Genomic DNA, 72,089 nt, shown 5'->3' with positions numbered 1-72,089 from the left:
GCCATAAAAATCAACAACTTCGAAGGCACAAATCCGAAGGTGGTGAACGGTCAAAGAATCAAAGATTATATCTCAGGTAATCCCATAAATGTTGAAACCAATATTATTGAAACCGTAACACCAGAGGAATACATAAGGCACACTTTCCAGAACGTTTCAGACTTCGAAAAGGAATAGGTATGTGGTACGGTAAGTAAACCGACTCCAAAACAGTTTGTAAGGCAATATTTCTCCGTTTTGGAATATTTAGAAAAATAGAAAAATAAGAAGCAGTCCGGGAAGGACACGAGGGCTCCACGAGGGTGGAGGGCGCGCCCTACCCCCTAGGCACGCCCCCTACCTCGTGGGCACCTCGTGTGCTCTCCGGACTCCGTTTTCGTACACGACACATATTTTGGCCGATAAAAATTCATTATATAATCTCCCGGAGGATTTGACTCCCGTATCACGCAAAAATCTCCTGTTTTTGTTTCGAGTTGTTTTTTTGACAGATCCAGGTCATCATGTCGTCGTAAAGCTCCCCCAAGGACCAGTTCTTCGAGAAGGTCATCAACCCCTACCTCGCAGAAGTGCTGTAACACCCTCAAACCATTGAGATGCGTGAGGGGTTGTTGCACATCCGCGATGCTGAGGGACCAAGGAAGACCGGAAGCACAGAGGCAAGGCTCGAGGCATTGGAGTAAGAAGTTTTCAAGTGTTAGGAGATGGTGGAGCATGGAATCGATTCCAATCACATTATGATCACGGAGTTCACCAACAACCACAAGTTGGACGTCAAGGACATTGGGGAGGCGATTTTCAAGCTTCATGAGAAAAACGAGCACCTCCAAGCCCAGATCTATGACCTGCAAAATCAAAACTGTGAGTATGGATATAGATTCAAGAGGATGAGTTTGGCTGCAGATTTGAGGTTTCGAGAGACTCGGTCATCTTTCTATGATGGTGAGCCTATGCCTTGGAAGAAGGATGACAAGCCTACGCCATCAACAAAATCACCACTGTCTCCACCAATAAAGAAGAATTGGGTATCTGGTATGGGCACTCCCCTTGGCAATTGCCAAGCTTGGGGGAGTGCCCCGGTATTGTATCACCATCACTTTTATCTTTACCGTTTTTTTAGTTCGATCCTTTTGGTAGTATCTTGATCTAGTAGAATAAAAGTTCTTAGTATGATCTAGTCGTGAGTTTTGCTTTATAATCCTTCTATGTAATCGAGTCCATGAGCTATATAATAAAGATTAGTGTTGAGTCAAGGGCTTGATTATTTTGCCATGATCCTAAGGGAATAAAAGAAAAGAGAAATAAATAAAAGAAACAAAGAGATCATGTGAGTCTTATGGAGAGTAATGAGCTCACATAGAAAAAGTATGATGAATAAAAGTTGTTGAGGGTTGACAAACATAGTTTTGGTCATCGTTGCAATTAATAGGAAGTAATAAAGAAAGAGAGGTCTTCACATATAGATATACTATCTTGGACATCTTTTATGATTGTGAGCACTCATTAAAATATGAAATGCTAAAAGAGTTGACGTTTGACAAGGAAGACAACGTAATGGGTTATGTTTTCTTACATCTGAGATAAATTATATTATCATGGATCATCCAACATGGTTGAGCTTGCCTTTCCCCCTCGTGCTAGCCAAATTCATCGCACCAAGTAGAGATACTACTTGTGCTTCCAAATACCCTTAAACCAGTTTTGCCATGAGAGTCCACCATACCTACCTATGGATTGAATAAGATCCTCCAAGTAAGTTGTCATCGGTGCAAGCAATAAAAATTGCTCTCTAAATATGTATGACTTATTAGTGTGGGAGAAAATAAGCTTTATACGATCGTGTGATATGGAAGAAATAAAAGTGATAGACTGCATAATAAAGTTCCATATTACAAGTGGCAATATAAAGTGACGTTCTTTCGCATTAAGATTTTGTGCATCCAACTATAAAAGCGCATGACAACCTCTACTTCCCTCTGCTAAGGGCCTATCTTTTACTTTTATCTCCTACCCTACATAAGAGTCATGGTGATCTTCACCTTTCCTTTTGACATTTTATTCCTTTGGCAAGCACAGTATGTTGGAAAGATCCTGGTATATATGGCTAATTGGATGTAAGTTTTCATGAACTATTATTGTTGACATTACCCTTGAGGTAAAACGTTGGGAGGCAAAACTATAAGCCCCTATCTTTCTCTGTGTCCGATTAAAACTCCATACCCATAAGTATTGTGTGAGTGTCAGCAATTGTGAAAGACTATATGATAGTTGATTATGTGGACTTGCTGAAAAGCTCTTATACAATGACTCTTTACTATGTTATGATAAATTGCAATTGCTCCAATGACTGAGATTATAGTTTGTTAGTTTTCAATAAAGTTTATGATCCATACTTGAAATTGTGATTGAATTATTACTCTAGCATAAGAAATCATATGACAAGAATTATATAAGTTGCTGTTCTAAGAATGATCATGATGCCTTCATGTCCGTATTTTATTTTTATCGACACCTCTATCTCTAAACATGTGGACATATTTTTCGATTTCGGCTTTTCACTTGAGGACAAGCAAGGTCTAAGCTTGGGGGAGTTGATACGTCCATTTTGCATCATGCTTTTATATCGATATTTATTGCATTATGGGCTGTTATTACACATTATGTCACAATACTTATGCCTATTCTCTCTTATTTTACAAGGTTTACATGAAGAGGGAGAATGCCGGCAGCTGGGATTTTGGGCTGGAAAAGGAGAAAATATTAGAGACCTATTCTGCACAGCTCCAAAAGTCCTGAAACTTCACGACAGACGTTTTCAGAATATATAAAAAATATTCAGCGGAAGTGATTCACCAGGGGGGCACACCCTGCCCACGAGGGTGGGGGGCGCGCCCTACCCCCCTGGGCGTGCCCCCTACCTCATGGGCCCCCTGGTGGCCCTCCGGTGGCCATCTTCTTCTATATGAAGTCTTTCGATGGAAAAAAAATAAGAAGCCATCTTCTCAGACGAAACTCCGCCGCCACGAGGCGGAACCTTGGTGGATCCAATCTAGGGCTCCGGCAGAGCTGTTCTGCCGGGGAAACATCCCTCCCGGAGGGGGGGGGATCATCACCATCGTCATCACCAACACTCCTCTCATCGGGAGAGGGCAACTCGATCAACAGCTTCATCAGCACCATCTCCTCTCAAAACCCTAGTTCATCTCTTGTATCCAATTCTTGTCTTCAAGTCCGGGATTGGTGCTAGTAGGTTGCTAGTAGTGTTAATTACTCCTTGTAGTTGATGCTAGTTGCTTTAATTGGTGGAAGATCATATGTTCAGATCCTATATGCATATTAATACCCCTCTGATTATGAACATGTTTATGCTTTGTGAGTAGTTACGTTTGTTCCTGAGGACATGGGAGAAGTCTTGCTATTAGTAGTCATGTGAATTTGGTATTCGTTCGATATTTTGATGGGATGTATGTTGTCTCTCCTCTAGTGGTTTTATGTGAACATCGACTACATGACACTTCACCATCATTTGGGCCTAGAGGAAGGCATTGGGAAGTAATAAGTAGATGATGGGTTGCTAGAGTGACAGAAGCTTAAACCCTAGTTTATGCGTTGCTTCATAAGGGGCTGATTTGGATCCATATGTTTCATGCTATGGTTAGGTTTACCTTAATACTTTTGTTGTAGTTGTGGATGCTTGCAATAGAGGTTAATCATAAGTGGGATGCTTGTCCAAGTAAGGACAGTACCCAAGCACCGGTCCACCCACATACCAAATTATCAAAGTACCGAACGTGAATCATATGAGCGTGATGAAAACTAGCTTGATGATATTCCCATGTGTCCTCGGGAGCGCTTTTCTCTATATAAGAGTTTCTCCAGGCTTGTCCTTTGCTACAAAAAGGATTGGGCCACCTTGCTGCACCTTATTTACTTTTGTTACTTGTTGCTCGTTACAAATTATCCTATCACAAAACTATCTGTAACCACTTATTTTAGTACTTGCAGAGAATACCTTGCTGGAAACCGCTTATCATTTCCTTCTGCTCCTCGTTGGGTTCGACACTCTTACTTATCGAAAGGACTACGATAGATCCCCTATACTTGTGGGTCATCAGAGCCCTCTGATCGTCGGCCATCTGGGTTGTCGGCTGGCAGCAAGAAGAAAGGCCCTGATGCACCCCTACCTGGCACGCCAAATGTCGGATTCCGGGCTCCGCAGACCCTTGAGAGGTTCGAACATTGTGGTGCGTACGAAGAACTCCTTCTCCCCAACCTGCCGGCCCAACGATTCCACATCCTTGCTCGACGAACCCAAGGGACAAGAGACAACAGTTTATCCTGGTTCGGGCCACCTTGCGGTGTAATACCCTACTCCAGCTTTGTGGTGGATTGCCTCGAGGGGCTGAGGATGAACTCGTACAGTGGTTGAACAGCCTCAGGAGGTGAGGTGTTCTTGAGCTCAATGAGCTGGTGGGTGTGAGGATTGTCTGAATGATCCGATCCTTTTCTTGGGTGGTGGCTAAGTCCTATTTATAGTGGCCTGGGTCCTCTTCCCAAATGTAGGCGGGAAGGGATCCCACAATGGCCAAATTCAAAGGGAGACAACTAGTACAAGTTATCCTGACATAAGTAGTCTTCGCCTGCAAAGGCTCTGGTGGTGACGTTGTGGTGGGTTCCGTGATGACCTCCGTCCTATCGTCCTGGTGGTCTTGGTCTCGTTGCACCAATATGGAAACCTTTGCTTGATTCCTCGGGACTCCGCGTCCGCGCTTGCCTCCTTGGCACTGAAGGGGAAGCTGGTACATGATAACCCACAAGTATAGGGGATCGCAACAGTTTTTGAGGGTAGAGTATTCAACCCAAATTTATTGATTCAACACAAGGGGAGCCAAAGAATATTCTCAAGTATTAGCAGCTGAGTTGTTAATTCAACCACACCTGGAAACTTAATATCTGCAGCAAAGAATTTAGTAGCAAAGTAATATGATAGTAGTGGCAACGGTGGTAAAAGGTAACGATAGCAAAAGTAATATTTTTGGTGTTTTGTAGTGATGATAACAATAGCAACAGAAAAGTAAGTAAGCGAAGAACAATATATGGAAAGCTCGTAGGCAATGGATCGGTGATGGAGAATTATGCCAGATGCGGTTCATCATGTAACAGTCATAACCTAGGGTGACACAGAACTAGATCCAGTTCATCAATGTATTGTAGGCATGTATTCCGAATATAGTCATGCATGCTTATGGAAAAGAACTTGCATGACATCTTTTGTCCTACCCTCCTGTGGCAGCGGGGTCCTAATGGAAACTAAGGGATATTAAGGCCTCCTTTTAATAGAGTACCGGACCAAAGAATTAACACATAGTGAATACATGAACTCCTCAAACTACGATCATCACCGGTAAGTATCCTGATTATTGTCACTTCGGGGTTAACAGATCATAACACATAATAGGTGACTATAGACTTGCAAGATAGGATTAAGAACTCTCATATATTGATGAAAACACAATAGGTTCAGATCTGAAATCATGGCACTCGGGCCCTAGTGACAAGCATTAAGCATAGCAAAGTCATAGCAACATCAATCTCAAAACATAGTGGACACTAGGGATCAAACCCTAACAAAACTAACTCGATTACATGATAAATCTCATCCAACCCATCACCGTCCAGCAAGCCTACGATGGAATTACTCACACACGGCGGTGAGCATCATGAAATTGGTGATGGAGGATAGTTGATGATGACGATGGCGACGGATTCCCCTCTCCGGAGCCCCGAGCAGACTCCAGATCGGCCCTCCCAAGAGAGTTTAGGGCTTGGCGGCGGCTCCGTATCGTAAAACGCGATGAATCCTTCTCCCCCGGTTTTTTCTCCCCAAAAGTGAATATATGGAGTCCAGGTTGAGGTCAGTGGAGTGTCAGGGGGCCCACGAGGCAGGGGGCGCGCCCAGGGGGGCAGGCCCGCCCCCACCCTCGTGGACAGGTGGAGCCCCCCCTGACGTGGATCTTCCTTCCAATATTTATTATATATTCCAAAATAATTCTCTGTTGATTTTTAGGTCATTCCGAGAACTTTTATTTGTGCACAAAAATAACACCATGGCAATTCAGCTGGAAACAACGTCAGTCCGGGTTAGTTCCATTCAAATCATGCAAGTTAGAGTCCAAAACAAGGGCAAAAGTGTTTGGAAAAGTAGATACGACAGAGACGTATCAACTCCCCCAAGCTTAAACCTCTGCTTGTCCTCAAGCAATTCAGTTGATAAACTGAAAGTGATAAAGAAAAACTTTTACAAACTCTGTTTGCTCTTGTTGTTGTAAATATGTAAAGCCAGCATTCAAGTTTTCAGCAAGGATTATGAACTAACCATATTCACAATAACATTTAGGTCTCATATTTACTCATATCAATGACGTAATCAACTAGCGAGCAATAATAATAAATCTCGGATGACAACACTTTCTCAAAACAATCATAATATGATATAACAGGATGGTATCTCGCTAGCCCTTTCTGAGACCGCAAAACATAATTGCAAAGCACCTTTAAAGATCAAGGACTGACTAAACATTGTAGTTCATGGTAAAAGAGATCCAGTCAAGTCATACTCAATGTAAACTAACAGTAATGAATGCAAATGATAGTGGTGCTCTCCAACTGGTGCTTTTTAATAAGAGGATGATGACTCAGCATAAAAGTAAATGGATAGGCCCTTCGCAGAGGGAAGCAGGGATTTGTAGAGGTGCCAGAGCTCGGTTTTGAAATAGATATGAATAATATTTTGAGCGGTATACTTTCATTGTCAACATAACAACCAAGAGATGGCGATATCTTCCATGCTACACACATTATAGGCGGTTCCCAAACAGAATGGTAAAGTTTATACCCCCCTCCACCAACAAGCATCAATCCATGGCTTGCTCGAAACAACGAGTGCCTCCAACTAACAACAGTCCCGGGGAGTTTTGTTTGCAGTTATTTTGATTTGATTTGCATAAAGCATGGAACTGGGAATCCCGGTGACCAGAAATTTTCTCGTGAGTGAGGAGCGGAGTCCACTCCTCTTGAGAATAACCCGCCTAACATGGAAGATACAGACAACCCTAGTTGATACATGAGCTATTCGAGCATACAAAACAGAATTTTTATTTGAAGGTTTAGAGTTTGGCACATAGAAATTTACTTGGAACGGCAGGTAGATACCGTACATAGGTAGGTATGGTGGACTCATATGGAACAACTTTGGGGTTTATGGAATTGGATGCACAAGCAGTATTCCCGCTTAGTACATGTAAAGGCTAGCAAAAGACTGGGAAGCGACCAGCTAGAGAGTGACAACAGTCATGAACATGCATTAAAATTAATCAACACCGAATGCAAGCATGAGTAGGATATAATGCACCATTAACATAAATATCGTAGAGGCTATGTTGATTTTGTTTCAACTACATGCGTGAACATGTGCCAAGTCAAGCCACTTGAATCATTCAAAAGAGGATACCACCCTATCGTACCACATCACAACCATTTTAATAGCATGTTGGCACGCAAGGTAAACCATTATAAGCTCCTAGCTAATTAAGCATGGCATAAGCAACTATAATCTCTAATTGTCATTGCAAACATGTTTATTCATAATAGGCTGAATCAGGAACGATGAACTAATCATATTTACAAAAACAAGAGAGGTCGAGTTCATACCAGCCTTTCTCATCTCAATAAGTTCATCATATAATCATCATTATTGCCTTTCACTTGCATGACCGAATAGTGTGGATAATAATAATAGTGCATGTGCATTGGACTAAGCTGGAATCTGCAAGCAATCAATTCAAGAGAGAAGACAAGGTAATATGGGCTCTTTGTCAGATCAATCAATAATGCATATAAGAGCCACTCAACATTTTAATTATGGTCTTCTCCTCTCGCCCCCAAAGAAAAGAAAGAAATAAAACTATTTACACGGGAAAGCTCCCGACAAGCAAAAGAAGAACGAGAAATCTTTTTGGGTTTTATTTTTAATTACTACTATTACAACATGGAAGTAAAATAATTAAAAGCTACAACTATTTTTTTTGTTTTTCTTAAGGTTTATTAAACACACAAGAAGAAAGCATAAAATGGAAAATAAACTAGCATGGATGATACAATGAAAAAGTATGAGCACCCACAACTAGTAATGAGTGTGTGAACATGAATGTAATGTTGGTGAGAAATATGTACTCCCCCAAGCTTAGGCTTTTGGCCTAAGTTGGTATATGGCCACGGCTGGCCTGGCGGATATCCATAGTAATAGTTGGGGTCGTATTGAGAAGAAGCCTTGGATTGCCACTGGTTGGCAATCACCTCGGATCCCACTGGTAATCAGACTGTCGTGGAGGATCAAATTGTCTGGCAGGGGCTCTGTAGCTGATGTAGGGTTCCGGTAGGGATGAATGGCCTCCAACGAAACAAGGTACTTGCCTGCTGATAAATCAAACAAGGAAGGAGCAGGCAAGGTAATAGTCTCAGGATGATTTTTACTAAATATTAATTTGTACTTAAGCTCCTTTTCCCTATTCTTAACAATAAAGTCATGTGCTACCATACTCTTATAATCTAGAAAAACAGGAGGCAGCAACTTCTCTTCCTTCTCATAATGCCTAATAGGTATATTAAAATATGCAGTGAGGCGTGAGGCGAAGATGCCTCCAAGGACGGGGCCCTTAGTACGGTTAAGATTTAACCGCTTTCCAACAATAGCGCCCATACTAAATGTGTCATCAGGGAACAAGGCATGGCACAAATAACAATATCAGGGGCACTAAGGTTGCCACAGTTTCCGCGCCCAATTAAGCATCTACTAGCAAATATAGCAAAGTAACATAGAACAGGATAGTGTATGCTAGTGATTCGTGCGTCGGAAACCTTCCTTGTTTCCCCTACAACAATGGTATCAATAAACCCATCCACATCATCACGATGTGGTTCCTCTACACTGCCCTCAAAAGGGATCAAACAAATCCGACAAAAATCATAAAGTGACATCTCCTTATGCTCATCATATAAATAATATTCCACCGAAGGTGGTGAGCTCCTAGCATGGAAATGAAAGTTTTGCACAAAGATATTGGTGAGTAAGAGATATTGTTCGCGTTGGTCGTGGAGGAAGGCGGTGAGGCCTGCATTCTCAGCCAATTCATAGAATCATCATAAATCCCGGCTGCTCTCAAGAAATTATCACAAGGCCATTCACATGGCCGAACTTCCGCGGTGCGAGGGAGATTATATTTGGGCCTCTTATCCTCCTCACTTTGCTTATCCTTCGAGCTTCGGATCGATGAGCCCCTCAAAAATCTCTTCATCTTTTTCTAAAAATTTCTGAAATTTTTAGTAACTTCAAAATAAGTGAACCAAACTCAAAAAAATTGATAGAAACTACTCCTACAAGTGCCTAGAGGATATATCATGGATTAAAACTACTTTTGACCACATAAATTTGACATGCAAGCTGAAGAACAGGGTCACCTAAGCAGCAAAAAATTTGCAATGAATAAAGCACTAGAACAAAAACTAATTGGACCATTGGAGGAGTCACATACCAAAGAACAATCCCCCAAAGCAGTTTTGTGAATAGAGCTTCGAGCAAGGAGATCGAAAATGGCAGCAAGATGAGCTTGGACTCGGGTTTGAGCTGGCTAGTGATCTTTTTGGGAGGAAGAAGGAGTGTGTGGTAGCTAGAATAAGTAGAGGGGAGCCACCATGGGCCCACTAGGCAGGGGGGCGCGCCCAGGGGGTGGGTGCGCCCTGGACCCTCGTGTCCAGGTGCTTGCTCCCCCTGCTGTGTTTTCAGTGCCAGATATTCTCAAATATTCTAGAAAAAATCATATTTAATTTACAGGGCATTTGGAGAACTTTTATTTTCGAGGTATTTTTTATTGCATTGATAATTCAGAAAACAGACAGAAAAATACTATTTTTGCTTTATTTAGTATAAATAATAGAAAGTAATATGAGGGTATAGAGAGTTGTGTTTTCTAAATTCATCCATCTCATGCTCATCAAAAGGCATCCACTAAAAAACTCATTCCGAATAACATGGAACCAGAGAATTTTTGAATAACACTAGGTTACCTCAACGGGGATATGCACGCCCCCAATAATAAGAATATCATATTTCTTCTTGACATTAGGTAGAGGAAATTCAAAGCTTCCAAAAGTAATAGTTGCAATTTTTCCAATAGAATTGATACTGTGGACTTGAGGCTGTTTCCTCAGAAAGTGTACCGTATGCTCATTACCATTAACATGAAAAGTGACATTGCCTTTGTTGCAATCAATAACAGCCCCTGCAGTATTCAAAAAGGGTCTTCCAAGAATAATAGACATACTATCGTCCTCGGGAATATCAAGAATAACAAAGTCCGTTAAAATAGTAACGTTTGCAACCACAACAGGCACATCCTCACAAATATCGACAGGTATAGCAGTTGATTTATCAGCCATTTACAAAGATATTTCAGTAGGTGTCAACTTATTCAAATCAAGTCTATGATATAAAGAGAGAGGCATAACACTAACACCGGCTCCAAGATCACATAAAGCAGTTTTAACATAATTTCTTTTAATGGAGCATGGTATAATGGGTACTCCTGGATCTCCTAGTTTCTTAGGTATTCCACCCTTAAAAGTATAATTAGCAAGCATGGTGGAAATTTCAGCTTCCGGTATCTTTCTTTTATTTGTCACAATTTCTTTCATATACTTAGCATAAGGATTCATTTTAAGCATATCAGTCAAACGCATACGCAAAAAGATAGGTCTAATCATTTCAGCAAAGCGCTCAAAATCCTCATCATCCTTTTTCTTGGATGGTTTAGGAGGAAAAGGCATGGGTTTCTGAACCCATGGTTCTCTTTCTTTACTGTTCTTCCTAGCAACAAAGTCTCTCTTATCATAACATTGATTCTTTGATTGTGGGTTATCAAGATCAACAGTAGGTTCAATCTCTACTTCATTGTCATTACTAGGTTGAGCATCAACATGAACATCATTATTAACATTATCACTAGGTTCATGCTCATTACCAGATTGTGTTTCAACATCAAAAATAGAAATATCATTAGGATTCTCAGGTGTGTCAACAACAGGTTCACTAGAAGCATGCAAAGTCCTATCATTTTTCTTTTTTCTTCTTTTTAGAAGGACTAGGTACATCAATATTATTTATCTGAGAATCCTGCTCAATTCTCTTAGGATGGCCTTCAGGATACAAAGGTTCCTGAGTCATTTTACCACCTCTAGTCATAACTCTAACAACATTATCATTCTTACTATTTAATTCATTGAGCAAATAATTTTGAGCTTTAACTACTTGTTCTACTTGAGTGGTAACCATAGAAGCATGTTTACTAATAAGTTTTAGTTCACCTTTAGCATTAGCCATATTATCACTCAAGTGTTCAATCATATAAGCATTGTGTTTCAATTGTGTACCAACATAAGCATTAAAATCTTCTTGCTTAACCATAAATTTATCAAACTCATCCAAGCATGGGCTAGCAAACTTAGTAAGCGGGATTTCAGCTTTATCATATCTATAGAGAGAATTTACCTTTACTACCTGTGTCGGGTTATCAAGACCATGTATTTCCTCAATAGGCGATGGGATAAAACCATGTATTTCTTCAACAGGTGGTGAATTAAGACCATGTATTTCTTTAATATGAGGTAAATTCTTAACATCTTCAGCTTTAATACCTTTTTCTTTCATAGATTTCTTTGCCTCTTGCATATCTTCAGGACTGAGAAATAGAATACCCCTTTTCTTCAGAGTTAGCTTAGGAGTTGGTTCAGGAAGTGTCCAATTATTTTCAATAGTCCACATATTATTCAATAGAATTTCAGCTTCATCTGGTGTTCTTTCCCTGAAAACACAACTAGCACAACTATCCAGGTGGTCTCTGGAAGCATCGGTTAGTCCATTATAAAAGATATCAAGTATTTCATTTTTCTTAAGAGGATGATCAGGCAAAGCATTGAGTAATTGGAGAAGCCTCCCCCAAGCTTGTGGGAGACTCTCTTCTTCAATTTGCACAAAATTATATAGTTCCCTTAAAGCAGCTAGTTTCTTATGAGCAGGATCAAGAGAATGAAACCATATCTTAGCATCACCCTCTAATGAGAACAAAAATAATTTAAGGATATAATAGTAGCGAGTTTTCTCATCATAGTGAACAGGGTAGCTATATCATTTAATTTAGTAAGATGTGCCACAACAATTTCAGATTCATAGCCATAGAAAGGATCAGATTCAACTAAAGTAATTATCTCAGGGTCGACAGAGAATTCATAAGCCTTATCAGTAACAAAGATAGGTGAAGTAGCATAAGCAGGATCGTATTTCATTCTAGCATTCAGAGTTTTTTGTTTCAGCTTAGCTAATAATTTCTTAAGATCACTCCTATCATTGCAAGCAAAAAAGTCTCCAGCAGTTTCTTCATCCATAACATAACCCTCAGGAACAACAGGTAATTCATATCTAGGGGGAGAATCATCATCATCACTTTCATCAATATTATAAGTTTCAATAATTTCATTCTCTCTAGCCCTAGCAAGTTGTTCATCAAGAAATTCACCAAGTGGCATAGTAGTATCAAGCATAAAAGTAGTTTCATCATAAGTATCATGCATAGCAGAAGTGGCATCATCAATAACATGCGACATATAAGAATTAATAGCAGATATAAATAGTAGAATCAGGTTTAGGTGTCGCAAGTTTGCTCAAAACAGAAGGTGAATCAAGTGCAGAGCTAGATGGCAGTTCCTTACCTCCCCTCATAGTTGAGGGATAAATCTTGGTTCTTGGATCTTTCAAGTTCTTCATAATGATAAGCAGATATAAATCCCAAGTGACTCGAAGAATACAGCTATGCTCCCCGGCAACGGCGCTAGAAAATAGTCTTGATAACCCACAAGTATAGGGGATCGCAACAGTTTTGAGGGTAGAGTATTCAACCCAAATTTATTGATTCGACACAAGGGCAGCCAAAGAATATTCTCAAGTATTAGCAGCTGAGTTTTCAATTCAACCACACCTGGAAACTTAATATCTGCAGCAAAGTACTTAGTAGCAAAGTAATACGATAGTAGTGGTAACGGTGGTAAAGGTAACGAATGCAAAAGTAATATTTTTGGTGTTTTGTAGTGATGATAACAATAGCAACAGAAAAGTAAATAAGCGAAGAACAATATATGGAAAGGTCGTAGGCAATGGATCAGTGATGGAGAATTATGCCGGATGCGGTTCATCATGTAACAGTAATAACCTAGGGTGACACAAAACTAGCTCCAGTTCATCAACGTAATGTAGGCATGTATTCCAAATATAGTCATACGTGCTTATGGAAAAGAACTTGCATGTCATCTTTTGTCCTACCCTCTCGTGGCAGCGGGGTCTGAATGGAAACTAAGGGATATCAAGGCCTCCTTTTAATAGAGTACCGGACCAAAGCATTAACACATAGTGAATACATGAACTCCTCAAACTATGGTCATCATCGGTAAGTATCCCGATTATTGTCACTTAGGGGTTAACGGATCATAACACATAATAGGTGACTACAGACTTGCAAGATAGGATCAAGAACTCTCATATATTGATGAAAACATAATAGGTTCGGATCTGAAATCATGGCACTCGGGCCCTAGTGACAAGCATTAAGCATATCAAAGTCATAGCAACATCAATCTCAGAACATAGTGGATACTAGGGATCAAACCCTAACAAAACTAACTCGATTACATGATAAATCTCATCCAACCCATCACCGTCCAGCAAGCCTACAATGGAATTACTCACACACGGCGGTCAGCATCATGAAATTGGTGATGGAGGATGGTTGATGATGACGATGGCGACGGATTCCCCTCTCCGGAGGCCCGAACGGACTCCAGATCAGCCCTCCCAAGAGAGTTTAGGGCTTGGCGACGGCTCCGTATCGTAAAACATGATGAATCCTTCTCCGCCGGTTTTTTCTCCCCGAAAGTGAATATATGGAGTCTAGGTTGAGGTCGATGGAGAGTTAGGGGGGCCACGAGGCAGGGGGGCGCGCCCCCCACCCTCATGGATAGGTGGAGGCCCCCCTGACGTGGATCTTCCTTCGAATATTTATTATTGATATGTCTCCAATGTATCTATAATTTTTGATTGCTCCATGCTATATTATCTACTGTTTTGGACATTATTGGGATTTATTATCCACTTTTATATTATTTTTGGGACTAACCTATTAACCAGAGGCTCAGCACAGAATTGCTGTTTTTTTGCCTATTTTAGGGTTTCGAAGAAAAGGAATATCAAACGGAGTCCAAACGGAATGAAACCTTCAGGAATGTGATTTTCTCACCGAACACGATCCAGGAGACTTGGACCCTATGTCAAGACACAAAAGAGGAGGCCACGAGGTAGGGGGCACGCCTACCCCCCCAGGCGCGCCCTCCATCATCGTGGGCCCCCTGTTGCTCCACCGACGTACTCCTTCCTCCTATATATACCTACGTACCCCCAAACGATCAAATACGGAGCCAAAACCTTAATTCCACCACCGCAACTTTCTGTATCCACGAGATCCCATCTTGGGGCCTGTTCGAGAGCTCCGCTAGAGGGGTATCCATCACAGAGGGCTTCTACATCATCACCATAGCCCCTTCGATGAAGTGTGAGTAGTTCACCTTAGACCTACGGGTCCATAGTTATTAGCTAGACGGCTTCTTCTCTCTTTTTGGATCTCAATACAATGTTCTCCCCCTCTCTTGTGGAGATCTATTCGATGTAATCTTCTTTTTGCGGTGTCTTTGTTGAGATCGATGAATTGTGGGTATATGATCAAGTCTATCTATGAAGAATATTTGAATCTTCTCTGAATTCTTTTATGTATGATTGGTTATCTTTGCAAGTCTCATCGAATTATCAGTTTGGTTTGGCCTACTAGATTGATCTTTCTTGCAATGGGAGAAGTGCTTAGCTTTGGGTTCAATCTTGCGGTGTCCTTTCCCAGTGACAATAGGGGCAGCAAGGCATATATTGTATTGTTTCCATCGAGGATAACAAGATGGGGTTTTCATCATATTGCATGAGTTTATCCCTCTACACCATGTCATCTTACTTAAGGTGTTACTCTGTTTTCATTAACTTAATACTCTAGATGCATGTTGAATAGCGGTCGATGAGTGGAGTAATAGTAGTAGATGCAGGCAGGAGTCGGTCTGCTTGTCTTGGACATGATACCTATATACATGATCATGCCTAGATATTCTCATAACTATGCTCAATTCTGTCAATTGCTCAACAGTAATTTGTTAACCCACCGTAGAATACTTATGCTCTTGAGATAAGCCACTAGTGAAACCTATGGCCCCCAGGTCTATCTTCATCATATTAATCTTCCAATACTTAGTTATTTATTTTGGTCTTTACTTTGCTTTTATTTTACATTGCATCTTTATCATGAAAATACCAAAAATATTATTTTATCATATCTATCAGATCTCACTCTCGTAAGTGGCCGTGTAGGGATTGACAACCCCTTATCACGTTGGTTGCGAGGATTTATTTGTTTTGTGCAGGTACGAGGGACTCGCACGTAGCCTCCTACTGTATTGATACCTTGCTTCTCAAAAACTGAGGGAAGTACTTACGCTACTCTACTGCATCATCCCTTCCTCTTCGGGGAAAAACCAATCCAGTGCTCAAGAGGTAGAAAGAAGGATTTCTGGCGCCGTTGCCAGGGAGTCTACGCAAAAGTCAATATACCAAGTACCCATCACAATCCCTATCTCCCGCATTACATTATTTGCCATTTTCCTCTTGTTTTCCTCTCCCCCACTTCACCCTTGCCGTTTTATTCGCCCTCTCTATCTCTCTATCCTCCCTCTCTTTTTCCGTTCGCCTCTTTTCTGTTTGCTTGTCGTTATGGCTAGCCCCTTATCTTCTCCATTGTCTCCCGAGAATGAAATTCTAAATTTTAAGCAAAGGGAGGGAGAAAATCTAGAAGACGCTTGGTATAGAATTTGCAATGCTCAAAATAGGTCTACTAGGAAGCAATCTACTTACGTTCTTCTTCGCAATTTTTATGTAGGTGTTACTCCTTGGCATAGATATGTCCTTGATACTATTACAGGAGGGAACTTCTTGGGTAGCCATACTTTTGATTCCTATAATGCTATGATAGATTTATTTGGCTCACCTCCTCTTTTGGTTAATGGAACTGTATTAACTTTGGATCATGTAATGCAAAGGCTCGAAATTATTGAAAATAAGGTTGCTACCGTAGAGTTAATTGAAAATTTGGATAAAAAGATCCACAACCGAATCTCCCAATATGGATCCAAAGTAGGAGTCACTTTGAAAAATATTAAAGAGAAGGAACCCAAAGTTAATGAAAAAATAAATCATGATTCCACTAGGATTGATAAACTTGAGGATATTATTACCAACTTGGGAACCGCTTTTTCTTCTATAAAGAATACTCCAAGTCCTCCTACTAAAATTGCCAAGCTTATGTATGTTCCTAAAAATAAGGGTGAATCCTCTAGTAAGGAAACTGCGGATCTCAAATCTATAAGTATTCATCCCAATCTTTTTGCTATCATTAAGGAACCATTTGTTACAAATGATTTTTTCGATCTTGTGCCTAAAAGTTCGATAATCAATAAAAAGAAATAAATTCCTAAAGATGGTAGATGCCTCATTGAAGAATTGCCTACCAAAGATGGCGATACCTAGATCTACCCTTGCTTTTTATGCCTAGCTAGGGGCGTTAAACGATAGCGCTTGTTGGGAGGCAACCCAATTTTATTTTTATTCCTTGTTTTTTTTCTCCTGTTTAGTAATAAATAATTTATCTAGCCTCTGTTTATATTGTGTTTTTTGTGTTTAATTAGTGTTTGTGCCAAGTAGAACCGTTGGGAAGACTTGGGGAAAGTCTTGATATCTTGCTGTAAAAAACAGAAACTTTAGCGCTCACGAGAACTGCTGTCATTTTTATTTGGAAAGTTCTATTTAGTTAATTCTTTTTGAATATGATTAATAGATAAATTACTCACGTCCATAAATTTATTTTGGAATTTTTGGGGTTCCAGATCTTGCGCTAGCTACAGATTAATACATACTGTTCTGTTTTTGACAGATTCTGTTTTTCGTGTGTTGTTTGCTTATTTTGATGAATATATGACTAGTAAAATAGTTTATAAACCATATAGAAGTTGGAATACAGTAGGCTTAACACCAATATAAATAAATAATGAGTTCATTACAGTACCTTGAAGTGGTCTTTTGTTTTCTTTCGCTAATGGAGCTCACAAGATTTTCTACTTTGAGTTTTGTGTTGTGAAGTTTTCATGTTTTGGGTAAAGATTTGATGGATTATGGAACAAGGAGTGGCAAGATACTAAGATTGGGGATGCCCATGGCACCCCCAAGATAATCTAAGGAAACATAAAAGCCAAAGCTTGGGGATGCCCCGGAAGGCATCCCCTATTTTCGTCTACTTCTATTGGTAACTTTACTTGGAGCTATATTTTTATTCACCGCATGATATGTGTTTTGCTTGGAGCGTCTTGTATTATTTGAGTCTTTATTTGTTAGTGTACCACAATCATACTTGCTGTACACACCTTTTGAGAGATCCATACATGATTTGGAATTTGTTAGAATACTCTATGTGCTTCACTTATACCATTTGAGTTATATAGTTTTGCTCTAGTACTTCACTTATATCTTTTAAAGCACGGTGGTGGATTTGTTTTATAGAAAATATTGATCTCTCATGCTTCACTTAGATTATTTTGAGAGTCTTAAATAGCATGGTAATTTGCTTAAATAATCCTAATATGCTAGGTGTTCAAGATGAATAATTTTTTTCTTATGAGTGTTTTGAATACTAAGAGAAGTTTGATGCTTGATGATTGTTTTGAGATATGGAGGTAATAATATCAAAGTCGTGCTAGTTGAGTCATTGTGAATTTGAGAAATGCTTGTGTTGAAGTTTGCAAGTCCCATAGCATGCATGTATGGTAAACGCTGTGTAACAAATTTGAAACATGAGGTGTTAGTTGATTGTCTTCCTTACGAGTGGCGGTCGGGGACGAACGATGGTCTTTTCCTACCAATCTATCCCCCTAGTAGCATGAGCGTAGTGCTTTGGTTTTTGAGAACTTGTAGATTTTTGCAATAAGTATGTGAGTTCTTTATGACTAATGTTGAGTCCATGGATTATACGCACTCTCACCCTCCCATCATTGCTAGCCTCTTCGGTACCGTGCATTGCCTTTCTCACATTGAGAGTTGGTGCAAACTTCGCTGGTGCATCCAAAACCCATGATATGATAAGCTCTTTCACACATAAACCTCCTTATATCTTCCTCAAAACAGCCACCATACCTACCTATTATGGCATTTCCATAGCCATTCTGAGATATATTGCCATGCAACTTTCCACCATTCCGTTCATCATGACACATTCATCATCGTCATATTGCTTAGCATGATCATGTAGTTTACATAGTATTTGTGGCAAAGCCACCGTCCATAATTCTTTCATACATGTCACTCTTGGTTCATTGCATATCCCGGTACACCGCCGGAGGCATTCATATAGAGTCATATCTTGTTCTAAGTATCGAGTTGTAATCATTGTGTTGTAAATAAATAGAAGTGTGATGATCATCATTCATAGAGCATTTTCCCAAATAAAAAAAGGCCAAATAAAAATAAAAAATAAAGGCCAAATATATATATATATATAAAGAAGGGACAATGCTACTATCATTTTTCCACACTTGTGCTTCAAAGTAGCACCATAATCTTCATGATAGAGAGTCTTTTGTTTTGTCACTTTCATATACTAGTGGGAATTTTTCATTATAGAACTTGGCTTGTATATTCCAACAATGGGCCTCCTCAAGTGCCCTAGGTCTTCGTGAGAAAGCAAGTTGGATGCACACGCACTTAGTTTCTTTTGTTGAGCTTTCATACATTTATAGCTCTAGTGCATCTGTTGCATGGCAATCCCTACTCCTTGCATTAACATCAATCGATGGGCATCTCCATAGCCCATTGCTTAGCCTCGTTGATGTGATACTTTCTCCTTTTTTTTCTTCTCCACATAACCCCCATCATCATAATCTATTCCCCCCATAGTGCTATATCCATGGCTCGCGCTCATGTATTGCGTGAAAGTTTATAGGTTTGAGATTACTAAGGTATGAAACAATTGCTTGGCTTGTCATCGGGGTTGTGCATGATGAGAGCATTCTTGTGTGACGAAAATGGAGCATGAATAAACTATATGATTTTGTAGGGATGAACTTCCTTTGGCCATGTTATTTTGAGAGGACATACTTGCTTAGTTAGTATGATTGAAGTATTATTATTTTTATGTCAATATGAACTTTTATCTTGAATCTTCCGGATCTGAATATTCATACCAAAATTAAGAAGAATTACATTAAAATTATGCCAAGTAGCACTCCGCATCAAAAATTCTGTTTTTTATCATTTACCTACTCGAGGACGAGCAGGAATTAAGCTTGGGGATGCTTGATACGTCTCCAACATATATATAATTTTTGATTGCTCCATGCTATATTATCTACTATTTTGGACATTATTGGGCTTTATTATCCACTTTTATATTATTTTTGGGACTAACCTATTAACCGGAGGCCCAACCCAGAATTGCTGTTTTTTGCCTATTTTAGGGTTTCGAAGAAAAGGAATATCAAACGGAGTCCAAACGGAATGAAAACCTTCGGGAATGTGATTTTCTTACCGAACATGATCCAGGAGACTTGAACCCTATGTCAAGACACAAAAGAGGAGGCCACGAGGTAGGGGGCGCGCCTACCCCCCCAGGCGCGCCCTCCACCCTCGTGGGCCCCCCTGTTGCTCAACCGACGTACTCCTTCCTCCTATATATACCTACGTACCCCCAAACGATCAGATACGGAGCCAAAACCCTAATTCCACCGCCGCAACTTTCTATATCCATGAGATCCCATCTTGGGGCCTGTTCCGGAGCTCCGCCAGAGGGGTATCCATCACGGAGGGCTTCTACATCATCACCATAGCCCTCTGATGAAGTGTGAGTAGTTCACCTCAGACCTACGGGTCCATAGTTATTAGCTAGATGGCTTCTTCTCTCTTTTTGGATCTCAATACAATGTTCTCCCCCTCTCTTGTGAAGATCTATTCGATGTAATCTTATTTTTGTGGTGTCTTTGTTGAGACCGATGAATTGTGGGTTTATGATCAAGTCTATCTATGAACAATATTTGAATCTTCCCTGAATTCTTTTATGTATGATTGGTTATCTTTGCAAGTCTCTTCGAATTATCACTTTGGTTTGGCCTACTAGATTGATCTTTCTTGCAATGGGAGAAGTGCTTATCTTTGGGTTCAATCTTGTGGTGTCCTTTCCCAGTGACAGTAGGGGCAGCAAGCCATGTATTGTATTGTTGCCATCGAGGATAACAAGATGGGGTTTTCATCATATTGCATGAGTTTATCCCTCTGCATAATGTCATCTTGCTTAAGGCGTTACTCTGTTTTCATTAACTTAATACTCTAGATGCATGCTGGATAGCAGTCGATGAGTGGAGTAATAGTAGTAGATGCAGGCAGGAGTCGGTCTACATGTCTCGGACGTGATGCCTATATACATGATCATGCCTAGATATTCTCATAACTATGCTCAATTCTGTCAATTTCTCAACAGTAATTTGTTCACCCACCGTAGAATACTTATGCTCTTGAGAGAAGCCACTAGTGAAACCTATGGCCCCCGGGTCTATCTTCATCATATTAATTTTCCAATACTTAGTTATTTACTTTGCTTTTATTTTACTTTGCATCTTTATCATGAAAATACCAAAAATATTATCTTATCATATCTATCAGATCTCACTCTCGTAAGTGGCCGTGTAGGGATTGACAACCCTTATCGTGTTGGTTGCGAGGATTTATTTGTTTTGTGCAGGTACGAGGGACTCGCGCGTAGCCTCCTACTGGATTGATACCTTGGTTCTCAAAAACTGAGGGAAATACTTACGCTACTATGCTGCATCATCCCTTCCTCTTCGGGGAAAAACCAACGCAGGTAGCAATTATATATTCCAAAATAATTCTTCATTGATTTTCAGGTCATTCCGAGAACTTTTATTTCTGCACAAAAATAACACCATGGCAATTCTGCTGAAAACAGCGTCAGTCCGGGTTAGTTCCATTCAAATCATGCAAGTTAGAGTCCAAAACAAGGGCAAAAGTGTTTGGAAAAGTAGATACGACGAAGACGTATTAGTACACTACGCCCGCTGGCGCCCGCCTGGTCTTGGTCGTCATGGCTCACGTCATGTGAACCTCGCGAGGTGCTCCTTGCCTTGATATCTCCGCTCCTGGAGAGCCAGCCCGGTGAGGCCGCCCCTAGGGAGGTCTTGGCGTCGTCCGCCTCACGAGGTTTGGCCCCTCGCGAGGGTCTTGAGTCACTGCTACTGAAACTGGGCCATACTAGGCCGCTGATGGAGCCACGCCGTGGGCCGCAGACAGGCAAGTCTGGGTACCCCCGTTCCCTGGACGCCGATAGCGACCGTCTCCAGCAGGGCATAGCGGCCACCCTCTGCCAGCCTACAACGCAGCTGCTCTCGCGCTACGATGAGCGCGGATCGGATGTTCGCCTGATCCCGGCGAGTGTGTGGCACCATTGTCGCGGTGTAGCTCGAAGATCATGTGGCGGTGCGCGCACATCGCGGCGCGAGGGCGGATGGCACCGACCCATGCCGCCCGCGTCCAATGGCGTTGGGCGGCGTGCGGGCCGCCAGGAGTGCAGAGTGGAGATATTCTTGGGCGTACGGCACTGCCTGGGCAGGCCAAGCAGCCCAGTGCTTGATATGAGCCCTCGGATTGTTAGCCATGGGGACGATGGGACGGCGGCGGATCGGCTAGAAGAGGAGAGGCTCCGACGCACCCCTACCTGGCGTGCCAAATGTCGGATTTCGGGTTCCGCGGACCCTTGAGAGGTTCAAACTCTGGGGTGCGTGTGAAGAACTCGTCCTCCCCAGTCTGCCCTCCCGCTAATCTCATGGCCTAGCTCGAAGAACCGAATCGGAAAGAGACAGCGATTAACCCAGGTTCGGGCCACCTTGCAGTGTAAAACCTACTCCTGCTTTGTGGTGGATTGGCCTCGAGGGGCTGAGGATGAACTAGTATAGTGGAGAACAACCTCAGGAGGAGAGGTGTTCTTGTGCTCGATGAGCTGGTGGGTGTGAGGATGACCTAAATGACCCGTTCACCCCCTCTATGGTGGTGGCTAAGTCCTATTTATAGTGGCCTTGGTCCTCTTCCCAAATGAAGGCGGGAAGGGATCCCACAATGGCAAATTTGAAGGGAGACAACTAGTACATGCTATCCTGACAAAAGTAGTCATCGCCTGCAAAAGTCTCTGGTGGTGACGCCGCGGTGGGCTCGGTGATGACCTCCATCCAGCTGTCCTGGCGGTCTTGGTCTTGTTGAACCGAAATGGAAACCTTTGCTAGATTCCTCGAGACTCCACGCCTGCGCTTGCCTCCTTAGCACCAATGAGGAAACTGGCACGCTGCGCCCACCGGTGCCCTCCTGGCCTTAGTCGTCACGGCTCACATCATTCGAACCTCGCGAGGTGAACCTTGCATAGAAATCTCCGATCCCCGGAAGCCACCCTGAGGAGGCCGCCCCTCGTGGAGGTCTTGGCGTCGTCCACCTCGCAAGGCTTGGCCCCCTGTGAGGGTCTTGAGTTGTTGATGTTGAAGCTGGGCCGTACCAGGTCGTCGATGGAGCCACACCGTGGGCCGGAGGTAGACAACTCTGGGTACCCCCGTTCCCAGAACACCGACACACTCATTATTACGTGAGAGTGTCATGAGCGGAGACCTTCACAGGCGTGGGCCTTGCTTCATGTCGCCTGACGAGGGCCCCGCCCTGCGCCTCCCCCGACCACTGTTGGGGCATCCGGAAACCAGGATGAGACCAAGGGGCAAGGGGGATGCTGGTGGCACCCTCGGCGACCGCGGGCCCTCCGCCAAGGGGAAGGGCTCGCCAGCACCTTCCCCGGCAGAGGACCTACCTGCGTGCAGTGCCTTACTCCATGCGGCGCGGGGGAGGCCCTGGCTCCGGGCTCCTCCCGCGTAGCCCCCCAGTGCGCTTCTCCCGCCTGGAGCGGAGCCATCACCCTGGGGTCTCTGGCCGCTGCTGTGGCCTGGTTCACCTGCGGTCCATGGTTAGCGTAAGCATGCTCCTGAGATATCGGCTGTACCCAGCGGCTGTTGTCATTGAAGAGGTCGGCGAAGCTTCTAGGTGGCTCATAGCAAACCTCAACCTCCTGTGTCCCCGCTACTCGGCCTAGCTCGGGGAACGGGCCGGGCCTTCCCCGCCGGGTATGTCAGGTCCATCATGGGGGACATGTAGGCGTCTGAAGTTGCCACGTCAGGGCCATCGCCTGGGTGCCCTGCATCATGGGCTATCAGGCCCCGCGCCAGGCCCTGATGACCGCGGGGAAGCATCCCGGCACGGCCACAGGAGGGACCGCCCAAGCTTGCCTCGCCTGGGGCGGCACAATCATGAAAGGATGGGCGGCGCTGCGGGCCCCGTTGATGACTTTGGTTCACCGGGGCGCCCCAGGGAACGAGCGGGCTAGGCGGGGACCGACGCACGCCCGTGCCACAGCCTGCGGCATGGGCAGGGTGTAGAAGGGCGCCACACCCCTGCAAGCGGCATCAAGCAGCTCGGCGACCCTCTCCTGCAGGGCGTCGCGGCTGCCCTCCGCCAACCTGCAGTGTAGCAGCTCTCGCGTCATGATGAGCGTGGCTCGCATGTTCGCGTGCTACCGGCGAGTGTGTGGCGTCATTGCCGCGGCATAGCTCAAAGATCGTGTGGTGGCGCACGCATGTTGTGGTGCGAGGGCGGACGACGCCGGCCCGCGCCGCCCACGTCCGACGGCGTTGGGCGGCATGCAGGCCGCCAGGAGCAAGGAGTCGAGATCTTCTTGGGCGTACAGCAATGCCTGGGCAGGCCAAGTAGCCCAGTGCTCGATATGAGCCCTTAGATTGTCAGCCATGGGGACAATAGAACAACGGTGGATCGGCTGGAAGAGGAGAAGCTCCGACGGACCCCGACCTGGCGCGCCAAATGTCGGATTTCGGGTTCCACAGACCGTTGAGAGGTTCAAACTCTGGGGTGCGTGCGAAGAACTCGTCCTCCCCAGTCTACCCGCTCACTAATCTCAGAGCCTAGCTCGACAAACTAAATGGACAAGAGACACGGTAGTTTACCCAGGTTCAGGCCGCCTTGCGGTGTAAAATCCTACTCCTGCTTTGTGGTGGATTGGCCTCGAGGGGCTGAGGATGAACTAGTACAGTGGAGAACTACCTCAGGAGGAGAGGTGTTCTTGTGCTCGATGAGCTGGTGGGTGTGAGGATGATCTGAATGACCCCTCGTCTATGGTGGTGGCTAGGTCCTATTTATAGTGTCCTTGGTCCTCCTCCCAAATGAAGGCGGGAAGGGATCTCACAATTGCCAAATTTGAAGGTAGACAACTAGTACATGCTATCCTAACAAAAATAGTCTTCGTCTGCAAAAGCCTCTGGTGGTGACACCGCGGTGGGCTTAGCGATGACCTCCGTCCTGCCATCCTGGCGGTCTTGGTCTTGTTGCACCAGAATGGAAACCTTTGCTTGACCCCTCGGGACTCCGTGCCTGCGCTTGCCTCCTTAGCACCAAAGAGGAAACTGGCATGCTGAGCCCGCTGGCACCCGCCTGGCCTTGGTCGTCACGACTCACGTCATCCGAACCTCGCGAGGTGAACCTTGCATAGAAATCTCCGCTCCTCAGGAGCCAGCATGAGGAGGCCACCCCTCGTGGAGGTCTTCGTGTCGTCTGCCTCGCGAGGGTCTTTAGTTGTTGATGTTGAAGTTGGGCCGTACCAGGCCATCGATGGAGCCACGCTGTGGGCCATAGGTAGGCAAGTCTGGGTACCCCCGTTCCCAGAACGCTGACAACTGAAAAGAATCCCAATTATTGTTACCTTGGGGTATGTGGATCATAACTCGTAATAGGTGTCTGCAATTTGCAAGATAGGATCAAAAACACAAATATATTCATGAAAACATAATAGCTTCAGATCTGAAATCATGGCACACGGGCCCTAGTGATAAGCATTAAGCATAGCAAAGTCATAGCAACATCAATCTCAGAACATAGTGGATACTAGGGATCAAACCCTAACAAAACTTACTCGGTTACATGATAAATCTCATCCAACCCATCACCGTCCAGCAAGCCTACGATTGAATTACTCATGCATGTCGGTGAGCATCATGAAATTCGTGATGGAGGAAGGTTGGTGATGATGATGGCGACGAATCCCCCTCTTCGGAGCCCCGAACGGACTCCAGATCAGCCCTCCCGGTGAAAAACAAGAGACGGCAGCGGCTTCGTATCGTAAAACGCGATGAATCCTTCTCTCTGATTTTTCCTCCATGAATAGGGTTATATGGAGTTGGAGTTGAGGTCGGAGGAGGTCCAGGGGGCCCACAAGCCCTCTAAGCACGCCCCAGGGGGGGAGCCCCCTGGCTTGTGGCCTTTGGGTGGACCCCCTCTAGTTAATTCTTGCGCTAGTGTTTTTAATATATTCCGAAAATATTCTCCGTAAATTTTCAGGTCAATCCAAGAACTTTTATTTCTGCACAAAAATAACACCATGGAAATTCTGCTGAAAACAGCGTCAGTCCGGGTTAGTTCCATTCAAATCATGCAAATTAGAGTCCAAAACAAGGGCAAAAGAGTTTGGAAAAGTAGATACGATGGAGACGTATTAACTCCCCCAACCTTAACCCATTGCTTGTCCTCGAGCAATTCAGTTAATAAACTAAAAGCGACAATGAAAAACTTTTACAAACTCTGTTTGATCTTGTTTTTGCAAATATGTCTAACCAATATTTGGGTTTTCATCAAAGATTATGAACTAATCATATTCACAATAACATTTAGGTCTCACATTTACTCATATCAATGGCATAATCAAATAGCGAGCAATAATAATAAATCTCATATGACAACACTTTTTCAAAACAATCATGATATGATATGACAGAATGGTATGTTGCTAGCCCTTTCTGAGACCGCAAAACGTAAATGCTAAGCACCCTTGAAGATCAAGGACTGACTAGACATTATGATTCATGGCAAAAGGGATCCAGTCACACTCATACTCAACATCAAATAAAATCAAAGCATATAAATGACAGTGGTGCTCTCTAACTGGTGCTTTTTTAAGAGCATGATGACTCCACAATAAAAGTAAATAGATAGGCCCTTCACAGCGGGAAGCAGTGATTTGCAGAGGTGCCAGAGCTCGAAGCTTTTAAAACGGAGATAAACATAATTTTGAGCGGTATGCTTTCATTATCAACATAACAACCAAGAGATCTCAGTATCTTACATGCTAGATACATTATAGGCGGTTCTCAAATAGAATGGTAAAGTTTTAACTCCCCCTCCACCAACAATCACACTCCACGGCTAGCCGAATCCACAGGTACCGTCCATACCAAAAACAGCCCTAGGGGAGTTTTCTTTTATTATTATATTTTGATTTGATTTCGAGCACGGAACTGGGCATCTCGAATACCATCCACTTTCTCGTGAATGACAAGTGAATAAACACTCATTGTGAGAATAACCCACCTAGCATGGAAGATACTGATAGCCCCAGTCGCAACATAAGCGGTTCGGGCATACAAAACAGATTATTATTTGAAGGTTTAAAGTTTGGCACATGCAAATTTACTTGGAACAACAGGTAAATACCGCATAAAGGTAGGTACGGTGGACTCATATGGAACAATTTTGGGTTTATGGAAGTGGATGCACAAGCAATATTCCCTCTTAGTACAAGTGAAGGCTAGCAAAAGATTGAGGAGCGACCAACTAGAGAGCGACAATGGTCATAAACATGCATTGAGGTAAACCAACATTGAGTGCAAGCATGAGTAGGATATAAATCACCATGAACATAAATATCATGGAGGCTATGTTGTTTTTGATTCAACTACATGCGTGAACACGTGCCAAGTCAAGCCACTTGAATCACTCACAGGAGGATACCATTGATACATCTCTAGCGTATCTACTTTTCCTAACGTTTTTCCTCTTGTTTTGGACTCTAATTTGCATGATTTGAATGAAACTTACCCGGACTGGCGTTGTTTTCAGCAGAACTACCATGGTGTTGTTTTTGTGCAGAAATAAAAGTTCTCGGAATGGCACGAAACATCTTGGAGATTTTTATGGAATAAAAGAAAAATACTGGAGCCAAGAACCACCGGAGGGGGGGGGCTTGGGTGAGCACAACCCACTAGGGTGCGCCCCCCTCCTGGCGTGGCCAAGTGGGTTGTGCCCACCTGGTGGCCCCGCAGACCCTGATCCCAACCCTATAAAATCCTATTTTCAGAGAAAAATCAGGGAGAAAGAATCATCACGTTTCATGAGGCGGAGTTCTACCTCTTTTAGCACTGCGTTGGTTTTCCCCGAAGAGGAAGGGATGATGCAGCAAAGTAGCGTAAGTATTTCCCTCAGTTTTTGAGAACCAAGGTATCAATCCAGTAGGAGGCTACGCGCGAGTCCCTCGCACCTGCACAAAACAAATAAATCCTCGCAACCAACGCAAATAGGGGTTGTCAATCCCTATAGGGCCACTTACGAGAGTGAGATCTGATAGATATGATAAGATAATATTTTTGGTATTTCTATGATAAAGATGCAAAGTAAAATAAAGGAAAAGTAAATAACAAAGTAAATAACTAAGTAGTAGGAGATTGATATGATAAAGATAGACCCGGGGGCCATAGGTTTCACTAGTGGCTTCTCTCGAGAGCATACGTATTCTACGGTGGGTGAACAAATTACTATTGAGCAATCGACAGAATTGAGCATAGTTATGAGAATATCTAGGTATGATCATGTATATAGGCATCACGTCCGAGACAAGTAGACCGACTCTTTCCTGCATCTACTACTATTACTCCACTCATTGACCGCTATCCAGCATGCATCTAGAGTATTAAGTTAAAAATAGAGTAACGCCTTAAGCAAGATGACATGATGTAGAGGGATAGACTCATGCATTATGAAGAAAACCCCATCTTGTTATCCTCGATGGCAACAATACAATACATGCCTTGCTGCCCTTACTGTCACCGGGAAAGGACACCACAAGATTGAACCCAAAGCTAAGCACTTCTCCCATTGCAAGAAAGATCAGTCTAGTAGGCCAAACCAAACTGATAATTCGAAGAGACTTGCAAAGATAACCAATCATACATAAAAGAATTCAGAGAAGATTCAAATATTATTCATAGATAGACTTGATCATAAACCCACAATTCATCGGTCTCAACAAACACACCGCAAAAACAAGATTACATCGAATAGATCTCCACAAGAGAGGGGGAGAACATTGTATTAAGATCCAAAAAGAGAGAAGAAGCCATCTAGCTACTAACTATGGACCCGTAGGTCTGAAGTAAACTACTCACACTTCATCAGAGAGGCTATGGTCTTGATGTACAAGCCCTCCGTGATCGATGCCCCCTCTGGCGGAGCTCCAGAACAGGCCCCAAGATGGGATCTCGTGGATACAAAATGTTACGGCGGTGGAATTAGGGTTTTCGCTCCATTTGATATTCCTTTTCTTCAAACCCTAAATTAGGCAAAAAACAACAATTCTGGGCTAGGCCTCCGGTTAATAGGTTGATCCCAAAAATAATATAAAAGTGGATAATAAAGCCCAATAATGTCCAAAACAGTAGATAATATAGCATGGAGCAATCAAAAATTATAGATATGTTGGAGACGTATCACGGAGGCACCGCCGCCTCCTGTTCTTCATCGGGAGGCCAGATCTGGAGTCCTTTTGGGGCTCTAGAGAGGGGGATCTTCGATCTTCGTCATCACCAACCCTTCTCCATCGCCAATTCCATGATGCTCCCCATCGGGAGTGATTAATTCCTTTGTAGGCTCGCTGGTGGATCAGGAGTTGGATAAGATTCATCATGTAATCGAGTTAGTTTTGTTAGGGCTTGATACCTAGTATCCATTATGTTCTAAGGTTGATGTTCATATAACTTTGCCATGCTTAATGCTTGTCACTTTGGGCCCAGGTGCCATGATTTCAGATCTAAACCGTTTATGTTATCACCATTATATCTATGTTCTATATCCGATATTGCAAGTTATATTCACCTATTACGTGTTATGATCCGTAAACCCCGGAGTGACAGTAGCCGGGATACTTTCCGGTGATGATCGTAGTTTGAGGAGTTCATGTATTCACTATGTGTTAATGCTTTGTTCCAGTTCTCTATTAAAAGGAGGCCTTAATATCCCTTAGTTTCCAATTGGACCCCGCTGCCACGGGAGGGTAGGACAAAAGATGCCATGCAAGTTCTTTCCATAAGCACGTATGACTATTTACGAAATACATGCCTACATTATATTTATGAAATGGAGCTAGAGTCATATCGCCCTAGGTTATGACTGTTATATGATGAATATCATCCAACGAATCCACCAATCCAATGCCTATGAATTTCTCTTATATTATTCTTGCTAAGTTAGTACTGCTACTGTCACTGTTACACTTGCTACAAAATCATTGCTATCATTGTTACCGTTACTATTGTCGTTCTTACTACTATCAAAACTATCATACTGCCTTGCTACTGATCACTTTGCTGCTGATAATTAATCTTCAAGTGTGGTTGAATTGAAAACTCAGCTGCTAACACTTGCAAATATTCTTTGGCTCCCCTTGTGCCGAATCAATAAATTTGGGTTAAATACTCTACCCTCGAAAACTATTGCGATCCCCTATACTTGTGGGTTATCAAGACCTTTTTCTGGAGCCATTTCGAGGAGCATAGCTATATTTGTTGAATAACTTGGGATTATTATCAATTTATCACTATGAAGAATCTGAAGGATACCAAGACTAAGATATTTCCCTCTAAGACGAGGGGAGGTAAGGAACTGCCATCTAGCTCTGCACTTGATTCACCTTCTATTTTGAGTAAACTTGCAACACCACCCCATGCTATTAACTCTAATATGTTGCAAGTTATTGATGATGTTACTTCTGCTATGGATAATGCTTATGGTGATGCTAGTACCTCGCTTGATGATGGTGTGCCACTAGGTGATTTTCTTGATGAACAAATTGGTAGAGCTAAAGAGAATGAAATTACCGAAACTTCTAAAATACCTAAATATGAAAATCTTGAGACACCTATTAGACCTAGTCCTCCTAGATATGAATTGCCTAAGATATCAGAAGGTTATGTTATGGATGAGGAGACAACTAGAGACTTTCTTTCTGCAATGATAGGGGTGATCTTAAGAAATTATTATGCAAACTGAAATAAAAATGTTTGAATGCTAGAATGAAATGTGATTCTAAGTTTGCTACTTCGACTATTTTTGTTGATGATAAGGATTATGAATTCTCTGTCGACCCAGAGTTAATTACTTGGTTGGATATGATCCTTTGCATGGTTATGAGACTGAAACTGTTGTGGCACACCTTACTAAGTTGAATGACATAGCCACCCTATTTTCTCATGTTGAGAAAATTCGCTACTATTATATTCTCAAATTATTTCCATTCTCATTAAAGGGTGATGCTAAGACTTAGTATAATACTCTTGCTCCTGGTTGTGTGCGTAGTCCACGGGATATGATTTACTACTTCTCTAAAAGATATTTTCCTACTCATAAGAAACAAGCTGCCTTATAGGAAATATTTAACTTTGTGCAAATTGAAGAAGAGAGTCTCCCACAATCTTGGAGGAGGCTTCTCCAATTGATGAATGCTTTGCCTGCTCATCCTCTCAAGAAAAATTAAATACTTGATATCTTCCATAATGGACTAACCGATGCTTCTAGGGACTTCCTAGATAGTTGTGCTAGTTGTGTTTTCAGGGAAAAAACTGTTGAACAAGCTGAAGAATTATTGAATAACATATTGAAAAATTATGATGATTGGAATCTTCCCGAACCACCGCTTAAACCCACTCCAAAGAAGAGGGGTATCTTATATCTTAGTCCTGAATATATGCAAGAGGCGAAGAAATGTATGAAGGAAAAAGTTATTAAAGCCAAGGATGTCAAAAATTTACCTCCTATCGAAGAAATACATGATATTGAAACACCACCGCCACCTAAGGTGGTAGAGGTAAGTTCTTTAATGAAATTCAATGATAATGACAATCCTTATAATATGCATCCTAGTCAATGCCTTTATGAGTTTGATAACTACATTAGAAAACAAGACCACTTCAATGCAAATGTTATGAAACAATTGAAATACAATTCTGATATGATTGCTCGCTTAAGTGACTTGTTATTTATAATTTCAAATGATGTTAGAGGTGTAGGAAAACATGCCTCTATGGTTCAAACTCAACTAGAACAAGTTGCTAAATCTCAAAGAGAATTGCTTGATGAAATGAACAATAATATAAATGACTTTGCTGTTAGAGTAGCAACTAGAGGAGGTAAAATGACTCAGGAACCACTATACCATGAGGGACACCCAAAAAGGATTGAACAAGACTCTCAAAGACATAACACAAATGCACCTAGTCCTACCAAAAATAAGAAGAAAAGGATAAATGATAGGACTTTGCATACCTCTAGTGAACCCGAGATAGAAAAACCTCCTAAAGCTAATAATGATGTTTCTATTTCTGATCCTGAAACTCAATCTGGTAATGAACACTCACATACTGATAATGAAAAATATGATGATGAGGTTCATGAAGACACTCAAACAAATAATAAAGAACCAGATAATGATGTTGAAATAGAACGAGTTGTTGATCTTATAACCCACAACCCAAGAATAAAAAATACGATAAAAGAGACTTTGTTGCTAGGAAACATGGTAAGGAAAGAGAACCATGGGTTCAAAAACCCATGCCCTTTCCACCTAAATCAACTAAGAAGAAGGATGCTGAAGAATTTGAACGCTTTGCTGAAATGATTAGGCCGATCTTTTTGCGTACCCTCTTGACTGATATCTTAAAAATGGCCCCTTATGCAAAGTACATGAAAGACATCATCACCAATAAGAGAAAAATATCGGAAGCTGAAATCTCCACCATGCTTGCTAATTATTCTTTTAAGGATGGAGTACCTAAAAAACTTGGAGATCCGGGAATACCAACTATACCCTGCTCCATCAAAAGAAATTATGTGAAAACTGCTTTGTGTGATTTAGGAGCTGGTATTAGTGTTATGCCTTTCTCTTTATACAAAAGACTTGATTTGAATAAACTCATACCTACTAAAATATCCTTGCAAATGGCTGACAAATCAACTGCCATACCTATCGGTATTTGTGAGGATGTGCCCGTTGTTGTTGCAAATTTTACTATCTTAATAGACTTTCTTATACTTGAGATGCCCGAGGACGACAATATGTCGATTATCCTTGGTAGACCCTTTTTGAATACTGTAGGGGCTGTTATTGATTGCAATAAAAGAAAGATCACTTTCATATCAATGGTAGTGAGCATATAGTGCACTTCCCGAAGAAACAATTCCAAGTGAATGGTATTAATGTTATTGAAAAATCTCCGACACTCACTATTGTAAGTTTTCAAATACATCTACCTACTTCCAAAAATAAATATGAAATGCTAATTGTTGGGGACGTGCATATCCCCGTTGAGGTAACCTAGTGTTTTACAAAAGTTCTTCGGTTTCATGCTAATCAAAAATGGTTGTTAATAAGACTTGACCAACCTTATTAATGGATTATTTTTGAGGGGTATGAAGTCGATGAATTGAGTAGGCACCACTTTCTATCCTTACTTTTATTTTTTGTTTTTCTTAGTTAAGTAAAATAAAATGCCATGTTTATCATGTTTTCTGGATTTTTCGTGTGATAAAAAAGGACCCAACAATAAAAGTTCTCAGAATGTCCTCAAAATTTTATATGATTTTTTCTGAATATTTAAGAATTTTTTGTGCAAATAACATCAAAGGGGGTGCACCAGGTGGGCACAACCCACCTGGGCGCACCAGCAACTCTAGGCGCGCCCTGGTGGGTTGTGGTCCCCACATGGGCCCCACACATATCTCTTTAGCCCATGCCATCACCTACATCTAGAAAAAAAATCACCATTGATCTCTCTCTCTCTCTCTCTCTCTCGTGTTCTTGCTCTCAAACCCGTGGATTTCAATCTCGTTGCTCCAAGCTCCGTTTCCAAAACTGTTTTGGGGGATTTCTACTTGGTATGTGACTCCTCCGTTGGTCCAATTATCTACTCTTGGTGCTGCTGTAGATGAGCTTGCATGATGACTTCTTAGAGTTCTAAGTAGTTTGAATGCTTGATATGGCCTCTATGCATCCCTATGAGTAGTTTCTATCAATCTTGTAAAGTCTTGTTTACCAAATTTTTGTGACCTGAAAATTTTCAGAAAATTGTATGCAAATATGATGAACCTCTTTGGAAGGAGTTCTTCGAGGCATAGGTCCTCAGAGGCATCCTCTAGTAGTAGCTCAGACTATCGGTCTTATGTTGAAAATTCCATACGGGATGCCGCCACCAACGATTTTATGGTGCGTGCAGGTATTAAAGAAGAATTTGAGAAATATGTTCACAACGCCGAGCTCAGTCCCTACATTGAATATAAGTGCAACCAATATCTCAGTCTCACATAATCGTTTACTAAAGAATTTAAATTTCATCTTCATGAGTCGAGAGTGTCATTTAAGTTGTATGACCATTCATTTACTTTACCTCTAGAGACATTTTCTAATTACTGCAAAATCCCATTTTGGGGTTCGCTGGACGAACCACCAAGATCTGAGTATGAGATATTCTTGACTAGCCTTTGATATGGTGAGACTAGAGGGGCGACACAAGGTTGAATAAAGAGCATTCATTTCCCTTCGATTCAATACTTTGCACTATTTAATGGAAAATGCATTGTAGGCAAATAGGACTGTAGCACACTTTGTGCTCCTGACTTGAGTCTCATACGCACTGCCCTCACTGGTGATATATGTCATAGCCTTGGAGCGATTGTTGCACGCATATTGCAACACAACGCTAGTAGTGGTTATTTTTATGCTGGGATTTATGCCTCACGTTTAGCAAGAGAGCTGGGTGTATCGCCTTGGCCTTATGACTCTATCTTACCCGCGCGGTACTTAGATTTTGAGGCTATGAAACGCCATAAGTTCCTTAGTGGTGAAGTGCATACTTTTAATATAATTTTTATTATTGCTCGGTAGTTGATTATGCCATTGATATGAGTTAATATAATTTTTAAGAGTTATTGTCGACATGGTTAGTCATGATCCTGGCTGAAAACCTGGGTGCTACTTAAGCTTGTCCATGTAAACAAGAGCAAAAGAGTTCGTAAAAGTTTTTATTTTTCACTTTCAGTTTATCAACTGAATTTCTTGAGGACAAGCAAAGGTTTAAGCTTAGGGGAGTGTCTCCATCGTATCTACTTTTCCTAATACTTTTCCTCTCGTTTTGGACTCTAATTTGTATGATTTGAATGGAACTAACCCGAACTGACGCTGTTTTCAGCAGAACTGCCATGGTGTTGTTTTTGTGTAGAAATAAAAGTTCTCGGAATGGCAGAAAGTTTTTGGATAATTTTTATGGAATAAAAGAAAAATACTGGAGCCAAGAACCACCAGAGGGGGGCCTGGGTGAGCACAACCCACCAGGGGGCACCCCCATCCTAGCGGGCGCGCCCAGGTGGGTTGTGCCTGTTGGGGAACGTTGCAGAAAACAAAAAAATTTCTATGGTTTCACCAAGATCCATCTATGAGTTCATCTAGCAACGAGTGATCGGATGCATCTACATACCTTTGTAGATCGCGAGCGGAAGCGTTCAAAGAACGGGGATGATGTAGTCGAACACGACGTGATCCAAATCACCGGAGATCCTAGCACTGAAAGGACGGCACCTCCGTGTTCAACACACGTACGGTCAGTGTAACGTCTCCTTCTTCTTGATCCAGCAAGAAGGAAGAAGAGGTTGAGGAAGATGGCTCCAGCAGCAGCATGACGGCGTGGTGGTGATGGAGCTGCAGTACTCCGTCAGGGCTTCGCCAAGCGCTATGGAGGAGGAGGAGGTGTTGGAGATGGAGAAGGAGGCAACCAAAGGCGTGTATGAAAATCCCTCCTTCCCCCACTATATATAAGAGGGCCAAGGGGTGGGGGGCGCCGGCCCTAGGAGATCCAATCTCCTAGGGGGGTGCGGCCAAGGGGGAGGAATCCTTCCTCCCCAAGGCACCTAGGAGGTGCCTTCCCCTCCTAGGACTCTTCCTCCTTGAAACCCTAGGCACATGGGCCTCTTGGGGTTGGTGCCCTTGGCCCATGTAGGCCATGGCGCACCCCCTACAGCCCATGTGGCCCCCCCGGGACAGGTGGCCCCACCCGGTGGACCCCCGGGACCCTTCCGGTGGTCCCGGTACAATACCGGTGACCCCGAAACTTGTCCCGATGACCGAAATAGGACTTCCCATATATAAATCTTTACCTCCGGACCATTTCGGAACTCCTCGTGACGTCCGGGATCTCATCCGGGACTCCGAACAACATTCGGGTTACTGCATATACATATCCCTACAACCCTAGCGTCACCGAACCTTAAGTGTGTAGACCCTACAGGTTCGGGAGACATGTAGACATGACCGAGACGACTCTCCGGTCAATAACCAACTGCGGGATCTGGATACCCATGTTGGCTCCCACATGCTCCACGATGATCTCATCGGATGAACCACGATGTCGAGGATTCAATCAACCCCGTATGCAATTCCCTTTGTCAATCGGTATGTTACTTGCCCGAGATTCGATCGTCGGTATCCCAATACCTCGTTCAATCTCGTTACCGGCAAGTCACTTTACTCGTACCGTAATGCATGATCCCGTGACCAGACACTTGGTCACTTTGAGCTCATTATGATGATGCATTACCGAGTGGGCCTAGTGATACCTCTCCGTCATACGGAGTGACAAATCCCAGTCTTGATCCGTGTCAACCCAACAGACACTTTCGGAGATACCCGTAGTATACCTTTATAGTCACCCAGTTACGTTGTGACGTTTGGTATACCCAAAGCACTCCTACGGTATCCGGGAGTTACACGATCTCATGGTCTAAGGAAAGGATACTTGACATTGGAAACCTCTAGCAAACGAACTATACGATCTTTAAGCTATGTTTAGGATTGGGTCTTGTCCATCACATCATTCTCCTAATGATGTGATCTCGTTATGAATGACATCCAATGTCTATAGTCAGGAAACCATGACTATCTGTTGATCAACGAGCTAGTCAACTAGAGGCTTACTTGGGACATGTTGGTGTCTATTATTCACACATGTATTACGATTTCCGGATAATACAATTATAGCATGAATAAAGACAATTATCATGAACAAAGAAATATAATAATAATAATGCTTTTATTATTGCCTCTAGGGCATATTTCCAACAGTCTCCCACTTGCACTAGAGTCAATAATCTAGTTACATTGTGATGAATCGAACACCCATGGAATTCTGGTGTTGATCGTGTTTTTCCCTAGGGAGAGGTTTAGTCAACGGATCTGCTACATTCAGGTCCGTATGTACTTTACAAATCTCTATGTCTCCATCTTGAACATTTTCACGAATGGAGTTGAAGCGACGCTTGATGTGCCTTGTCTTCTTGTGAAACCTGGGCTCCTTGGCAAGTGCAATAGCTCCAGTGTTGTCACAAAAGAGTTTGATTGGCCCCGACGCATTGGGTATGACTCCTAGGTCAGTGATGAACTCCTTCACCCATATCGCTTCATGTGCTGCCTCCGAGGCTGCCATGTACTCCGCTTCACATGTAGATCCCGCCACGACGCTCTGCTTGCAACTGCACCAGCTTACTGCCCCACCATTCAAAATATACACGTATCCGGTCTGTGACTTAGAGTCATCCAGATCTGTGTCGAAGCTAGCGTCGACGTAACCCTTTACGACGAGCTCTTCGTCACCTCCATAAACGAGAAACATGTCCTTAGTCCTTTTCAGGTACTTCAGGATATTCTTGATCCCTATCCGGTGTTCCTTGCCGGGATTACTTTGGTACCTTCCTACCAAACTTACGGCAAGGTTTACATCAGGTCTGGTACATAGCATGGCATACATAATAGAACCTATGGCTGAGGCATAGGGGATGACACTCATCTCTTCTATATCTTCTTCCATGGTCGGACATTGAGCTGAGCTCAATTTCATACCTTGTAACACAGGCAAGAACCCCTTCTTAGATTGATCCATATTGAACTTCTTCAATATCTTATCAAGGTATGTGCTTTGTGAAAGACCTATGAGGCGTCTTGATCTATCTCTATAGATCTTGATGCCTAATATATAAGCAGCTTCACCAAGGTCCTTCATTGAAAAACTCTTATTCAAGTAGGCCTTAATGCTGTCCAAGAGTTCTATATCATTTCCCATCAAAAGTATGTCATCTACAGAGCTCCCACTCACTTTCTTGTAAACGCAGGCTTCTCCATAAGTCTGCGTAAACCCAAACGCTTTGATCATCTCATCAAAGCGAATGTTCCAACTCCGAGATGCTTGCACCAGCCCATAAATCGAGGGTTGGAGCTTGCACACCTTGTTAGCATTCTTAGGATCGATAAAACCTTCCGGCTGCATCATATACAATTCTTCCTTAAGGAAACCACTAAGGAATGCCGTTTTGACATCCATCTGCCATATTTCATAATCATAAAATGCGGCAATTGCTAACATGATTCGGACGGACTTCAGCTTCGCTACCGGTGAGAAAGTCTCATCGTAGTCAACCCCTTGAACTTGTCGATAACCCTTAGCGACAAGCCGAGCTTTATAGATGGTCACATTACCATCCGCGTCTGTCTTCTTCTTAAAGATCCATTTATTTTCTATGGCTCGCCGCTCAACGGGCAAGTCAGTCAAAGTCCATACTTCGTTTTCATACATGGATCCTATCTCGGATTTCATGGCTTCTAGCCATTTGTCGGAATCCGGGCCCGCCATCGCTTCTTCATAGTTCGAAGGTTCACTGTTGTCTAACAACATGATTTCCAAGACAGGGTTGCCGTACCACTCTGGTGCGGAACGTGTCCTTGTGGACCTTCGAATTTCAGTAGGAGCGTGATCAGAAGTATCTTGATCATCATCAAGGACTTCCTCTCTAGTTGGTGCAGGCACCTCAGGAATATTTTCTTGAGTTGTGCCATTTTCCGGTTCAAGAGGTAACACTTCATCAAGTTCTACTTTCCTCCCACTTACTTCTTTCGAGAGAAACTCTTTCTCTAGAAAGAATCCATTCTTGGCAACAAAGATCTTGCCTTCGGATCTGAGGTAGAAGGTATACCCAACAGTTTCTTTAGGGTATCCTATAAAGACGCATTTTTCCGACTTGGGTTCGAGCTTTTCAGGTTGAAGTTTCTTGACATAAGCATCGCATCCCCAAACTTTCAGAAACGACAGCTTAGGTTTCTTCCCAAACCATAATTCAAACAGTGTCGTCTCAAGGATTTCGACGGAGCCCTATTTAAAGTGAATGCGGCAGTCTCTAAAGCATAGCCCCAAAAAGATAGTGGTAAATCGGTAAGAGACATCATAGATCGCACTATATCTAATAGAGTGCGATTACGACGTTCGGACACACCATTACGCTGAGGTGTTCCAGGCGGCGTGAGTTGTGAAACTATTCCACATTTTCTTAAGTGTGTGCCAAATTCGTGACTCAAGTATTCTCCTCCACGATCTGATCGTAGAAACTTGATTTTCCTGTCACGTTGATTCTCAACCTCACTCTGAAATTCCTTGAACTTTTCAAAGGTTTCAGACTTGTGTTTCATTAAGTAGATATACCCATATCTACTCAAATCATCAGTGAGGGTGAGAACATAACGATAGCCACCGCGAGCCTCAACACTCATTGGACCGCACACATCAGTATGTATGATTTCCAATAAGTTGGTTGCTCGCTCCATTGTTCCTGAGAACGGAGTCTTGGTCATCTTACCCATGAGGCATGGTTCGCACATGTCAAATGATTCGTAATCAAGAGACTCTAAAAGTCCATCTGCATGGAGCTTCTTCATGCGTTTGACACCTATGTGACCAAGGCGGTAGTGCCACAAGTATGTGGGACTATCATTATCAACTTTACATCTTTTGGTACTCACACTATGAATATGTGTAGCATTACGCTCGAGATTCATTAAGAATAAACCATTCACCATAGGAGCATGACCATAAAACATATCTCTCATATAAATAGAACAACCATTATTCTCGGATTTAAATGAGTAGCCATCTCGAATTAAACGAGATCCCGATACAATGTTCATGCTCAAAGCTGGCACTAAATAACAATTATTAAGGTTTAAAACTAATCCCGAAGGTAAATATAGAGGTAGCGTGCCGACGGCGATCACATTGACCTTGGAACCATTCCCGACGCGCATCGTCACCTCGTCCTTTGCCAGTCTCCGCTTATTCCGCAGCCCCTATTTTGAGTTACAAATGTGAGCAACTGCACCGGTATCAAATACCCAGGAGCTACTATGGGTACTAGTAAGGTACACATCAATTACATGTATATCATATATACCTTTTGTTTTGCCGGCCTTCTTGTCCTCTAAGTATTTGGGGCAGTTCCGCTTCCAGTGACCACTTCCCTTGCAATAAAAGCACTCAGTCTCGGGCTTGGGTCCATTCTTTGGCTTCTTCCCGGCAGCTTGCTTGCCGGGCGCGGCAACTCCCTTGCTGTCCTTCTTGAAGTTCTTTTTACCTTTGCCCTTCTTGAACTTAGTGGTTTTATTGACCATCAACACTTGATGTTCCTTCTTGACTTCTACCTCTGCTGATTTCAGCATAGCAAATACTTCAGGAATGGTCTTTTCCATCCCCTGCATATTGAAGTTCATCACAAAGCTCTTGTAGCTCGGTGGAAGCGACTGGACGATTCTGTCAATGACCGCATCATCCGGGAGATTAACTCCCAGCTGAGTCAAGCGGTTATGTAACCCAGACATAGTGAGTATGTGCTCACTGATAGAACTATTTTCCTCCATCTTACAGCTGAAGAACTTGTCAGAGACCTCATATCTCTCGATTCGGGCATGAGCTTGAAAAACCATTTTCAGCTCTTCGAACATCTCATATGCTCCATGTCTCTCAAAACGCTTTTGGAGCCCCGGCTCTAAGCTGTAAAGCATGCCGCACTGAACGAGGGAGTAGTCATCAGCACGTGTCTGCCAAGCGTTCATAACGTCTTGGTTCTGTGGGACGGGTGGATCACCTAGCGGTGCTTGTAGGACATAATCTTTCTTGGCAGCTATGAGGATGATCCTCAGGTTTCGGACCCAGTCCGTGTAGTTGCTGCCATCGTCTTTCAGCTTGGTTTTCTCTAGGAATGCGTTGAAGTTGAGGACTACGTTGGCCATTTGATCTACAAGACATATTGTAAAGATTTTAGACTAAGTTCATGATAATTAAGTTCATCTAATCAAATTATTCAATGAACTCCCACTTAGATAGACATCCCTCTTCTAGTCATCTAAGTATAACATGATCCGAGTCAACTAGGCCGTGTCCGATCATCACGTGAGATGGACTAGTCAACATCGGTGAACATCTTCATGTTGATCGTATCTTCTATACGACTCATGCTCGACCTTTCGGTCTTCTGTGTTCCGAGGCCATGTCTATACACATGCTAGGCTCGTCAAGTCAACCTAAGTGTTTGCATGTGTAAATCTGTCTTACACCCGTTGTATGTGAACGTTTTGAATCAAACACCCGATCATCACGTGGTGCATTGAAACAATGAACTGTCGCAATGGTGCACAGTTAGGGGGAACACTTTCTTGAAATTATTATGAGGGATCATCTTATTTACTACCGTCGTTCTAAGAAAACAAGATGAAAAACATGATAAACATCACATGCAATCAAATAATAATAGTGACATGATATGGCCAATATCACATAGCTCCTTTGATCTCCATCTTGGGGCTCCATGATCATCTTGTCACCGGCATGACACCATGATCTCCATCATCATGATCTCCATCATTGTGTCTCCATGAAGTTGCTCGCCAACTATTACTTCTACTACTATGGCTAACGCGTTTAGCAATAAAGTAAAGTAATTTACATGGTGTTTCTCAATGACACGCAGGTCATACAAAAAATAAAGACAACTCCTATGGCTCCTGCCAGTTGTCATACTCATCGACATGCAAGTCGTGATTCCTATTACAGTAGCATGAACATCTCATACATCACATATAGATCATTCATCATTCATCACAACTTTGGCCATATCATATCACAAAGCACTTGCTGCAAAAACAAGTTAGACGTCCTCTAATTGTTGTTGCAAGTTTTACGTGGCTGAAGCAGGGTTCTACCAAGAACGTTTTCTTACCTACGTGAAAGCCACAATGTGATTCGTCAACTTCTATTTACCCTTCACAAGGACCCTTTTCATCGAATCCGCTCCAACTAAAGTAGGAGAGACAGACACCCGCCAGCCACCTTATGCAACTTGTGCATGTTAGTCGGTGGAACCGATCTCACGTAAGCGTATGTGTAAGGTTGGTCCGGGCCGCTTCATCCCACAATACCTTTGAAACAAGATAAGACTAGTAGCGGCAAGAAAGTTGACAACATCTACGCCCACAACAAATTGTGTTCTACTCGCGCAAGAAGAACTACGCATAGACCTAGCTCATGATGCCACTGTTGGGGAACGTTGCAGAAAACAAAAAAAAATTCTACGGTTTCACCAAGATCCATCTATAGTTCATCTAGCAACGAGTGATCGGATGCATCTACATACCTTTGTAGATCGCGAGCGGAAGCGTTCAAAGAACGGGGATGATGTAGTCGAACACGACGTGATCCAAATCACCAGAGATCCTAGCACCGAACGGACGGCACCTCCGCGTTCAACACACGTACGGTCAGCATAACATCTCCTTCTTCTTGATCCAGCAAGAAGGAAGAAGAGGTTGAGGAAGATGGCTCCAGCAGCAGCACGACGGCGTGGTGGTGATGGAGCTGCAGTACTCCGTCAGGGCTTCGCCAAGCGCTATGGAGGAGGAGGAGGTGTTGGAGAGGGAGAAGGAGGCAACCAAAGGCGTGTATGAAAAGCCCTCCTTCCCCCACTATATATAAGAGGGCCAAGGGGTGGGGGGCGCCGGCCCTAGGAGATCCAATCTCCTAGGGGGGTGCGGCCAAGGGGGAGGAATCCTAATGAACTATACGATCTTTAAGCTATGTTTAGGATTGGGTCTTGTCCATCACATCATTCTCCTAATGATGTGATCTCGTTATGAATGACATCCAATGTCCATAGTTAGGAAACCATGACTATCTGTTGATCAATGAGCTAGTCAACTAGAGGCTTACTTGGGACATGTTGGTGTCTATTATTCACACATGTATTACGATTTCCGGATAATACAATTATAGCATGAATAAAGACAATTATCATGAACAAAGAAATATAATAATAATAATGCTTTTATTATTGCCTCTAGGGCATATTTCCAACAGTGCCCACCTGGTGGCCCTGCTGACCCTGATTCCAACCCTATAAAATCATATTTTCAGAAAAAACAGGGAGAAAGAATTGTCACGTTTCATGAGATGGAGCCACGGCCGCCTCCTGTTCTTCATCGGGAGGCCAGATCTGGAGTCCGTTTGGGGCTCCGGATAGGGGGATCTTCGATCTTCGTCATCACCAACCCTTCTCCATCGCCAATGCCATGATGCTCCCCACCGGGAGTGAGTAATTCCTGCGTAGGCTCACTGATCGGTGAGGAGTTGGATGAGATTCATCATGTAATCGAGTTAGTTTTGTTAGGGCTTGATCCCTAGTATCCATTATGTTCTGAGATTGATGTTGTGTGATTTTGCCATGCATAATGCTTATCACTTTGGGCCTGGGTGCAACGATTTCAGATATGAACCGTTTATGTTATCACCATTATATCTATGTTCTAGATCCGACCTTGCAAGTTATATTCACCTATTACGTGCTAGGATCCGTAAACCCCGGAGTGACAATAGCCGGGATACTTTATGATGATGACCATAGTTTGAGGAGTTCATGTATTAACTATGTGTTAATGCTTTGTTCCGGTTCTGTATTAAAAGGAGGCCTTAATATCCTTTAGTTTACAATTGGACCCAGCTGCCACGGGAGGGTAGGAAAAAAGTTGTCATGCAAGTTCTTTCCATAAGCACGTATGACTATTTACGAAATACATGCCTACATTATATTTATGAACTAGAGCTAGTGTCTTCTCGCCCTAGGTTATGACTGTTATATGTTGAATATCATCCAACAAATCCACCGATGCAATGCCTATGAATTTCTCTTATATTGTTCTTTCTAAGTTACTACTGTTACTGTTACACTTCCTATGAAATCGTTGCTATCATTGTTACCGTTACTAATGTTGTTCCTACTACTATCAAAACTATCATACTACTTTGCTACTGATCACTTTGTTGCAGATAATTAATCTCCAGGTGTGGTTGAATTGACAACTCAGCTGCTAACACTTGCAAATATTCTTTGGCTCCCCTTGTGTCGAATCAATAAATTTGGGTTGAATAATCTACACTCGAAAACTGTTGCGATCCCCTATACTTATGGGTTATCAACCATCCTATCATAATACATCATAACCATTTTAAAAGCATGTTGGCACGGAAGGTAAACCATTATCTACTCCTAGCTAATTAAGCATGGCATGAGTAACTGTAATCTCTAATTGTCATTGCAAACATGTTTCATTCATAATGGGCTGAATCAAGAACGATGTGCTAATCATATTTACAAAAGCAAAATAGGTCGAGTTTGTGCCAGCTTTTCTCCATCTCAATCATTTCATCATATATCGTCATTATTGCCTTTCACTTGCATGAACGAACAGTATGGACAATAATAAGAGTGCACGTGCATTGGACTAAGTTGGAATCTGCAAACATTTATTCCAAGGAGAAGACAAGGTAATATGGGCTCTTTGTTAGATTAACAATAATGCATATGAGAGCCACTCAACATTTTCATCATGGTCTTCTCCTTACGACCCAAAGAAAGGAAAAAGAATTTCAAAGAAACGCACTAAAATATTTTTTTGAGTTTTTGTTTTTCTAAAGAAAGTAAAATAAGAACGAGAAAAATTATTTACACGGGAAAGCTCCCAACAAGCAAAAGAAGAATGAGAAATCTTTTTGGGTTTTCTTTTAATACTACTACTAAAATAAACTAGAAAGAAAATCTAAAAAGAAGCAAGGACTATTTTTTTTATTTTCTCAAAGTTTTTCAAACACACAAGAAGAAAGCAGGAAAAATAAACTAGCATGGATAATACAATGAAAAAGTATGAACACCGACAACTAAAATGAGTGTGTGAACATGAATGTAATGTCGGTGAGAAATACGTACTCCCCCAAGCTTAGGCTTTTGGCCTAAGTTGGTCTAGGGCCACGGCTCGAAATAACCCTCTCCTCGTTATGGCGGAGGGTCCTGAGGGTTCCACTGGTTGGCGAGCTCTTGTGGATCCCACTGATAAACAGGCTCCTGGTACGGAGCAAGTGCTGGTGCTGGCTCGGGTGTTGGGGGTTTTGAAAGACCCCAAAATCTGTAGATGTCCTCGGGCATAATATTATACCCGCCTGAATAAATATCGAACAAAGAAGGTGCAGGGAGAGCAATAGTATCACAAGTACCCTAACTAAATACTAGGTTGTAGAGGAGTCGTTTATCATCGTCTTTCTTAATAAAATCATGTGCTACCATACTATTATAGTTCAAAAATATAGAGGGTAATAACATATCCTCCTTATCATCATGCCTAATGGGTATCTCAAAACGTCTAGCAAGGCGGGAGGCATAGATGCCTCAAAAGATAGGACCCTTCGAGCGGTTTATGTTTAACCGTCGAGCAACAATGGCGCCCAAACTAAAAGTTCTATCACAATATAAAGCATGGCGCAAAATAGCAAGGTCAGGGGCACTAAGGCCTCCACTCCTCCCACGACCAATCGAACATCTCCTAGCAAATAATGAATAATAGCGTAAAACAGGAAAATGTAAGCTATCCACTCTCGCTTCCGACACCCCTCTCTCTTCCCCTACAGTAGTTTCAACAATAAAGTCTTCCACGTCTGTAGGACATGGTTCACTAATGCTGCCCTCATAAGGTAATTTGCAAACATCACAAAAATCATAAAGTGCCATCTCCTTATGCTCCTCATATAAATGAAATTCTATCGTGGGTGGTGATTTCCTAGGATAAAAGTGAAAATTTTGCACGAAGGTGTTTGTGAGTAGAAGGTATTGTTCACACTTATCTTGGAGGAAGGCAGTGAGGCCGGCATTCTCTGCCAAATAATAGAAATCATTATAAATTCCGGCCTCCCTCAAGAATACATCACTTGTCCACTCATGATGTCGCTTGAAGCTACGTCGGTATTTCTCCAAAGAGGAAGGGATGACGCAACACAACGGCGGTAGGTATTTCCCTAAGATACGAAACCAAGGTTATCGAACCAGTAGGAGAACCAAGCAACACAACGTAAACAGCCCCTGCACACAAATAAAAAATACTCGCAACCCGACGTGTTAAAGGGGTTGTCAATCCCTTTCATGTAACAGTGCCAGAAATTGGTGCCTGTACGGGAGAAAGTGGTAATAGATTGAATAAATAGATCACAAATAAAATAAAGTGCAGCAAAGTATTTTTGGGTTTTTGGTTTAGTAGATCTGAAAATAAAAGGCAAATAAAAGTAGATCGCAAAGGCAAATAATATGAGAAAGAGATCCAGGGGCCGTAGGTTTCACTAGTGGCTTCTCTCGAGAAAAATAGCAAATGGTGGGTGAACAAATTACTGTTTGGAAATCGATAGAACTTCAAATACTCATGGCGATATCCAGGCAATGATCATTACATAGGCATCACGTCCAAGATTAGTAGACCGACTCCTGCCTGCATCTACTACTCTTACTCCACACATCAACCGCTATCCAGCATGCATCTAGTGTATTAAGTTCATGGAGAAACAGAGTAATGCAATAAGAACGATGACATGATGTAGACACAATCTATCTATGTAGAGATAGACCCCATCGTTTTATCCTTAGTAGCAACGATACATACATGTCGGTTCCCCTTCTGTCACTGGGATCAAGCATCGTAAGATCGAACCCATTACAAAGCACCTCTTCCCATTGCAAGATAAATAGATCAAGTTAGCCAAACAAAACCCAAATATCGGAGAAGAAATACGAGGTTATAAGCAATCATGCATAAAAGAGATCATAAACTCAAAGTTCATCAGATCCCAACAAACACACCGCAAAAAGAGTTACATCATATGGATCTCCAAGAGACCATTCAATTGAGAATCAAGAGAGAGAGAGGAAGCCATCTAGCTACTAACTACGGACCTGAAGGTCTACAAAGAACTACTCACGCATCATCAGAGAGGCACCAATGGAGGTGGTGAACCCCATCCGAGATGGTGTCTAGATTGGATTTGGTGGTTCTAGACTCGGCGGCGGCTGGATCAATATTTCTTCAACTCCCCTAGGGTTTTGGGAATATTGGGGTATTTATAGAGCAAAGAGGTGGTCCTGGGGTACCTGAGGTGGGCACAACCCACCAGGGTGCACCTGGGCCTCCTGGCGCGCCTGGTGGGTTATGCTCTCCTCGGAGACCCCCCAGGTGCAGTTAGGGCCCATTATGTTCCTTCTAGTCCATAAAAAATCTTCGTAAAGTTTCATGGCATTTGGACTCCGTTTGATATTGATTTTCTGCGATGTAAAAAACATGGAAAAACAACAACTGGCACTTGGCACTATGTCAATAGGTTAGTACCAAAAAATGATATAAAATGACTATAAAATTATTATAAAACATCCAAGATTGATAATATAACAGCATGGAACAATAAAAAAAGTATAGATACGTTGGAGACGTATCAGCATCCCCAAGCTTAACTCCTACTCATCCTCGAGTAGGGAAGTGATAAAAACAGAATTTTTGATGTGGAATGCTGCCTAACATGTCATATCATATTATTTTCTTTATAGCATGGACATTTGGACTTCTATATTGTTCAAAGCAATAGTCTAGTTTTGACATGATAACTTAAATACTTAAGCATATTAACAAGCAACCATGTCTTTCAAAATATCAACGCTAAAATAAGTTATCCCTAGCCCATCATGCTCAACCATTGATCCATTCATGAAACACACTCACATATTAGCTACACCCAATACTCAAGTACGATCATATTGCCTCCTAATTGGTGCTTTTATAAGAGAATATGGAGACTCAAATTCAAAAATAAAAATTGTATAAAGTAAAAGAAAGGCCCTTCGCAGAGGGAAATAGAGATTTGTAGAGGTGCCAGAGCTCAAAGTGAAAAACTTAGAGATAAAAAACATTTTGGGAGGTGTATCCATCCCACAAACGAAAACGACTTAAAGTTCCCAATACTTTCCATGCTTAGATATATCATAGGCTGTTCCCAAACAAAAAATAAAGTTTACTCCTTTTTCCACCATATTTCACTTTCCATGGCTAGCCGTATCCACGGTTGCCCTCCATACCAACACTTTCCAAGGAATTTATTATTTGACAACATAAAGTAAATTATTTTTTTTCATTTCAGGACTGGGCATCCCTAATACATTTGCCTTACTCTCATGCAATGACAAGTGAATAAACACTCATCGTGAGAATAACACATCTAGCATGGAAAATATTAGCCACCCCTCACCGCTCCACGAGCGAAACAAACACACAAAAGAGAAGTTTATTTTGAAAATTAGAGATGGCACATGCAAATTTGCTTACAATGGCAAAAGAATATCGCATATAGGTAGATATAGTGGACTCATGTGGAAAAACTAGTTTAAAGGATTTTGGATGCACAAGTAGAGATCATACTTAGTGCAAAATGAAGGCTAGCAAAAGATTGAGAAGCGACCAACCAAGAAACAGATAATCTCATAAGAAAGCATTAAGCATAACTAACACCAAATAATGCACCATAAGTAGGATATAATCTCATTGCATGATTATTGACTTTCGTGCTTGCATGGGGAATCACAAACCTTAACACCAATATTCTTACTAAAGCATAATTACTCATCAACATAACTCACATATCACATCATCATATCTCAAAAATATTACTAAGAATCAAGTTTATTTTGTCAAATGATCTTCATGAAAGTTTTTATTATATCCTTCTTGGATATCTATCACTTTGGGACTAATTTTCATGTGTTTCTTTTCATAAGCTCAAACAAATATAAGTGAAGATCATGAGAATAAAATTTCTTTCTCTCAAATAAATTTAAGTGAAGCAAGAGAGAATTTCTTGAAAATTTTACTAACTCTCAAATAAATCTAAGTGAAGCAAGAGAGCATTTCTTCGAAAATACTAAAGCACATCGTGCTCAAAAAGATATAAGTGAAGCACTAGAGCAAGTCCATAGCTCATAAAAAATTTAAGTGAAGCAAAGAGAGCAATTCTAACAAGTCATGACATAAGTTTGGATCTATCAAATAGGTGTGTCCGGCAAGGGATCAAGACTTAAAACACAAAATAAAACAAGAAATGACTCATATCATACAAGACGCTTAAAGCAAAACACATAGTATGTGACGAATAAAAATATAGCTTCGAGTAATACTGATGGTCGTTAGAAGAAAGAGGGGATGCCACTCTGGGGCATCCCCAAGCTTAGTTGGTTGCTCATTTTTGGGTAATAGCTTGGGATGTCGGGGCATCCCCAAGCTTAGGATCTTCTACTCCTTATTCCTTCATCCATCATAAGATAACCCAAAACTTCAAAACTTCAATCACACAAAACTCAACAAAACCTTCGTGAGATCCGCTAGTATTAGAAAATAATAAATCACTACTATAAGTGTTGTATCAAACCAATTCATATTTTGTTCTTGCATTATATCTACTGTATTCCAACTTTTCTATGGCAAAAACTCATCAATGAAAACCATAGAGCCATGAAAATAAGCACACAACACAAAGAAAACAGAATATGTCAAAACAGAATAGTCTGTAGCAATCTGACTATTTCGAATAATTCTATAACTCCAAAAATTCTGAAAAATTAGGACGACCTGAGCAATTTGTATATTGAGTAAAAAAATGAGAATTATTTTCATGAGTGCAAAAGTTTCTATTTTTTCAGCAAGATCAAACAACTATCACCCAAGAAGATCCTAAAGGCTTTACTTGGCACAAATACTCTTTAAAAGATAAAAAACACAATCATAACAGTAGCATAATTGTGCTAACACCCAAAAACAGGAATCAAAAAGCAAAAATAAATTTTATTCATTGGGTTGCCTCCCAACAAGCGCTGTAGTTTTATGCCCTTAGATAGGCATCAAGCAAGGATCTAAGCTTTGTCATATTTAGTTCGAGATCCATAAGATGCCCTCATGATTGATTCATATGGTGGCCTAATTCTTGTTCTAGAAAGTGTTCCATACCCTTCCTCAAAGGAAATTGGAAATTAATATTTCCTTCTTTCATGTCAATCACGGCACCGATAGTGCATAAAAACGGTCTACCAAGATTAATTGGACAAGACGGATCGCAATCAATATCAAGCACAATAAAATCTATGGGCACATAATTCCTATTTGCAAGAATAAGAACATCATTGATTCTTCCCATAGGCTTTTTAATAGTAGAATCCGCCAAGTGCAAATTCAAAGAACACGATTCAAGATCGGTAAGACCAAGCACATCACATAAAGATTTCGGAATAGTAGAAACACTAGCACCCAAGTCACACAAAGCAAAAAAAAAATAATTTTTAATCTTGACTTTGATAGTAGGTTCCCATTCAGCATGCAATTTTCTAGGAATTGAAACTTCTAATTACAACTTTTCTTCAAAAGCTTTGATGATAGCATCAACAATATGTTTAGTAAAAGCTTTATTTTGTTCATAAGCATGGGGTGAATTTACCATGGATTGCAACAAAAAAATACAATCAATCAAAGAGCAACTATCATAATTAAAGTCTTTGTAATCCAAAACAGTGGGCACATCACTAGCTAAAGTTTTGACCTCTTCAAACCCACTTTTATCAATTTTCTCAACAAGATTTTCACCCTCCGAATCATTGGGACGCCTTCTAGCTAAAGTTGAATCTTCTCCAGTCCCTTTTTCATCAATATTAAGTTTACTAAACAAGGAATCAATAGAAGAAACACCAATCATTTTAAGATCTTCATCATTTTTATCCTCTAGTGAGATTGGTTTAGCGACCACTTGATTAACTAGAGTAGCTTGTGCATCAGATATTTTTCCTAACAATCTTTCAGCAAAAGTACACTTAGATTGGAGATTGCAAACTTCTATGCTAATATCATCAAGTTGTTTTGTTATAGCATCAAGCACAACGGAGTGTTCCTTAAGTTCTTCGATAAAATACTTATTATGTTCAAATTGTGTAGTCATATATTCCTTAGCACTTTTCCCAATTTCAAGAAAAATATTGGGGTAAGGAACAACATAATATTTTCTCTGAGGCATCATGACTATGCAAATAAGAACGCGCACAAAAATAGATCCGGCACGAAAACAGCGAACGGAAAAGAGGGGCGAATAAAATGACAAATTTTGTGAAGTGGGGGAGAGGAAAAAGGAAAATAATGTACATTGCGAGGAGATGAGATTTGTCATTAGGAAACTAGTATATGTTGAAGATCCTCCCCGGCAACAGCGCCAGAAATTCCTTTTGATGTCTCTTGAAACTATGTCGGTATTTCCCCAAAGAGGAAGGGATGATGTAGCACAGCGGCGGTAGGTATTTCCCTCGGATATGAAACCAAGGTTATCAAACCAGTAGGAGAACTGAGCAACACAACGTAAACAGCGCCTGCACACAAATAACAAATACTCGCAACCCGACGTGTTAAAGGGGTTGTCAATCCCTTTCGGGTAACGGTGCCAGAAATTGGTGCATGGATGGGAGAAAGTTGCAATAGATTGAATACATAGATCACAAATAAAATAAAGTGCAGCAAAGTATTTTTGGGTTTTTGGTTTAGTAGATCTGAAAATAAAAGGCAAATAAAAGTAGATCGCAAAGGCAAATAATATGAGAAAGAGACTCGGGGGCCGTAGGTTTCACTAGTAGCTTCTCTCAAGAAAAATAGCAAATAGTGGGTGAACCAATTACTGTTGGGCAATTGATAGAACTTCAAATACTCATGACGATATCCAGGAAATGATCATTACATAGGCATCACATCCAAGATTAGTAGACCGACTCCTGCCTGCATCTACTACTATTACTCCACACATCGACCGCTATCCAGCATGCATCTAGTGTATTAAGTTCATGGAGAAACGAAGTAATGCAATAAGAACGATGACATGATGTAGACAAGATCTATCTATGTAGAGATAGACCCCATCGTTTTATCCTTAGTAGCAACGATACATACGTGTTTGTTCCCCTTTTGTCACTGGGATCAAGCACCGTAAGATCGAACCCACTACAAAGCACCTCTTCCCATTGCAAGATAAATAGATCAAGTTGGCCAAACAAAACCCAAATATCGGATAAGAAATACAGGGCTATAAGAAATCATACATAAAAGAGATCAAAGAAACTCAAATACTTTCATGGATATAAAAACATAGATCTGATCATAAACTCAAAGTTCATCGGATCCCAGCAAACACGCCGTAAAAAGAGTTACATCATATGGATCTCCAAGAGACCATTGTATTGCGAATCAAGAGTGTTGGGGATATAACTATTGGGTTAACCCGCCTAGGAGGGGTCGGGTTAAGCCACGGCGGTCTACCAAGACAAAGCCCATGAAGGCGCTGAAGATGGCGGCTCACTATGAAGACTCGTTAAGAAGCCCAAGGCCCAGAGGCGGCTTAAAGCCCATAAGTGTAAACCGTCATATATGTATGACTTGTATTGTAAGGCATGTGTATTTGGTCACCGAGGCGGACACGTTATATGAGCCGGCCGGGACTCTATGAAGCCGGTGGGCGTCAACCTGTGTATATAAAGGGACGACCCATCGGCGGTTTAGGGCAAGAAACAATAGATCGAAAGCTAGGTCAAGCGTATTCGCTCCCTGGTAATTGAGACTTGAGCAATACCACCTCAACTGTAGTAGGCCTTTACCTTCACTGCAAGGGGCCGAACTAGTATAAACCCCCGTGTCCTTTTGTCCCGTTTAACCCCTTTAAGCTAACCTAGTGCGATGGTACCACGACTAAGTCCTCACACTAGGACACCTGCCGTGACAATTCCACGATAGTTGGTGCCCACCGTGGGGCCAGCGCACAGTGGTTTTGAGTTCTTGAAGGGCAACTTCGAAGGGATTAAGGGATACGTTGTGGGCCGTATGACCAAGAGTCGTCGCGGCAAGCTCTACATCGATGATGCAGGCTGGGGCCCCGAGGCCACCTCAATTGAGTACGGGTAACGGGTCCCCTTCGGCAGAATCCAAGTTTTCATCGGCAAAATCGGCGAGCCAGGCCCTGAGCCGGACATCTGCACCGACATCATCGAGACGGCTCAGCGTGCGAGACCCGCCTGAGTTCAGCCCGCCATGAAACATGCTTTCATGGGGTTCATCCATGGAGCAGAACTTGAGGAAAGGTTCATCCATGGGCTGTTCCGGTGGCGACAGTATTCCGGACACCTATGAGCCGCCGAACCGCAATTTTCATGGTCGGCACGTACTCAATACAGAATTCTTCAATCGTGGTGGCAATGGTTTCCGGGGCAGCGACGGCGACGGCGGCCGGGGCAGGAGGCCCCGTGCGCTCGCCGGCTCAGGTCCTGTCCGGTTTACTGGACACTTTGACAACATTATTGATGGCAGAGGTTAACCTGGCAAATCAAGATCAGCATAACGTGGAAGTTGTGAAGCTATGAGATAAGATAGCTCAAGCCAAGGAGGATCTAGCAGCGGAGGACATGAGGATGACTACGGAAAGAACCGCCTTGGAGGCTCAGTTGCAAAGAATCTAGGCTGAGTCCTTCCGGCTCTTGTTAGATCAGAACGCATCAAATGAAGTTCTAAGGAGAAGGCACCGAAGTCGGCTGCCTCCGGTTTACGAGGAAAGAAATCTCTTCAATACACCTAGTGCAGGGACCAGTGACCCACCAGGGATGAATCGGGCAGCAGCCGCACCTGAGACCAGAGCACCGGCTCAACCGCGCACGACTGATCCGCCCCGTCAGAATAATATCCCACCACAGCGTGTGCTGACACCGCCGGGTCATTACTCTAACCATTTGGATAACATGATCGCTGTGGCGTTGGCTTTGGCGGCTCTCCCGGTGGAAGGCGAGTCTCCAGCCGCAGTTGAAATGCGGAGGGCTAGAGAGCTTCTTCAGACAGCATTGGCTCAGCATGAGGCTTATTCTTACAGTCGTGAGAGGATCCATTCAACCTCTCGCCCAAGCTAGAGTTATAGCAGACACATGGACTCCCCAGTGGTACCAAGCAGCGAGCGGCGTCATAACCCGTCCCATGTAAATGACCCGCACCGTAACACTCAGGCCTTGATGGATCAGGATAGAGTACATCGGGAAGCTGAGCTGGCGGCTTAGCACGCGACTCATCAACCATCTCCGGTTTATCCGACAACCTCGGTGGAAGCAGGCATGACCTCTTGAAGCACGGGTGTACCATGTTTAGTGCCGGCTCTACGTAATGAGCGTCTGCCCAAGGACTTCAAAGAGTCGCGTAAGGTGCCCAACTACACAGCCGACTTACCCCCTGAGGCGTGGATTGAGAGTTACGAGATGGCCATGGAGCTACCGGAGATCAGCGATGTTGCGTGTGCTAAATATTTCACCGTGATGTTGGATGGGACGGCCCGTACCTGGCTGAGGGGACTGCCTATCAATTCAATTGGATCGTGGGCTGAGTTGAAGGCCCGGTTCATCCAGAATTTCAAGGATACATGCAAACAACCCATGTTAATTGTGGACTTAGATGCCTGCGCCCAAGAGGAGGGCGAATCAACAACCCATTGGGTGCGCCAGGTCAAAGCCATCCTACATTCTTCAGATAACATTAATGCCGGTTCATCAGTCCTCATGTTAGAGAAGAATTGTCGTTTTTTGCCTCTTAAACAGAAGTTAGGACAGCTCAAGCGCCACTGTAACGATATGGGGAAGCTGATGGCAGCTCTAATTAAATATGCCGACTCTGATAGTACCAAGGCCCCCGAGTCTGATGATGAAAAGTCGGGAAAGGGAAGGAAGAGCGGCAAGGACAAGGGCCAGAATCATAACCCGGCAAGCCAGCCTGGCAACGGTAAACGCAAGGCTGATAATAATTCAGATTTTGTGGCCAATACCAACACACATAACAATGGTCAGCGTCGTAAAGGAAAGCCACCTCCTTGGGCAGGAGGGTCAGATATAAACCTGGAGTATCTGAAGAATCAGCCTTGTCCAAAGCATGGTTCACGGGACAAGCCATCCACGCACCTTTGGAAGGACTGCCACATTATGAGAGCGTTCAAGAATTCCGACTTGTTCCAAAACAATCATGGGCTGGGCGATGGCTCAGGTTCCGGTTCTCAGGGCCCGGGATACGGTGGTGGCGATTCTAATACCGGTTTTCGGGGTAACCAAGGCAATCAAGGCAATCAGGGCAGTTATCATCAACAGTTCGATCAGGGGAATCAGCAACAGCAATCTGGATATCAGAGTAACCCGAAGCAATTGAATAGTGGGCAGTACCACATCTTCACCACAAGTTTATGCAAGCGGGATCAAAAGCTCCATAAAAGGGTTGTGAACGCCGTTGAGCCGGCAGTTCCTCGTTACTTGCATTGGTCTGAGCAGCCCATTGTGTGGAGCCATGAGGATCACCCGCCCTGAGTGGATAATACGGGTCACTTGGCTTTGGTGGTAGCGCCTCGGGTTGGAGGATATAAATTTACTAAGGTAATCATAGATGGGGGAGCAACATCAATATCCTTTATTATGAAACCTTCTGTCGCATGGGGTTAACTGATAAAAATCTCAAGCCATCAAACACTGTCTTTCACAGTGTGGTGCCCGGTAAGTCAGCATACCCGGTTGAAAAATAGCTCTAGAGGTTGCATTTGGGGATGGTTACGATTCCAGGTCTGAGACTTTGACCTTTGAAGTGGTCAAGATCAAGAGCCCTTACCATGCTCTGTTTGGATGGCCGGCTTATGCTATGTTTATGGCAAGGCCTTGTTATGTTTATCCACAACTCAAAATGTCGGGTCACAAGAGGACCATCACGGTGCATGGAAGCCAGGAGATAGCTTTGGAGTGCGAGGAAGGCGATGCAGCCTATGCTGAGTCCGTCTGTGCAACAAAGCAGTTGAAGTTTCACAAAGATAATGTTGACCCGGCTGATATGACATCTTTGAAGAAGCCAACTACGGAGCATGATCCGGTCTTGAAGTTTAAGTCAGCAGATGATACTAAGCTAGTCTATTTCGTTTCTGGCGATTCATCTAAACAGTTCAGCAGCAGTGCTAATCTGGATCCGAAATAGGAAAGCGCGCTCATCAAGTTCATCCATGAGAACCGGGACATCTTTGCATGGAAACCTTTTGACATGCCAGGTGTACCGAGGGAACTCGCTGAGCACACTCGCAATATTGACCCGAAGTTTAAACCGGTTAAGCATTTTCTTCGTCGTTTTAATGAAGAGAGGCGTAAGGCCATTGGTGAAGAAGTGGCCCGGCTCTTGGCAGCTGGGTTCATTGTTCAAGTTTTTCATCCTGGGTGGTTGGCTAACCCGGTGCTAGTGCTTAAGAAGAACGGCACGTGGCGTATGTGTGTGGATTACACGGACTTAAACAAGGCTTGTTCGGCTGATCCCTTTGCTCTCCCTCGTATTGATCAGATCATTGATGCTACGGCGGGTTGTGAGCATTTGAGACTTTTGGATGCTTATTCTGGTTATCATCAGATCAAGATGGCAGTTAAGGACCAGGAGAAGACGGCTTTTATCACTTCGTTTGGAGCCTTCTACTATGTGTCTATGCCTTTTGGGCTCAAGAGCGCCCAGGCAACTTACCAACGGTGTGTGCAAAATTGCCTCCACAATCAAATCGATCGTAATGTGCATGCCTATGTGGATGACATTGTGGTGAAATCTAGAAAGAAGGAAACCTTGATTGATGATTTGAAGGAGACCTTTGACAACCTCCGGGTTTACAAGATGATGCTTAACCCGGCCAGGTGTGTTTTTGGTGTGCCAGCCGGCAAACTATTGGGTTTCCTAGTTTCAGAACGGGGTATTGAGGCTAACCCGTCGAAGATAAAAGCAATCACCTCTCTGGCTAAACCGGTGTGTATTAATGATGTTCAGCGCGTGGCGGTCGTATTGCGACCTTAAGCCGGTTTATAAGCCTGTTGGGTGAGAAAGCTATTCCTCTGTACCAGATGATGAAGACAGATCACTTTGTCTGGAGTGATGCTGCTAATCAGGCATTCGAGGCTTTGAAGAAACAATTGGCTGAGCCGCCAGTTCTTGCCGCTCCCAGTGACAAGGAGCCCTTGCTATATATGTGGCTGCCAATAGCCAAGCTGTCTGTGTTGCCATTGTAGTGGAAAGGAAGGAAACTGGCAAAGAATATCCGATTCAAGGACCGGTTTACTACATCAGTGAGGTCCTTATTGAGTCCAAACAGAGGTATCTGCATTGGCAGAAGTTAGTGTATGGGGTTTTTATGGCTAGCCGGAAGCTTAAACACTATTTTCTAGGTCATCCTATCAATGTGGTTAGTTTTGTCCCCTTAGGGGATATTATTCAAAACAGAGAAGCCACAAGGCGGGTAGCCAAGTGGGCCATTGAGCTTGGGCCTCATGGTTTAAAGTATGTGCCCCATACAACCGTCAAGTCTCAAGCACCTATGGATTTTATCACTGATTGGACAGAGTTGCAGATGCCTGAGGAGAAGCCGGACAACATGTATTGGACTATTCACTTTGATGGATCAAGGCAGTTGGAAGGCTCGGGGTGGAGTTGTATTAACTTCCCCACGAGGTGATCAATTTTCTTATGTTCTCCGGCTGATGTTCCCTTGTACTAACAATGCAGCTGAGTATGAGGCCTTGCTTCATGGTCTTCGGATGGCTAAGGAGATGAGTTTAAGCCAGGTGCGGTGTTTCAGCGACTCAGATCTTGTGGCTCAACAAGTTTCTGGCACTTGGGACTCTAAAGATCCACTCATGGCGGCTTACCATCGAGAGGTTGATGCTATTGCAAGTCACTGAAGGAAATATGCCCTAGTGGCAATAATAAAGTTATTATTTATTTCCTTATATCATGATAAATGTTTATTATTCATGCTAGAATTGTATTAACCGGAAACATAATACATGTGTGAATACATAGACAAACATAGTGTCACTAGTATGCCTCTACTTGATTAGCGCGTTGATCAAAGATGGTTGGGTTTCCTAGCCATAGACATGAGTTGTCATTTGATTAACGGGATCACATCATTGGGAGAATGATGTGATTGACTTGACCCATTCTATTAGCTTAGCACTTGATCGTTTTAGTTTACTAGTATTGCTTTCTTCATGACTTATACATGTTCCTATGACTATGAGATTATGCAACTCCCGATTACCGGAGGAACAGTTTGTGTGCTACCAAACATCACAACGTAACTGGGTGATTATAAAGGTGCTCTACAGGTGTCTCCGATGGTACTTGTTGAGTTGGCATAGATCGAGATTAGGATTTGTCACTCCAATTGTCGGGGAGGTATCTCTGGGCCCTCTTGGTAATGCACATCACTATAAGCCTTGCAAGCAATGCAACTAAAGAGTTGGTTGCAAGATGATGCATTACAGAATGAGTAAAGAGACTTGCCGGTAACAAGATTGAGCTAGGTATTGATGTACCAATGATTGAATCTCGGGCAAGTAACATACCGATGACAAAGGGAACAACGTATGTTGTTATGCGGTTTGACCGATAAAGATCTTTGTAGAATATGTAGGAACCAATATGAACATCTAGATTCCACTATTGATTATTGACTAGAGACGTGTCTCGGTCATTTCTACATAGTTCTCGAACCCGTAGGGTCCGCACGCTTAACGTTTGGTCATGATCGGTATTATGAGTTTATGTGATTTGATGTACCAAAGGTAGTTCGGAGTCCCGGATGAGATCGGGGACATGACTAGGAGTCTCAAAATGGTCGAGACGTAAAGACGATATATTGGACGACTATATTCGCACATCGGAAAGGTTCCGAGTGATTCGAGTATTTTTTGAAGTACCGGGGAGTTACGGGAATACGAGGAAGAAGTAATGGGCCTTATGGGCCAAGTGGAGGAAGTGAGGAGGAAGGGCACACGGCCCCCTAGCCCAAACCGAATTGGACTAGGGGGACGGCCCCCCTTGCCCCCTTTTTCCTCCCTCTCCTAACTTCTCCTCTCTCCCCTTCCTTTCCTCCTCCTAGTAGGAGTAGGAAAGGGGAGTCCTACTCCTACTAGGAGGAGGACTCCTTTTACTGGCGCTCCCTATAGGGTCCGGCCGGCCTCCCCCCTTGCTCCATTATAGACGGGGGCAGGGGGCACCCTAGAACACACAACTTGATCATTGATCCCTTAGCCATGTGCGGTGCCCCCTCCACCATAATCCACCTCGATCATATCGTAGAGGTGCTTAGGCGAAGCCCTGCGTCAGTAGCACATCATCACCGTCATCACGCTGTCGTGCTGACGGAACTCTCCCGTGAAGCTCTGCTGGATCAGAGTTCATGGGACGTCATCGAGCTAAACGTGTTCTGAACTCGGAGGTGCCGTGCGTTCGTTACTTGGATCGGTTGGATCGTGAAGACAATCGACTACATCAACCGCGTTCTCATAATGCTTCCGCTTAACGATCTACGAGGGTACGTGGACGACACTCTCCCCTCTCGTTGCTATGCATCACCATGATCTTGCGTGTGCGTAGGATTTTTTTTGAAATTACTACGTTCCCCAACAGTGGTATCTGAGCCAGGTTTATGCGTCGATGTCATATGCACGAGTAGAAGACAAGTGAGTTGTGGGTGATAAAAGTCATACTGCTTACCAGCATGTCATACTTTGGTTTGGCGGTATTGTTGGATGAAGCGGCCGGACCGACATTACGCGTACGCTTACGTGAGACTGGTTCTACCGACGTGCTTTGCACATAGGTGGCTGGCGGGTGTCAGTTTCTCCAACTTTAGTTGAACCGAGTGTGACTACGCCCGGTCCTTATTGAAGGTTAAAACATCGCTAACTTGACGAACTATCGTTGTGGTTTTGATGCATAGGTAAGAACGGTTCTTGCTCAGCCCGTAGCAGCCACGTAAAACTTACAACAACAAAGTAGAGGACGTCTAACTTGTTTTTGCAAAGCTTGTTGTGATGTGATATGGTCAAGACGTGATGAGATATAAGTTGTTGTATGAGATGATCATGTTTTGTTGAAGTTATCGGCAACTGGCAGAAGCCTTATGGTTGTCTCTTTATTGCATAAGATGCAAGCGCCAAACAATTGCTTTACTTTATCGCTATGCGATAGCAATAGTTGCAAGAGCATTAGTTGGCGAGATGACCATGTGACGACACATTGATAGAGATCAAGATGATGGATATCATGGTGTCATGCCGGTGACGATATAGATCACTGTTCAAGATATCTTCCGATATGCCGATAAAACAACCGATTTATCGCTTACCGCTATCAGACCGATAAGATAAATCGGTCGATAAATCAGCCGATATGGCGATAAATCGGCCGATATGCCGATAAACTGGCCGATTTACCCCTTATCATGGGTTGACCGATAAGTTCCCGATAAGCGATATCCCCAACATTGATATAGATCATGACAGTACCTTGGAGATGGAGATCAAAGGCACAATATGATGATGGCCATATCATGTCACTTTTTTTTGCATGTGATGTTTATCCTTTATACATCTTATTTTTGCTTAGTTTGACGGTAGCATTATAAGATGATCTCTCACTAAATTTCAAGGTAAAAGTGTTCTCCCTGAGTATGCACCATTGCCAAAGTTCGTCGTGCCGAGACACCATGTGATGATCGGGTGTGATAAGCTCAACGTTCATCTACAACGGGTGTAAGACAGTTTTACACATGCAGAATACTCGAGTTAAACTTGACGAGCCTAGCATATGCAGATATGGCCTCGGAACACTGAGACCGAAAGGTCGAGCGTGAATCATATACTATATATGATCAACATAGTGATGTTCACCATTGAAAACTACTCCATCTCACGTGATGATCGGACATGGTTTAGTTGATATGGATCACGTGATCACTTAGATGATTAGTGGGATGTCTATCTAAGTGGGAGTTCTTAAGTAATATGATTAATTGAACTTAAATTTATCATGAACTTAGTCCTGATAGTGTTTGCATATCTATGGTGTAGATCAATAGCTCGCGATATAGCTCCCCGTTTATTTTTGATATGTTCCTAGAGAAAAACTAAGTTGAAAGATGTTAGTAGCAATGATGCAGATTGGATCCGTGATCTGAGGATTATCCTCATTGTTGCACAGAAAAATTATGTCCTTGATGCACCACTAGGTGACAGACCTATTGCAGGAGCATATGCACACGTTATGAACGTTTGACAAAGCTCGGTATGATGAATACTTGATAGTTTAGTGCACCATGCTTTACGGCTTAGAACCGGGACTTCAAAAATGTTTTGAATGCCACGGAGCATATAAGATGTTCCAAGAGCTGAAATTGGTATTTTAGACTCATGCCTGAGTCGAGAGGTTTGAGACCTCTGACAAGTACTTTGCCTACCAGATGGAGGAGAATAGCTCAGCTAGTGAGCATGTGCTTAGAATGTCTGAGTACTACAATCACTTGAATCAAGTGGGAGTTAATCTTCCAGATAAGATAGTGATTGACAGAGTTCTCTAGTCACTATCACCAAGTCACTAGAACTTCGTGATGAACTATAATATGCAAGGGATAATGGGAACGAGTCCTAAGCTCTTTGTGATGCCAAAATCAACGAAGGTAGAAATCAAGAAAAACATCAAGTGTTGATGGTTGACAAGACCACTAGTTTCAAGTAAAAGGGAAAGGGAAAGAAAGGGAACTTCAATAAGAATGGCAAGTTTGCCACTCCCATGAAGAAGCCTAAAGCTAGACCCAAGCCTGAAACTGAGTGCTTCTACTGCAAAGGAAATGGTCACTGGAAGTGGAACTGCCCTAGATACTTGGCGGATAAGAAGGATGGCAAAGTGAACAAAGTTATATTTGATATACATGTTATTGATGTCTACTTTACTAATGTTCATAGCAACCCCTCGGTATTTTGATACTAGTTCTGTCACTAAAGAGTAGTAACTCAAAACGGGAGTTCCAGCATGAACATAGACTAGTTAAGGGTGAAGTGACGATGTCTGTTGGAAGTTGTTCCAAGATTGATATGATCATCATCGCACACTCCCTATACTTTCGGGATTAGTGTTAAACCTAAATAAATGTTATTTGGTGTTTGCGTTGAGCATGAATATGATTTGATCATGTTTATTGCAATACGGTTATTCATTTAAGTCAAAGAATAATTGTTATTCTATTTACATGAATAAAACCTTCTATGGTCATACACTCAATATAAATGGTTTATTGAATCTCGATCGTAGTGATACACATATTCATAATATTGAAGCCAAAAGATGCAAAGTTAATAATGATAGTGCAACTTATTTGTGGCACTGCCGTTTAGGTCATATTGGTGTAAACCGCATGAAGAAAATCCATGCTGATGGGCTTTTGGAATCACTTGATTATGAATCAGTTGTTGCTTGCGAACCATGCCTCATAAGCAAGATGACTAAGACTCCGTTCTGCGGAACAATGGAGCGGGCAACTGACTTATTGGAAATAATACATACTGATGTATGCGGTCTGATGAGTGTTGAGACTCGCGGAGAGTATCGCTATTTTCTGACCTTCATAGATGATTTGAGCAGATATGCGTATATCTACTTGATGAAACATAATTCTGAAACATTTGAAAAGTTCAAAGAATTTTGGAGTGAATTGGAAAATCATCGTAACAAGAAAAGAAAATTTCTACGATCTGATCATGGAGGAGAATATTCCATTTACAAGTTTGGTCTTCATTTGAAACAATGCGGAATAGTTTTGCAACTCACGCCACCTGGAACACCACAGCGTAATGGTGTGTCCGAACGTCGTAATCGCACTTTACTAGATATGGTGCGATCTATGACATCTCTTACTGATTTACCGCTACCGTTTTGGGGTTATGCATTAGAGATAGCTGCATTCACATTAAACAGGGCACCATCTAAATTCATTGAGATGACACCGTATGAACTATGGTTTGGCAAGAAACCAAAACTGTCATTTCTTAAAGTTTGGGGTTACGATGCTTATGTGAAAAAGTTTCAAACTGATAAGCTCGAACCCAAATCGGAGTAGTGCGTCTTCATGGGATACCCAAAAGAAACTGTTGGGTACACCTTCTATCATAGATCCAAAGGCAAGATATTTTGTTGCTAAAAGTGGATCCTTTCTAGAGAAGAAGTTTCTCTCGAAAGAACTGAGTGGGAGGAATGTAGAACTTGATAAGGTAATTGTACCTTCTCCCGAATTGGAAAGTAGTTCATCACAGAAATCAGTTCTAGTGATCTCTACACCAATTAGTGAGGAAGCTAATGATGATGATCATGAAACTTCAGATCAAGTTACTACCGAACCTCGTAGGACAACGAGAGTATGGTCCACACCAGAGTGATATGGTAATACTTTCTGGAAGTCATGTTACTTGACCATGGCGAACCTACGAACTATGAGGAAGCGATGATGAGCCCAGATTCCGCAAAATGGCTTGAGACCATGAAATCTGAGATGGGATCCAAGTATGAGAACAAAGTGTGGAATTTGATTGACTTGCCCGATGATTGGTGAGTCACTAAGAATAAATGGATCTTCAAGAGGAAGACGGACGCTGATAGTATTGTTACTATCTACATAGCTCGACTTGTTGCAAAAGGTTTTCAACATGTTCAAGGGGTTGACTACGATGAGACTTTCTCACCCGTAGCGATGCTTAAGTCTGTCTGAATCATGTTAGCAGTTGCTGCATTTTATGAAATCTAGCAAATGGATGTCAAAACTTTATTCCTTAATGGATTTCTTAAAGAAGAGTTGTATATGATGCAACCAGAAGGTTTTGTCAATCCTAAAGGTGCTAACAAAGTGAGCAAGCTCCAGCGATCCATCTATGGACTGGTGCAAGCATCTCGGAGTTGGAATATATGCTTTGATAAAGTGATCAAAGCATATGGTTTTATACAGACTTGCGGTGAAGCCTGTATTTACAAGAAAGTGAGTGGGAGCACTACAACATTTCTGATAAGTATATGTGAATGACATATTGTTGATCACAAATAATGTAGAATTTTCTACAAAGCATAAAGGAATGTTTGAAAAGATTTTTTCAAAGAAAGACCTCGATGAAGCTGCTTACACATTGAGCATCAATATCTATAGAGATAGATCAAGACGCTTGATAAGTTTTTTAAATGAGTACATACCTTGACAGGATTTTGATGTAGTTCAAAATGGAACTGTCAAAGAAGGAGTTCTTGCCTGTGTTGCAAGGTGTGAAGTTGAGTAAAGACTCAAAACCCGACCACGGCAGAAAATAGAAAGAGAATGAAAAGTCATTACCTATGCCTCAGTCATAGGTTCTATAAAGTACGCTATGCTGTTTACCAGTCTTATTGTATACCTTAGCATTTTTCTGGCAAGAGAGTACAATGGTGATCTAGGAGTAGATCACTGGACAATGGTCAAAATTATCCTTAGAGGACTAAGGAAATATTTCTCGGTTATGGAGGTGATAAAAGAGTTCGTCATAAAGAGTTACGTCGATGCAAGCTTTTTACATCGATCTAGATGACTCTAAGTCTCAATCTGGATACATATTGAAAGTTGGAGCAATTAGCTAGAGTAGCTCTGTGTAGAGCATTATAGACATAGAAATTTGCGAAATACATAAGGATCTGAATGTTGCAGACCCGTAGACTAAACTTCTCTGACAAGCAAAACATGATCACTCTTTGGGTATTAATCACATAACGATGTGAACTAGATTATTGACTCTAGTAAACCCTTTGAGTATTAGTCACATGGAGATGTGAACTAATCACATAAAGATGTGGACTAGATTATTGACTCTAGTGCAAGTGGGAGACTGAAGGAAATATTCCCTAGAGGCAATAATAAAGTTATTGTTTATTTCCTTATATCATGATAAATGTTTATTATTCATGCTAGAATTGTATTAACCGGAAACATAATACATGTGTGAATACATAGACAAACATAGTGTCACTAGTATGCCTCTAATTGACTAGCTCGTTGATCAAAGATGGTTGAGTTTCCTAGACATAGACATGAGTTGTCATTTGATTAACGGGATCACATCATTAGGAGAATGATGTGATTGACTTGACCCATTCCGTTAGCTTAGCACTTGATCGTTTTAGTTTACTGCTATTGCTTTCTTCATGACTTATACATTTTCCTATGACTATGAGATTATGCAACTCCCGATTACCGGAGGAACACTTTGTGTGCTACCAAACGTCACAACGTAACTGGGTGATCATAAAGGTGCTCTACAGGTGTCTCTGATGGTACTTGTTGAGTTGGCATAGATCGAGATTAGGATTTGTCACTCCGATTGTCGGAGAGGTAACTCTAGGCCCTCTCGGTAATGCACATCACTATAAGCTTTGCAAGTAATGCAACTAAAGAGTTAGTTGCGAGATGATGCATTACATAACGAGTAAAGAGACTTTCTGGTAACAAGATTGAGCTAGGTATTGAGATACCAACGATCGGATCTCGGGCAAGTAACATACCGATGACAAAGGGAATAACGTAGGTTGTTATGCGGTTTGACCGATAAAGATCTTCGTAGAATATGTAGGATCCAATATGAACAATCAGGTTCCGCTATTGATTATTGACCGGAGACGTGTCTCGGTCATGTCTACATAGTTCTCAAACACGTAGGGTCTGCACGCTTAACGTTCAGTGACGATCGGTATTATAAGTTTATGTGATTTGATGTACCAAAGGTAGTTCAGAGTCCCAGATGAGATCGGGGACATGACATCGAGTCTCGAAATGGTCAAGACATAAAGATCGATATATTGGACGACTATATTCGGACATCGGAAAGGTTTCGAGTGATTCAGGTATTTTTCGGAGTACCGGGGAGTTACGGGAATACGAGGAAGAAGTAATGGGCCTCACGGGCCAAGTGGTGGAAGTGAGGAGGCAGGGCGCGCGACCCCCCTAGCCCAAACCGAATTGGACTAGGGGCCGGCCCCCCTTTCCCCCTTTTCCTCCCTCTCCTTCCTTCTCCACTCTCCCCTTCCTTTCTTGTCCTACTACTAGGAGGAGGAGGACTCCTCCTGGCGCGCCCTATAGGGGCCGGCCGGCCTCCGCCCTTGCTCCTTTATATATGGGGGCAGGGAGGCACCCTAGAACACACAAGTTGATCATTGATCCCTTAGCCGTGTGCGGTGCCCCCCTCCACCATAATCCACCTCAATCATATTGTAGCGGTGCTTAGGCGAAGCCCTGCGTCGGTAGCAACATCATCACCGTCGTCACGCCGTCGTGCTGACGGAACTCTCCCGTGAAGCTCTGCTAGATCGGAGTTCGTGGGACGTCATCGAGCTGAACGTGTGCTGAACTCGGAGGTGCCGTGCATTCGGTACTTGGATTGGTCGGATCGTGAAGACGTTCGACTACATCAACCGCGTTCTCATAACGCTTCCGCTTAACAGTCGACGAGGGTACATGGATGACACTCTCCCCTCTCGTTGCTATGCATCACCATGATCTTGCGTGTGCGTATGAAATTTTTTTGAAATTACTACGCTCCCCAACATTCACTTTAAGGGTTATCAAGTTGAACATATTGATCGTAGGAAAAATGAGGCGGCTAATGCTTTAAGCCGGTTAGGATCTCAGCGTAAACCGGTGCCACCTAACACTTTCCTGGATATTCTGCATAACCCTTCTGTTAAATTGCCTACAGAAGAGGATTTGGCTATCCCTGACTCGAAAGCACAACTGGTGGCGGCTCTTCATGTGATTCCTGATTGGACAGTTCCATATTTGGCTTATATGACCTGGGGTGAGTTACCTGAGGATGAAACTCTGGCCAGACAAATAACCCGGCGGTCTAAGTCAATGTCTATTGTCAATGGAGAGTTGCATCATCGTAGGGTTACATGGGCATTTCAACGTTGTGTTTCTCCTGAAGAAGGCTGTGAGATTCTACGAGAGATTCATGAAGGGGATTGTGGTCATCATGTCGGGTCTAAATCTCTCGTTGCCAAGGTGAGGGAGTCCTGGATTAGGGGGTCTTCGGACAGCCGGACTATATCCTTTGGCCGGACTGTTGGACTATGTAGATACAAGATTGAAGACTTTGTCCTGTGTCCGGATGGGACTCTACTTGGCGTGGAAGGCAAGGTAGGCAATACGGATATGTATATCTCCTCCTTTGTAACCGACCTTGTGTAACCCTAGCCCCCTCCGGTGTCTATATAAACCGGAGGGTTTTAGTCCGTAGGACAACATACAATCATACCATAGGCTAGCTTCTAGGGTTTGGCCTCTCCGATCTCGTGGTAGATCAACTCTTGTACTACTCATATTATCAAGAATAAATCAAGCAGGACGTAGGGTTTTACCTCCATCAAGAGGGCCCGAACCTGGGTAAAACATCGTGTCCCCTGCCACCTATTACCATCCGCCTTAGACGCACAGTTCGGGACCCCCTACCCGAGATCCGCCGGTTTTGACACCGACATTGGTGCTTTCATTGAGAGTTCCTCTGTGTCGTCATCATTAGGCTTGATGGCTCCTTCAGTCATCGGTACCAATGCAGTTTAGGGTGAGACTTTTCTCCCCGGACAGATCTTTGTGTTCGGCGGCTTTGCACTGCGGGCCTACTTGCTTGGCCATCTGGAGCAGATCAAGAGTTACGCCCCTGGCCACCAGGTCAGGTTTGGAAGCTTAAACTACACGGCCGATATCCGCGGAGACTTGATCTTCAACGGATTCGAGCCCCTTCCTAGTGCGCCACACGGTCACGATGAGCATGATTTAGCTCTGCCATCGGATAGTGTTCAGGAGATCGCGCGGGCAACCGCTCCGACCCTCAATTCGGAGCCAGATGCGCCATCCATGGATGGGTGGATAGACCCCGCCACGGAGGCCGCACTCTCATTAGCGATCGAGCCGAGTATCGACCTTACCCTTCACGGGAGCCGTGACGCCGAACTACCGGATTCTTCCCCAGCCATGGACTCTGAGCCGCCTGCGCCCGTGCCTATCGAATCCAACTGGGCGCCGATCATGGAGTTTCACCTCCACGGATATCTTTCAGCACTCGCCCTTCGGCGACATACTGAACTCATTAAGGTCTCTCTCCCTGGCAGGAGAGTCCGGGGCGAACTATGTTCAGCAGGATTGGGATGCGGGTGACGAAGAAATTCGCTGCCCACCCACCACCCACTTAGTAGCCACTATCAACGATTTGACCGACATGCTCGACTTCGACTCTGAAGACATCGACGGTATGGACGACGATGCAGGAGACGAGAAGGAACCACTGCCAACGGGGCACTAGACGCCCACTCCATCATATGATGTATACATGGTGGACACACCCAAAGAAAACGACGACGAGGAATGGAAGGACGCAGCGAAGGGTTGTTCCCTCGAGAAGCAGTCAAAGCGGCGGCGTAAGCGCCGCTCCAAATCTTGCCTCGGCAGAAACAGTGGTCATATAGACCCAGCGATAGAGCAGGGTGAACCATCGCCTGACCAGGGCAACACCGAGAATCAAACTGAACAACCCGACCCCGTCGAAGATAACAGTCCGAACGACATCACACCGGACAGGCACCCAGAGCAACAAAATGCCCATCAAAGGCTGGTTGCCACTGCGAGGAGTCTGAAAAAGCAGAAGCAAAGGCTCAGGGCTGCACAAGACACACTCAGAATTAGATGGAGTGAAGTACTCAACACTGCAGCGAAGTACGGCGGTAATCGCCACACCAAGAGCTACCCGAAGCGAAAGCTGCTACCTGAATTCGATGAGGAGGCCTTAGATCCCCCGCAATCAAAAAACAAAACGGCCATCCAGTCGGATAGACGACCTCGTGGACAACATAGAATGGCAAACGATGCCGCACATAAGCCGGTACACAATCCACGTGAGGACTCGCATCAAAAGTACGGCGCAACCAGATCCATCTACGAGCCACGCAAGCGCGCTCCAGCACACAATGCAACACAACAAACATCCCAATACCTCGGTACACCCAAATACAGGGGTGCCGCACACCCCCTATGTTTCACCGATGAGGTGCTGGACCATGAATTTCCAGAGGGATTCAAACCCATAAACATAGAGGCGTACGATGGAACGACAGACCCTGGGGTCTGGATTGAGGACTACATCCTCCATATCCATATGGCTCGAGGAGACGATCTCCACGCCATCAAGTACTTACCCCTCAAGCTCAAAGGGCCAGCTCGGCACTGGCTTAAAAGCCTCCCCGAAAACTCCATTGGAAGCTGGGAAGAGCTCGAAGACGCCTTTTGGGCAAATTTTCAAGGGACCTATGTCCGACCACGGGATGCAGATGATTTAAGTCATATAACTCAACAGCCCGGAGAGTCAGCCCGAAAGCTTTGGAACAGGTTCCTCACTAAAAAGAACCAAATAGTCGACTCTCTGGATGTCGAAGCCTTAGCAGCTTTCAAGCACAGTGTTCGAGACGAATGGCTGGCCAGACACCTCGGCCAAGAAAAGCCAAGAACAATGGCAGCATTAACAAGCCTCATGACCCGCTTTTGCGCGAGCGAGGACAGCTGGTTAGCCCGATGCAGCACCAGCAACCCAAGTACATCCGAAGTCAGGGACGGAAACGGGAAATCATGACGCAGAAAATACAAGCACCGGAATAAAGATAGCCCGAAGAGCACAGCGGTAAATGCCGGATTCAAAAGCTCTCGGCCAAGTCAGCAAAAGCTGCCCCCCAAAGGCAACAGAGACGAACTGTCCAGCCTAAACAAGATTCTGGACCAAATATGTCAGATCCATAGCACCCCCGATAAACCTGCAAATCATACCCATAGAGAATGTTGGGTCTTCAAGCAGTCCGGCAAGCTCAACGCCGAACACAAGGGGCAGGATACACCAAGCGAAGACGAGGACGAGCCTCGCAAGCAAAGCACTGGGGAACAAAAGAAATTCCCACCAGAAGTTAAAACAGTAAACGTGTTACACGTAACAAAGGGGAGAAACAAAGCGGCACTCCTAGGGACATATGTCCCAGGGCCTATCATAGCGGAGTTCTACCACTGGTCATCCCAATCGGTCACCGTCGACCATCGAGATTACTCGGCAAGTATCCGGCGGGCAGGATGGGCTGCCTTGGTATTAGACCCAATAATTGACGGATACCACTTCACACGAGTCCTGATGGACAGTGGCAGCAGTTTAAACCTGATATATCAGGACACAGTCCGCAAAAGGGGGATAGACCCAACAAAAATTAGCCGCAACAATACTACCTTTAAAGGAGTAACGCCAGGCCTAGAGGCCCATTGCACGGGCTCCCTGCTACTAGAGGTTATATTTGTCTTTCCCGATAACTTCCACAGCGAAAATTTAACGTTCCACATCGCTCCGTTCTAAAGTGGCTATCAAGCACTACTCGGACGCGAAGCTTTCGCTCGCTTTAACGCAATACTGCATTATGCTTCCCTCATGCTTAAGATGCCCGGTCCACATGGCATCATTATACTAAATGGAAATATTGAGCACTCCTTGCACGCGGAAGACCGTGCGGCTGCCTTGGCAGCCGCACACTAAACGGCCTCACCAACTAAAGCCTCTGACAGGTCGTTAAGACCACGGACACGGTTGGACGAGTCCGGTACTGCTATATGTAATTGATACAGGTTTGATGGCTATACCCCTATTACAATACAAGGGGCTCAACGCGCGCGCACAAGTGACAATCAGGCTCAACTTTACTCATATTGGTTATTTAGTATAACTTACCTTTTGCACGGCAACTTTTCAATTAAGTTCCTCTCTTTTTCAGATGACCATCATGCTACACCCGTCCAGAATACGGCACAACGGAGACACAGGCACAGACGTGCAGCAGGGACCCGTTCCAAGGATTCTTTTTAGAGTAAGACCCTGCGTAAACCTTTTTTACTGTCTCTTGTTGATACACATCCCTCGGATTCTGAGTACAACTGAGAAGGATGCTGACGTATTGGCATGTGGCCATGTCAGAATATTGCACGTACCAGGACACCAGGGTCTTATTACAAAGGCACTATTTAGGCCCGGTTTACACCATAAAGACCGAATACCTTAGGGAGTGTCCGGCGTCGCGAGTTTGGCCTTATATGCATCAGCTCCGAATCATGTCTTTGGTCAAATGTTGGGTTTGCCCGGCTCCTGTGTTTTGCTGCCTTACGTTCCGCTCTATCGGCTAAGGTGGCACCAGGAAAACTACTGCGATTGTGCCCTGGTTCATCCGGACGTGCACCTCAGTAGAGAAAGCCGAAAACTGACTGTCATGATATAGCGTGAGACTAGTCAACCACTCGATGACCTATCGGAATCTTCGGGATTCCTCCGCCTTAACGAAGGGCCGTTTCCCGGCCAGGCATGTATGCACCCCGAATTCGGATGAGTGCGGAGCCACTACGGGCTATATAGTAGCCCCACTGTGAAACTCCTCTGGCTAAGCGAAAGTGTTAAAGCATTATAGTCTGGTTGCCTAGTTCGCTGCGCTATCACATCCTTAACGGACCAAGACGTTGGATCAAGTGTGAACATACGTCTTCTGCGAACACCCCCGCATTATATGCGTGGGGGCTGAAGCCGACGACTGCAATCTTTCAGGTTATATACATATATACATAAACGGCCGCACAGGAGGCATCATAATACTTTCGGGCAAAAGTATAAATACAGCCTTGATAAACTTAATAAAACATTGTTTTTACAGTGGGAATACATGTCACTCAAACGTAATATTCTTCGAGCACTGGGCCTCTATCGAACGAGCGCCTTCAAGAACTTCTTCAAAATAGTGCTCGGCAGCCACTCGGCCTATGGCCGAACCCTGCGTCGTAACACTGGTGGCATCCATCTCCGCCCAGTATGTTTTAACACGGGCAAGGGCCATCCGCGAGCCTTCTATGCACGCCGACCTCTTCATCGCATTAATGCGTGGCACCGCACCAAGGAACTGCTGCACCAAACTAAAATAGTTTTTTGGCTTTGGCCTTTCCGGCCACAGATGATCCACAACAGACCTCATGGCGACTCCGGACAATCTATTCAGCTCAGCCCATTCGGCAAGTTGATCAGTCAATGGAAGCGGACGCTCTAGAACGTTAAATTGTGACCAGAATAGCTTGTCCACTTCATGATCTGTTTGATCTCAGAAGTATTCAGCCGCATCGACAGCACTCGCCGCCAAGTCCAGATATGCGTCCGCCGAACTCCACAGCCGGTCCAGAGGGGCATACCGAGGATCTCCAAACTTCCTCCGTAGCATAAAGGGTTTCCCAGCCGCGATATCCCCGGCTTGACGTAGCTCCTCCTTTTTCGCTCTCATCGCAGAGCGGGTGTCTTTGGTCGCCATCGTGGCCTTTTCCAGGTCCGTCACCTTCGCCCAGTTTTCTTCTTCAAGAAGCTGGCAACGGTCGGCAGTATCTTTTAACTTTAT

This window comes from Triticum urartu, chromosome 1, assembly GCF_003073215.2.
Source record: "Triticum urartu cultivar G1812 chromosome 1, Tu2.1, whole genome shotgun sequence".
In the NCBI taxonomy this organism is placed as follows: domain Eukaryota; kingdom Viridiplantae; phylum Streptophyta; class Magnoliopsida; order Poales; family Poaceae; genus Triticum; species Triticum urartu.
This window is presented reverse-complemented; position numbering follows the sequence as displayed.